Raw genomic sequence first — 72,089 nt, 5'->3', positions numbered from 1 at the left:
TACAATATTATAAATCAAGAGACACAGTAGTGTTTCGCGCCAAGTCAGGCGTAGCGACGAGACGGACCGTGTATCTTTACGCAAGTCATTTATTTGAGAGTACCTCAGATTATTGGTCCTCAGTAACGGCTGAACCGATTGAGTTCTGGTTAAGTTTAATCAAAAACTTGGAATTAAATTATATAATAAAATGATCTTTATTATTACTCTATAAATATCATGAACGGAGATATCATCATGTAAAATATTGATGTTAGAATTTTTCATTAAAAAACGTCGGAAAAATTTACGACTAAACCGTTTGACAAGAGATGACATCAGTGACACTCGCGTATCGATTTTATGAATCGCGACTGTTTTTTTTTTTTTTTTTTTTTTTCCGCTGTGGAAACCTCATGGTACCACTCAACCCCCGGGTAGGGGATGAGGGTTATGTGGGACTCATTGTCCCCCATCGCCGATCCACGTATGGATCGGCGGTGGGGTGCAAGACCTACCTCACTAAAACCACAGCGGGTGCCTTCGCTGGCGCTTACGGGGATGGCAAGGAACTGCCGAAATATTACTTCTTGCCATCCCCAGGCCTAGCCTTCTCAAGAGAGCATCTTCCCCGAAAGGAAGATACTCTCCCCCGCAAAACCATCGTGCGGTCCATCCCGGTTGCGGTGCAGGGGGACATCGCCCCCACGTCGCGCCCTCCCAAAAAGTTTTGGGGGCGGGATCACGGCTCGAGTATTCCCGCTCGAGCCGCCACCCCCCGCTCCCAGAGCGGGGCTCCCTCTCCTTCTCTAAAGGGACGAGAGATTCGGCCGACGCTCCGGGAGCTCTTCACCTGGGAGTTCCCCCCAGAAGAGGGGGAACCCTCGCCGCAGGCAGTGTTGCCCACCCACCGGCGCTCTAGGGCACCGGTGAGAAGGCCGCCACTGCCGCGTCCCTTCCCGGGGGAATCACGTGCAATGGGACTCGTTATCTGAGTCCCTGTGATCCCCCCGTGCCCCCGGGAAGCGGTTCCCTCTCTTTACGGGATTCGACCATCGGCTCGGGGGCATCGCCGAGGCCCTCCCCTAGGGGAAGAACTCGGCAGGGGCGAGGGCGGATGCCGCCCGACTCCCGGCCGCAGGGCTTTCGCCGGGCGACACCCGCCATGAATCGCGACCGTAATTGAATAACCTTTTTATTGTGTGAAAATGATGACAGATGCTTGATAGATGACAATGTGCTGTAAATTTTAAAATTACGTCTACATGAGTTATTTATGTATTGTAAACAATTATTAATAATAAATATAAATACTGCACTTGGCGCCCTTTTTTACATTTTTTCTAAAAAAAGGTAAATTTTTAAGGATTATATTTGTTCACACATGTATAATAATATTCATATAATTGTATATATACAGGATGTCCCATTTTTTAATTAGAACAGGCTAATATCTCGAAATGATAAGGTTTTTAAAAAAATGTTTTAGACAAAAGTTATAGGGTTTCAAGGGGTATAGATAAGATGGTGTTATTATTTTGACTTTGCATAGTCGTTTGAAGGTCATATAAAGATCACCTTCAATTTTTTTAAATGAAACTTTCTATTTTTTATTACATATACTTGTAGCTTATCTCGTGAGCTTTCCAAAACATTATAATAAAAAAATTTTTTTTTACTATTTTTCGAGTGACAGGAGCTTCAAAGTTACAGTATTTTGACAAAGAATACAACATATCTTATGAAACATTCAGTTTTCAGTAATCTTATCTTAATACTTTTATATAGAATAATAAGATAAATCCATTGGTGTACAGAAAACACATTACTTTTAAGAAAAAATATAAGACTGCATATTGCGAGTTTTATACTTTTTCTTAAAAGCAACTATGTTTTCTTTACACCAATGAATTCGTCTTATTATTCTATGCATAAAAATATTAAGATAAGATTACCTAAAACTAAATAATTTATAAGATATTTTGTATTCTTCGTCAAAATATTATAACTTTCAAGCTCCTGTGTAATTCGAAAAATAGTCAATAAAAAATACTTTATTATAGTGTTTTGGAATGCTCTCAAGATAAGCTATACAATGAAAAGTAGGTTGTATGTTTTATTTAAAAAATTGAAGATGATTTTTACGTAATCTTCAAACGATTATGCAAAGTCACGCCAATAACACCATCTTATATCGTTCTCAAAACCCTACAATTTTTATCTAAAACATTTTTTTTCTAAAACTCTGTTATTTCGAGATATTAGCTTGTTAAAATGAAACATCCTGTATATTGTACATTTATATTATAATATTATCTTTGGGTATAGTTCTGAAAACTGACTACCTCCGATTTAGATAAAATTTTGTGAAAAGCTTCCTTTTAGCTTAAAATGGATGCCTGTAAAGGGAATTTTGGCGACTCCTACAAAAAAGTCATTTTTTAACAAAAAATAGTAAAAAATATGGATAAACTTCCGAATACGACCCACGCCCGATTGCCATAAATTTTTGTAGAAACACTGTAAATGATGTCAAATGATTGTCCTTAAGCGGATTTTCACCGATACAAACATTTAATGCTAAAAATATTAAAATAACTTTCTATATAAATTATTGTCGGTAATTATATAGAATAGCCTTTTCACATGGGTACACACACACACACGGGGGGGGGGGGAGGTGCAAGGGGGCCTTCGGCCCCCCTCCCGCACCCTCCCCGCCGGTAGCCAGGGTGGACCTCGCTTCACGTTGTAAAGTACACCGGGTGTCCCATTTTAAAGGACCCACTCAAATATCTCAGAAACACTGCATTAAATCAAAAAATGTTTCCTACAAAAGTTGTAGGGTTTCGAGGGGGACATAACATAGTAATATTCATATGATTTGGGCGGCATCTCCAAGGTCAAGTAAAGGTAAGAATAATTTTTTTAAATGGAAACCCATATTTTTTATTATAACATCTTTTTCTACTAATTAATTTGAACAACTTTTATCTGAAGCATTTTTATATTTTCTTCAAAATTCACCTTCTCACCTTCAAATTCTCACCTTCACTTGACCTTGGAGATGCCACCCAAGTTCAAATGAATATTATTATGTTATGTCCCCCTCGAAACCCTACAACTTTTGTAGGAAACATTTTTCGATTTAACGCAGTGTTTCTGACAATGAGATATTTGAGTGGGTCCTTTAAAATGGGACACCTGGGATGCCTAAACACAGTGAATTCCAATAGACAATCAATAAAGATATATTCAAATAACATAACACATTTAATACCAAATATATATAAAGCGTCCTAAGATATACAATATACATATATAAAGAATCCTAAGAAATACAAAAATAGAATAACAGAACGAAAACATCAACAAGAAATAATTTATATTATTCTTTTTTTAGCCAGAATATACATCTTTAATGTCTTCAATTAATTTTTTTAATGGATCTAATTTATGTTTTTTTACATCTCGCCTCCACAGAAACTCACACAAATGATCAGCCATATTGTTTTTCGTAATTTGTAAATCGTAAATAGACAATAATTTATACAGAACATTATTTTAATATTTTTAGCATTAAATGTTTGTATCGGTGAAAATCCACTTAAGGACATTCATTTGACATCATTTACAATGTTTCTACAAAAATTCATAGCAATCGGGCGTGGGTCGTATTCGGAAGTCCACCCAAAAATATAATAAGGTAAATAGGAGAGAGAGATTGTCTTGACCTTGACAAAATATGTTAAGGTTAGGTTACTGTTCTGAATATACTCCGAAAAGTTTTAAGTTTTGTTTATGGTTTATTAAATTGTTATTAACAATTAAATCATCTTTCCACGCGAAGCGAGGTTCCACCCAGACCTATGTGTCTAGTTTTTTGGTAGTGTGGCCTCCCGCAGGGGGGCGGAACTCACTGTGTCCACGCATACACTTTTCCACGCGAAGCGAGGTTCCACATGGGTTTGCAACTTTCCACGCGAAGCGAGGTTAAACCCAAACCTATGTGTCTAGTTTTTTGGTAGTGGAGCCCCCCGCAGGGGGGCGGAACCCACTGTGTCCACGCATACACTTTTGCACGTGAAGCGAGGTTCCACATGGGTTTGCAACTTTCCAAGCAAAACAAGGTCCACCCTCATTACTCTCTGCTTTCAGCGCGAAATGAGATCTATATTTGCGAAATTCGTCATGGGTTTGCAACTTTTCACGCAAAGCGAGGTTCATCCCCATCGCCCCCTGCTTTCAGCGCGAAACATCTATATTTGTTCACACGTGTACTTTACAAGATAAAGCAAAGTTCTGATTCATCCCTGGGACATAGGTTTGAGTTAGATTATATTTTTTGTTAAAAAATGACTTTTTTTATAGGAGTCGCCAAAATTCCCTTTACAAGCATCCATTTTAAGCTAACAGGAAACTTTTCACAAAATTTTATCGAAATCGGAGGCAGTCGGTTTTCGGAACTTTATTCTTATCTTTAGTATTATTAAATTTAAGAATTAGTATATTTTATATTAATATATTAATAATATATTAATTATTTTATATAAATATAATATATTAATAGATTTATTCAACATATTTACCTTGAATTTGCTTTGAATTATTTTTTGACAATATTATACGACTTATAAGTAATACCAGATGTTTGTCCAATAAGAATACTTATGTAGTCCAACTTGTGCACAAGATGTGATCAATTACTGCAAATATTAAAATCAATTTTTTAAATACACGTTTAATATATTTATTACTTAATTTTATAAATTTAATTATATATATATATATATATATATATATATATATATATATATATATGTATCGTCACGTCAGCTGGCCAACAAAACTCGTCGTAGATTCAAGACAGTCAATCAAAAACATCAAAAATTAATTGTGATAAGGACGTACTCTTCTCGCTCATATGCGTTACACACGTTAACTTAGAAATCGTTCTTTTACAATATACTTTTATTGGAAATGTATACGTTCACATCACCAAAATGAGTCAACATTAGATGCACAAATATTCATATGTGTTATTTTGTTGTTATGGAAACTTTATTGCTATGAGACTTCTGTAAAAAAAGAATGACGAATTTCTTATTAATTACTATACAGACGAACTTCATGCACTACACACGCACTTTTCACATCAATAGAAGATTTCTATTTATTCTTTTTTATCTTTCCTTATCTTGTAGTAAAACTAAGAAACATATATATGTATATACATATATCACATCCGTTTATTAAAAAATTTGTTGGTTTTACATGTAAAATAAAGAATAGTAAAAAATAAAAAAAAATAAAAAGGTAAATAATAAAAAAACTAAAATGTTCCAATAATGTAGAAAACGTGTGTGTGTGTGTGTGTGTGTGTGTGTGTGTGTGTGTGTGTGTGTGTGTGTGTGTGTGTGTGTGTGTGTGTGTGTGTGTGTGTGTGTGTGTGTGTGTGTGTGTGTGTGTGTGTGTGTGTGTGTGTGTGTGTGTGTGTGTGTGTGTGTGTGTGTGTGTGTATACAGGGTGTTCAAAAAAGACCGGAACCCCTGAATAACTCAGGATAATCGAATTCTAAGAAGAAAACACCCCAGACAAAAGTTGTAGGGTTAAAGAAAAGGGACTTGATGGTGACCTAGAACTTGACCTTGAGATCAAGTTTAGAGGTCATTCGAAGGTCAACTGGAATTTTTTAAATAGAAACCCCCATTTTTTACCCCGGATTCGGAAAGAGCGGGAAATTTTACGTTCAGAAAGGTACTTAAGTCATGGGTTAAGATGACCTTTAAGGATCAAATTGTATAGGACAGAAGAATCTATCAATAACTAACTTTAATCATGTTCTAGGGGGAAAACACCCCAGACAAAAGTTGTAGGGTTAAAAAAAGGGACTTGATGTTTATCTTGAACTTGACCTTGAGATCAAGTTTAGAGGTCATTTGAAGGTCAACTCGAATTTTTAAAATGGGAACTCCTATTTTTCGTTCAAGCGCGAGCGTACACCCACTGCTCGTAGGTGATGTGCTCGGTCCTAAAACGGACTGTATCTTGAAAACTAAACGCTTGCCCATCTTGATCCTGGACTCGTTTTAAAGGGGAAAATTTCTACTTTTTTTAAAGATTTTTTTGAAGGAAATCGAAGATGTCTAAATTTGAGAAAAAATTGATTTCTATTTTGTTTTTTTGAAAATCTTAAATAAATTTTTACTTCCTCAAAAAACTGATTTTACAAAATTAAAGTATGTAAAAAAAACCTTTTAAAACCACATCTTATTTTATAAATCGTAGTCTACTGAAATTTATCAGCGTTTGAAGTGGACGCGACGGCCCAAATGATAAAAATTCAAATCCCTGTTAATAAAGAGCCCGTTGGGCGTGGGCCAAAAGATTTGAGCAACAATTTTACTTTTGATAAAACTACAATTTCTGCAAATTTTGCGCCACAAAATTATTGCAGCAACATTTTGTAACATTTCTGCAATGTTGCAATTTTGCAAAGAAATATTTTTGCAATATTTTTGTATTGTTCGATAATCTCTTTTTGTTATATGTACGAACTCTGCTGAATGATAAGTAGATAATATGTATTGTAATGATAAGTCGATAACAGACATGTATTCTTCTCGCTTATCTTGCCATTTGATTGCAAATAACTTGTTTGTAGAGCGGAAATATATTTCACCCTTTCTTAATTTTTCTTCCAATTTTGGCATATATTTCCGTCGTTGTTTTACTATACCTCAAGCATTTGTATTATTTTTATGAAGCAAATAAAACAATGTCGGACTAGTATACCAATTATCAACAAATAACATATGCCCTTTGCCTAAATATGACTCTAATAATGTAAGTACAATTTTGCCTGATATTCCAAGTGCTTTTTTATTTGATACATTAAAATTACATTAGAATTACATTAGAATTATAGCCTGTATAAATAATAAAAGCTTGAATATGTCCACTTTTACAATCGTACAAAACGAAAGATTTTATGCCGAATCTGTTTAGACGGAATATATACTGCTTAAAACTTAATCTTCCTTTAAATAACAATAAACTTTCATCTATACATAAATTACGAAATGGAAACAAATAATTTTTAAAAGATGCGCGGAGTTTATTAACAACTTCATGTATTTTTATCAATCGATCAGAACTAACTGTTGTAATGTCATTAAAGTGTAACATTTTTAATAAAAAAAACATATATCTGTCTCGAAACATAATCTGATTAAAAATATCTGTACGCAATCTATCTTTTGACTAGAATTCTGTATAATGTAATTTTTCTACTCGCGACATCAGTAATTTAATGGAAAAAAAAACAGAAAATTTTATTTACTGTAGTTTCTTTTTCATAACTATTTGAGAAAAAACGTATGTTATTATTCATTGCATAGTGACAGTAAATATTTGCTTTTACTGCAATAAATGCGACTAATTCTTCAGAAAAAAAATAATTGAAAATAATCTAACGCAGTGGAAAACCAATAAAGATAAGATTTTATGCCAGAACCATTCATATCAAATTTGAATATTCTTAATTGCAATTTGTATGTGATCTATTCATTTCCTCACATTCTGTTTCTTCTAAATATCTAAATTATCGACTTCGTTTTCCGATTCCGATGAATTCAGTATTCGCCTTCGTACTTTATGTAAATTTTTTCTATTATTTAATGCAAGATGCGAACATTCTCTATCAACATCTCCCACTATTTTCGATTTTGTATCGCTTAATAATTTTTCTTTTATTACACTTAGTATAACCATATTAGGACGAACAAGTCTACAAAATTAAGAAATAAAATAATTAAAACTAATACAACTACAAACTCAAAAGCAATAATATACATATATCTGATAATGATACGTCGACAAACAAATAATTATTTTCTTCAAAGATTTTATCAATATACTATTAAGAAATGGAAGTATATCTTAATTGTGAACTCTTGGCGATCATACTTAATACTGTCGTTGAATATATTTTTTTTTTTTTTATGAAACAAATGCAGACAAATAAAACATGAAAATATTTCTATGATGACAAAATATAATTTTAAAAAAATTATAAGCGATACAAATCAGAAATGGAAAAAGATATTGATAGAGAACTTTTTCATCTTGCATATTAAGTAATATAATAATAACAATGATACTTATAATAATAATACTAAACAATAATAATAATAATAATAATAACAGCAAAAATTTACGTAAAGTTTCCAATAATAAGATATTTAGCGACATTATATATAATAAAAAGAAGCCACTTTAGTGACGTTTTGTCCCAAACAATCGTTTAGAGGGAAGTCATTGTAGTGACATCTTGACCCAAAACATTGTTTAGAGGAAAGCCACTAGTGGCGCGTCGTATTCAAAGGTTTAATATCTTATTCCATATACACTTACATTCAAATAATCTTGACAACATTATAACTTTGATTTTGTTAGCTTATATTCATGTCGTAGAGTTGAAACCATTTTTATCGTGTTTTGTCTTAAGGGACATCCACGAAAATTTTTTCATGTATATTTTTATGATTTTTTTTGCAGAATGGAATAAAACAAGAACAACATCCTTTCAATTGCTTTAAACTACCATTTTTTTGCGTTCATATTATTTATGAACAGATACACAAAATTTTAAAAATTGTAAGCTGTATTTTATCATATAAAATCGGTTTCAACTTTGCGTCGTGATAATATCTTCGGTTAACTTTGGACATTTCCGGAACATTATCGAACATTTTGAATATTCATTTATAAAACACTTCAATTAATAATAAACTCAAGTTTTTTTTAAGAGTAACCAATAAATTACAATAAAATTTATATACAAATTATGAAATTATGTTTATAAAAAAAGTTTTTTACTTACTCTAGGCGCAAAGATTATTGGTAGAACTTGCGGGAAGTAAAATTAAATTATTTGCGCGGCTATAGAAAATCACAGTGCAATAAAATTAGTTAAAAAACTTCATCGCAGAATCAAATATATTAGTAAATTATATTGAATGATGTTCATGATTTCTGTACGATTTTGGTAATTTTTATGTATATACTGTCAGTACTCGATAAATATTATTTATCAGAATATTAAGTTATTTTATATTAATATTGATAAAATTTTGGTGTACAGAGATAATATATATTATAGTTAATAATTTTAGCATGTCTCTGAAGAATTCTCAAGTGAGAAGAAAATAATTCTAAAATATCATTCAAATTCTTATCAGAAAATAAGATAAAAGAAGAAATAATATTATGCTATTAAACAATTAGCATAATTGTATTGTTATAATATTAATTTGTTATATATTTTATATCCTCTTAAATTGACTACGATAATGACAAAGAACATTTGTATATAAGCAATGGGAAAGATTTATTAATATATAGAAAAAAGAAAAATGTGCTTTAAATATAAAATCATTATAAAATTTTTTAGAAGTAAATAGAAATTACTACGGTTTTGTTCAAATGTATAAATTAAATAAAATCTGTCTAATAAAATCTCTCTTGAGAATACTATTGATTTTTCGATAATGTTCTATTTTAATATGTGTCGAATGTAATTGGAAGAATTAATATACGTAAAAATGAAATATAGCGTTTTGTTTGAATTAAATAAAAGTAGTTTTTCAAATTTTGAAAGTTTACCTTAAAAAAATAATTCTATTAATACAGTGTTCCAATTAAAACATATTTTAGAGATATATTTGAGATAATTATTTAGGATATTATTGCTCCATATATTATAAAATATAAAAGATAAATAATTAAATATATCATCTGTGTGTATTTCAATATTTTGTACAAAAATATTTTTTTTTAAATATTTTAAGTTTAATTTATTTTTCATTGCATGTCTTTTTTATGGTCTCCATAAATCTTTTTAAATTATAACTCTTATCTGTACAATAATTACAGTAATTGTAAGTAAGTTTCTGATAAGAAGAAAAAATAAATTATCAAAAATTTATTTTAAACTATTAGGAAAAAATATATATTATGTTTGTTTATTATTTTTTGGATGCTTTTTATATTATTTTTCTTTAAAGTACAATTTTTATTCAAATTATTTTTTGTACCAACTTATATTCTTCAAATCTTTTAGCTTTTTTGTCATTAATTGTTAATTTTTCTACTTTGAGAACAAGCTCTATACAAAAATTCATCGATTAACATAAAAATTAAATTGTTGATTCACCAAAACTATTTGTGAGTTAAATTTAATATTAGTAATTAAGCAGATTTGTTGGACAGAAAGTTATATATGATATTTGTTCGACAGAAAGTTATATATGAAAGCAATTGTGTCAGTATGCTCATGGAACAAACTCTTTTATTATCAAATTTAATCATAGCAGCAAATTATTTTGTGTAGTAAATTAATAGTATAGAAAAATAATTTGAGTTCGAAAAATATAATTTAATAATTTTAATAAAAATAAAGCAATTATTATGATTGCTATATTGGAGATATAATAGATTTTTTTTATTCACTCTTTTTACCCCAAAATTGCTTTTTATGGTAATTAATTTAATTTTTAATTTTTAATGATAACTCTGTTAATTGTTATTAATAAATATGTTGTAAAGAAATTTGCTTTAAATTAATAACATTTATAATTTCAAATTTATTAATTTGATTTATTAATCAGGAAAGTTATTTTTTCAGTAAATAAACATAAACGATTCTTTAATTGATTACAATTTATTGTACATGCATATATGGGCATTCCGATATAAACTGCCAGTAGTGAAAATTTATAGTTTACGTTACGTATATTATAGATAGATTTTTCATACTGACAATGAGTACTGACAATGAGTGTAATTCCTGTAATGTTTTAACATGCGAAAAAATCCGTGGACAAGCAAAGCGTTTTGCGCGTAGCAAATGTCAACAAATCATGTTCGTATGTAATTATATTACATATAAAATTCGCCTTAAAATTCCCTAATATCACACACTTTACGATCTATTTATCGCATGTTTAAAAGTTCTTTCATCGGCATGTGATATTCGTTAATTCTCCCTCTTTTCCTTAAAATGCATTTTAATTTTTTGAAAAGAATCTATCATAATGGTTTTTATAAGCAAAATTGATTTTATGGGAAATATTATTTTAAATTACAATTTCAAATTGCAAATATTATTTCAAATTACAAATATTATTATAAAATTATAAAATGCTTTAGAAATTGAATATTTTCTATGTCTTGGCTAGTTGTTGGTTAATTTTAGTTTTGATTTTTACATTTTTTGGGGGTACATTATTTTTTACGGGAAATTCTTTTTAAAAATTATTTTAGGTATAAAATAGATACATATACATACATATAATATAAATGGTATAAATGGTATAAAAGGTATAAATGGTATAAATGATATAAAAGGTATAAAAAGGCAAATCCTTAATTTTTAACATTTGATATAATATTGTCGTAATTTTGCTTTCTTTTCATATAAAGGATATATAGTATATTGCTCGAAATAATCATAATCTTCGTCAGTAACCTGTTACTGATAAACACATTGCCTTGTGTTGATCCTCCAATGTAGCTTCTTTATCACTAGAACAACACGCGCGCACGCAATTCTGCGGTTTTATGTTAAAAAAAATATATATTTTTGAAAAATAATGTAAAGTTTGCTTAAACTCGATTAATATTTTTTCACGGAAATTAGCTGTTAAAGCGTTCATTTGGTAATTAAATTTTAAAATAATACACACATATGTATATACATAATTTGAATATTTTATTTTCAGATCAATGTGTACTGTGTACTACAACTCTGCTATTGTACGTATCGGTGAGTAAGAAATTGTTTATTTTATAACATTTCTATAGCGGTAATGGGAATGTATATAATATGTTGAAAATATTAAAATAATAATATGTTTCAAATAATATGTTATAATATCTTATTCGCGATTAATATTTTTTGACAAAAATCAACTGATAATTGTCAAAAATATTAATCGAATTTAAAATATTATAACATCCCTTTCTAAAAAAGGCATGTTTAGTCGATTCTCACAAGTATTGTTGCATCTTTTCCGCGATACTGATTGACTGTTTCGATTTGCATTGTGCGTTACATTCGTAACATCGAGAGGCTGTCACCGTGAGGGTTAGTAATTTAACAGTTTGTTCAAAATAAAATAAAATAAAATAAAATAATATGTTTGAAATAATATGTTATAATAGTTTATCCGCGATTAATATTTTTTGACAGAAATCAGCTGATAACTGTCAAAAATATTAATTGAGTTTAAAGTATTATAACCTATTATTTAAAACTAATATTATTTTATTTGATTTAATTTTAAACAAATTGTCAAACTGCTAATTCTCGCGAACAGTCTCTTGATGCTACGAATATAACGCACAACGCGAATCTTGACAGCCAATGAGCATCGCGGAAAAGTGACAACAATAAACTTCGAGATATTCGAGCAATCGACTTTACATATCTTTTTTAAAAAAGGATTTTTCGTTTTTTTTTATCAAATTATTTAATAATTGAGGTTCATCTGCTACTATCGCTTCTGTATTATTTTCTATTTCTTCCAATTGGAAATTTAAATTTTTTAAATTTTGCTAAACATAATTTATTATGATCATTTGGCAATGTAATATGTAAGATAGAATAAATCATTGTTGTGCTTTAATTACGTTAAAACGGCAAATACTTTTTTAACATTAATTGTCCCTTCGCAAATAATTTTTGATTTTGTCGAAATACCTCTAACCTCTAACTAATACACATAATTTATAATTATTATTTAATGGATCAGTATAAGATATAATTTATTCAATATTTCCTGTAACAAAAGTGGTAAATGAAATATTCTACCTTTAAGTTCGCGTTCTTCTGCCTTCATATTTTCAGGAGAATAATAATGCAGGGCGTGTAATGGTCCAAATATGATTTATTTTCGATGGTGCTAATAAATAAATAAGAAAAAAATATTTTTATCCGATTTATCCTTCAGTCCGAAAGCCTTCAGTAACTCGAATAAGCGCATCGGCATATAATTAACACTGTCGATGAATTTCGTATGTCCTAATTGTATGTCGTTAATTTTGAAATTAGTTAATGTTCCTTGGGGAGATAGGCCCCCGGGGTGCAATATAAAAAATAAATTCATTAGCGGGGGACAATCACTCCCCCCCCAACCCATCTCTGAACACTATATGCAATTAAACGCATGAGGGGAGCCTAAGCTCCTCAGAGTCAAGAGTTAAAAAGCAGATATGAAAATTGACCCGGTCGACTGACCGGGGCGATGTATTGTATATAATTTCTAAAAATTTACCTTTAAAAAAAGGTAAAAAGAAACGCCAAGTATAAGCACGCCAATAATGAAAAATTACCCATTGCAAACTCATGTAGAATCGTACGAAAAATTACTCATTGCAAACCTATGTAGAATCGTATGAAAAATACCCACTGCAAACCCATGTAGAATCGCACAAGAAAAATAATAATATCAAAAAAATTGCGCCATGTAAAAGTAGAAACTTGTATCAGTGAAAAATTAAAGTTGCAAACCCATATAAAGTCGTATATAGACTTCTCTTCACGCTGAAAGTTGTATGAAAAATTACCTACTGCAAACCCATGTAGAATCGTAATAATAAAAAAAAGGATAATTCAAACACAAAAAAATTAAAAATTAATAGAAAAATTAAAAATTTTTGCAAAAATTAAAAATTATTACAAATTAAAAAATTAAAAAAATTTGGTGCTGCTAAATTAAACAATTTGTTAAAGTTAATTTTGAAATTTGTTTTGAAATTTTGAAATCGACGACGAGAGAATAAAGAATTTCCAATTTTTTTGTAAATAATTAATATATAATTTTATTGTGAGTAAACTTACGTGAAGATTCTGCCTTGGATTCTTCTTCCGCTTGTCGTCTTTGGGTGAGGACAGCCAGTTTTACAGGGGTGTTATTCGCTATGAATAATTAATAACGATTGAAAATTTAACTTTATAATATAATCACGGTTGCAATTTTCTCATCAAAAGTATAGAATAAAATAATTACCTAATAACTGTATCATTCGATGATCGTGTTGGAAACTTTCACGCATAAGTATTATCTCAGCGGCAATGTTTAACAAGACCACCGAAATGCCCCAATCTATATAAAATTCCGAGTGAAAAATTGGGGCTCAAGCATGCTAATTTCGTAGAAATATTGTAATTATTAAGCGACCTTTTTCCGTCAGCTACGATAAATACGAAATAGCATTTATGATCAGCACTAAACTCGCGGCTAAAATTACGCATTCAAATATTAAATTTTTGAGAGCTGTCATTTTTTCTCCTCACTCACACGTTTACACATAACTTACAGAGCATTAATACAACGCACTAATATGATATGTCGCAACGCGCACATTTACGAAACGTGTAATTTAATTCCGACAATGTCAAACTCAAAATGTTTATTTTCTATTACACAATGCGAAATTTATCGAGTTGACTCTGATTGTTGGTGAATTTTAGCAACAAGCTACCGGAATAAGTGCTTAAATATACAATAGCACTGTTTTTGCATTACGATAATACTTTTTCTAAATATTTTGCAACTTGAGAAATAATACATAATTGTTTTTTGTTTCATCATAATCACATATTTGACGGCGTTACATTGTTTATTTTTATCAAATATATGATTAGGAATATTTAATATATCTTTTTGTAATTTTCTAACCTTATAATGGTCAGATTGCTCTTCTTATTTTCGTAAATGAATTACTTTTATCACTTCTTGTTGTATCTTCAAAACATTGTTTTTTTACAACATTTCGTAACTGGACAAAATCACGCTTTCTATGCATTTCTTGCTGAGTTGTCTCTATACTACAACTCCCCAGACAGCCATATCTGTTTGAACAGATTTTGTCAAACGTCTGTTATATATTTTTGCTAGCAAAAAAACTGCAGATTGTATACAAAATCTGTTATATGAAATAATGATAGCAGAATGTTGGCAGAAATGTTACAAAACCTGCTGACATAATTTGGTAGCAAGTCAGCAGCATAAACCAAGTAGGATTTGTATAAAATTATCATAGCAGATTGGCGGCAGAAACCGAGCAGGATCTGCTGGGAATCTGCGCAACGTAGTTTGATGTCAGATTGACGGCAGAAATCGAGCAAGGTTTGCGTGCGCATAATCTGATGACAAATTGACAACAGAATCTGCATTTTGCAGTTATTTAATAGTTCCTTCGCTTACCGCTATGCGATATATTTTCTCGCAATCAAATTTCTGTTAAAAATACATATAAAGTCTGCAAAAGTCGTGGCCTATTATTAAAGGATTTAAAGTACATTTCTATCAGTTTTAAACTAATTGGAATCAATAGGATAAATGGAAAATTATCCATTTACTTCCTATATTGATTTATTTCCTATTCATTTAAAGCATAAAGCAAGAATTTAATTCTCATATAAATAATTATATCTTAAATTTTAAAATTAATTTATTTTTACAATTTATTTTATTATTAAAATTTAATTAAATTGAACATTTGTTATATGAGATATAACTACGATATAACATATATGTTATACATTAAATGTCATATTTATGAAAAGAAAATTATAATTAATTGATAACATCTTATGCATCTGTTATATTTATTAAAAAATATTCAATTTTATTAATATATTTATGTTCAAATTGCAAGAAACTGCAGGTCCTGCTCGCAAATTGCTGTCAGATTGTGTGTTTGAAACTAAGAGAGCGCATTATTACAAAATCAATTATCGTTACATGAAAATATTCGGCATTGCCCTGCGCACATGTTTAGATTCGACAGTCACCTTCAAGGCTGTCGTAAATAATTGTCGACAGTAAAATTGTAAACTCGAGTCATTAAACCGAACAAAACATCTAGCATCTTAACAACAATACATGCCAAAAGTCACCTTGTCGTTCACCGTATCGCGCTAAATCCTATCTAGAAACGTCTAGAAAAATCGCGCGTATAAAAGCAACGAGCGCGCAAAGAGCAGCGCCAGATTGCTTTTCGTATTCGCTATCGAAAGTCGTCGCGCCGTATTATATTCATATTCAATCGAAGGTACTTACTTCGAACTACCGCGGGTGCATTTGCGAGTTATTAATAATACGAATTGTGTTCTTTTTTTATTATATATATTTGTACTTTCTTTTTTGTCTGAAATATATCGTGTAGTGTCAAGATTGTGCAATACTTTACTTGCGGTGTCCAAACAACCTTGCCCTTCATGTAACATTGCTGGTCCTTCGAGCCGGATCTTTTTTGATGTGTCCATTCTCCAGCGGTCCTCTTCCGCGACGGACTCTCATAGGAGTCAGTGCATTCACGTGCTTGTGAGCGTGCATCTTGCAGTTCGGTTGCTTCGCCGTTGGTTGCACCGCCGCGTCGCCGGTCCACCATGAGCATGGATGCCGACGCTTTGTTGAGAAGTCAACAGGATCTCCATGGTCGCATTGCCCGAGCCTACGAATATTTGAAGAAGTCAGGCACTGCCAAAATCACCGTAGGAGTGATCGAATCACGCTTACAAACCTTGGAAGCGCATTGGAACAAATTCGAACAGAATCATGAGGAATTGTGCAGTACTCACTGGAATTTGGTATCGAAGCGCGATTATATTAAAGCAGACTACTACGGATTGGTAGAAGAAGCGTTTACGGTCCAAAGAGGCACGCTCATGGACTGTTTGAGCTCACTCAAGAGTGCAATGGCGCCGCCGGAGACACCAGATCCACCCCCTACTCCGCGGCGGACGCTCCCTCGCATTCAGCTTCCAACATTCTCCGGCAAGTATGAGGAGTGGCCGGCGTTTCGCAACCTTTTCCGATCGCTCGTGGTAACCGACCCAGTTGTGTCCAGCATGGAGCAGCTATTTTACCTGAGATCCAGTGTGAAAGGGGAAGCCGAGAAGATGATCCGGACCGTCAAACATACTCACGACTGATGCAAATTTCGACCGGGCGTGGTTCATGTTGGTCAACCACTACGAAAACAAACGGCTTCTGGTGAGGTCCTGTCTGTCGTCCTTCCTTGCAATACCTAAAATGAAGAATGAGTCAGTTGGAGACTTGAAACGTATTTTTCATGGGATGTTGAATACTGTCGGAACGCTAGGCAGCATCGACCGCCCAATCACGGATTGCACGGATCTACTCGTGCACCTCATAGTCGAAATGCTCGACTCGCGCTCGCGGTGGGACTGGAAAACTGCGATAGGCGAAACATCCGACCCCCCGTCGTACGAGACACTTAAGATATTTCTCGAGTATCGAATGCGCACACTGGAAGCGTTGGATCCTGCAAAGGGCGAGTCGAGCGAGGCATTCGGAAGCAAGTCGAATGCTTCCACGAAATCAGCAAGATCGCATGTAACGCAGAAGACGATCAAGAAGGGAGGTCGATGCTCTCTCTGTCAAGGAGATCACTACATCCTGTTCTGCAGTGATTTTCAAAGGAAGAAGCCGACGGAGAAGAAGACGTTCGTGGAATCCAATCATCTGTGCCCCAACTGCCTAGGTAAACATCAGCTCGCAGATTGCCAATCGAAGAAGTCCTGTGCCGCATGCAACGCGCGGCACCACTCGTCGACGCATGACGCGTACGCGCCTGAAACCAAATCGTCCGCTACCGTCTCGTCTCTCCACGTGCAAAGCCACAACACGAAGGAAGCTACAGTGCTCCTAGCAACCGCACGCGTCAATGACTACGTTTACACGGCCCGATTTAAGCCGAAGTTTTAACATCGATGTTATAACTACCGACGGTAGATGCCGTGTAAACGCTCTTTTATGACGAAGTTATTACATCGATGTAGTAACTCAAAGTCATTTGATGAAGAGGCTTAGGGTTATTACATCGACGTAAAAAGGATGTGTAAACGGTCGCAGTGTAATGATGGCAATAATGCCAACCATAAAAATTAAACATTTTAATTCTCCATTGTTTGCAGAGTTGGTTATTCTGTATTCCATACCATAGTACGTACAGAATGAAAGTTATTAAGCTATTTCAGCTTGATGGCAATAAGATAAGTCTGAACGTGTAAACGCAACTCATCTTAAGTAGGAGTTATAACATCAGCGTTATTAAGTCGAAGTTAGAAGCCGTGTAAACGTAGTCAATGTCTCGGACCGTCAACCATGCATCAGGTGCGCGCGATGGTCGATTCCGGTTCTGAGGTATCACTGGTTACCGAAGCCCTTGCACAGCGTTTCCGCCTTCAACGCTCGTCTGCACACGTTTCCATCCTAGGCATCGGAGGGCGACGCATAACCTTGAAACCGGGAGTTTCAGCCCAATCTTCGGCGGAGCACACGGGGACTCCGAATATACAAGCAGCAAAACATGGAAAACGAGTAGCGGAAGGTACCGGCGAAATTAATAATAATGGGCTGTAATTGATTATTCCGCGATTCAAATAGATTCCAGAGCGCGAACGAGGCGGAAAATAACAAATCTAGCGGAAAGTGTAGATACGCCACACTTCTTATATATTGAGAAGCTACACCCTAGTGCACTTTCAGAGAAACCACAAGTATTTCTTTTAGTTCTGGCTCAAGGAGCAATATTTAATTTTGTTTTTACATATGTAATGACCGTAGGAATCGCGATTCACGATATTATTATATTTAAGGGGACTTTATCCCAAACGATATTCAGTTCTCTAGTAGTAGCGGGTGCAAAACCGATAGTTTCCGAGCACCGAGTAAAATATAACTTTATTTTAGCTAACCGTGCAAACGCAGGACTCGCGTTTCGCGAGAAAGATATTATTTACAAGAGTTTACTCTTGACGAGTACATGTTATTTAATTATAACGCGCTCAACAATTATCATTCCGCACAGCGGGCGATATTTTAATTTATGCCATAACGACCGGGAAGACGTAGGACACGCGACCGGCGTATTTTATTATCTTAAGTTATTCGTGATAATATTAGTTTATTCTGTAACGTTCGGGAAGACGTAGGACACGCAACCGGCGTATTTTGTTATTTTATGTTATTCGCGATAATATTAGTTTATTCTGTAACGTCCGGGAAGACGTAGGACACGCGACCGGCGTATTTTATTATTTTATGTTATTTGCGATAATTTTAGTTATACTGTGACGTCCGGGATGACGTAGGACACGCAACAGGCGTATTTCTTTATTTTATGTTAGCATTTAATTATATTTGCAATATTAATTTAAGAACAAATAATTTATGTTATCTTTATTATTTTAGTTACTCGCGAAAGCATATAATTAATATTTCGCGGAATCTCTTTGTCATGGACCGTTGGGTCAGCGAACAAAGAGCGGCGGTGGGCGGAGCTTCGGTCAGCAGAATCTGCTGACAAAACACAAGCTCAATGTGGACGCAGTTGATGTCAATCTGCCGCAATACTCTGATTGAATTTGCTGCCAATCTGCCGACATACTAATATTTTGCTTACTGGGTCTTAACTTTTTGCATAGATTGCGAAACAAGTAATTAATATATTCAATATTTGCACGGTCACCATTTGTTCGCGGTATGGTCTCTATTATCATCGATGGTCTGATATACGCTGCTATTACCATTAATAGCAGTTCTATAAATCATTCCATGCATTTCCAGGTTACTTTTAAAGCCTTTTATAATAGTATCGCTCTCCATGTTGTGGAGCTTGTGTTACGATCGAAATTTTTGTAGCATTTATGGTTTCTTGATTCGATTTAGTTTTGTTCCACTACACTACATTACATATCGTGCAAAATTTATTGCGGACACCGACGAAGGAATCTTTTTTGTGCAGTAACCAATTGTAACATCAACGCCGGAAAGAGAATCGTAGGCGTTGATGTCTTCATCCAATTATTGTCCGCTATAACAGTTATATACCGAATACAGTTTATTGTTTCTTTTCTTTCGAGATCGAGTTGCTTTTCAACTTTGCTAGTCATTTTTATATTTTCCACGGTTGTTTTCTTAAAACCATTGATTAAATTTTTTCAATATTTAATATAAGTTTTATCGGACATGCATGGAATATTCATGGCTGCACATAGCTCTCTTCCAGAAGGATAAAATCAATTCCAACTGCAAAATCCTGTGTCCACGATCCAAGAATTCGATCCGAGTTCTCGGACCGAGAAAAAGTTACTAAAACTCGGATCGTGGACACACCGAACTGGGATGCAAAACTCGAATAGAAAGCTCGGATGAAAAAATGCGTCGCGTCCCATTTTCCCATACTAGTTGCTAGGTTTATATCAATTTAATTTCTTGTTGTCAACATTATTACTTTATAAATAGCTAATAAATGTTGGTGAACGTGACATTGGATAATAGAAATGTAATTTTTATAACTTTTAATAATTTTTTCTTTATTTTTTTACATATTCAACTATAAGCCATCTAGAGTCGTCAAAGTACAACTATTTCTATTCGAGAACTTGAATCGAGAACTCGGACCGATTTCTAGTATCGTGGACACAGGCCTTAATAGTTCCTGTTACAGCAGCCTTATTAATATTTAATGTTTTCGGCTCTGTAGGTTTAGGAGTGGAATTACGTGCACAATCGAATTCGATCAGTCTACTTCTAATGCGTTTCTGCTCTACAGTTTTCTTGTCAAAAATCCAATGATAAATAAGCATGAACTAAGAAAACTGTAGAGCAGAAACGCATTAGAAGTCGACTGATCGAATTCGATTGTGCACGTAATTCCATTCCTGATCAGATGTTGGCTTCATAATTACACATTTGGAATTTGAAGAATTGAGTCATTAACTCACGCTGACGAGATTTTATGAGTTTCCAATCTTTAAATTGCACTCTATTCCTCGCGCATAATTATTAAATATTCTGTAGATTTTATTTTATAAAAGAAATATTGACAATGCGATCTTGTTTTGCTTGGACAGGCTTTCAGGCATGGTTTCCTGGATACAATTTATATTCAAATGGCTATTATAGATAAGGTAAACACGTAATCGTAATAAAGGAAGAAAACTTTGCTATAGTAATGCAATATAATGATGCTATGATAATAACATAATTGTGTGATAGAGCGCCTTTAAAGTAATACAAGCAAATGAGAAATAATATTTTCTCACTATATTAAAGTTACAAATCTATATAGTCTATATAAATCTATATACATTATTGATTAATGATTCAATAAATAATAAAAAGAAATTATCGATGTGTTATATATTCGATTGTATAGCGCGCGGACGTAATACGAACGTACGCGGTTAAATCTAAATACCACCTTTAGGAGAGCTCATGCGCGGGGGTTTAAGGATCGTGTGTGCGTGTACGAAGGAGGAGAAGCGAGTTGCTATTACACGTGTTCCGACCGGACGTATCGTACTTATCCCGTTATTCTCCCAGTATTCTAACTACTTGTAATTGGGATACCTGTACACATTTTATATTGTCTAATAAATGAAATACACAACACGATGGTTATTAATTACAACAAATAAGAAATAAAAAATATTTTCTCACTCTTAAGGGGGACACCAGGGTAACCACTCAAAAAGTAAAGGTGTTTTTAGAAATTTTTTCAAAGAAACTGTACAACGAATCTTTCTGTGACTTTCTGAATATTTTATTAAATGTATTTAAAAAATAGAAATAATCTTTTCTAATTAATTTGGAGCCCATATATTCACTGTCCAGAGCTCGAAAGTCAGCGTTCCAAAAAAAAGTTGGTAGTCGCGTTGACAGCATTTCAGCCATACAGTTCATCTGAAATGAAAATCCAAAATATTTATGAACTATATACCAACGACTATTACCTGACGTAGAAAAAAAATAAAATTATGAAAAAATGACAAAATGGCAAACCTTTGAAAATAAATAGACGAAAAAATAAAGCCCTTTCATTGATAAAAAAATTAAAAGGAAGTAATAAAAAAAATCCTACATCGGGTAAAAAAGAGATGGATTTTGTGAACAAATTTATATTATTGCGACCTTAATTATAGTAATCGGATGCACAATTTTTTAGATCTATTGTGAATGCGGTTAAAAAAGTCCTTTTTGAGAAAAATGCGTTTAAAGTTTCAGTAGTCATTCATTCGAAAATAAAAAATTAAATTAATTAACTTATTTCTAATCAGCTATTCCTGAACCATATAACAGCTTTTCAGCATTCGAGTTTTCGTTGGCATTGTTGTTTTTACCTCTTTTAGCTTGCAAACGCTTCTCGTGCGTGTTTTCTCACGCGTGACACTCGGCCATAATGGTACGTTTCGTGTCCATTGTACAATATTGATACAAAGGGCATGTTCCGATATTACTGTCCGTACTGAAAATCTATAGTTTACGTTACGTATATTATATATTTTCAGTACTGGCAGCAATAAAATAGAAACATGGGGAAAGTTTCGCATATCCTCACGCCTAATATCTCCAGAACATTCATCAGACTTGTATCTTGTATGTCCATCATTAAATAATATTGTGGCAATGTTAGCAGCAGTTTTTATTGTAAAAGAGCCGTTAAACGATGTCTTCGGCACAAACTTCCAAATGATAATAGCGTTGAAACTCTCGTTATTATTTTGATTAAAAATACTGCTTGTATTCAGACAATATCCCTTTTGCTTTTGCTTGCTATCACGAGCATCAAGAGTCTTCGCACAATTTTGATGCTGAAGAATTTTTTCGGTAGAAATTTTATGAAAGAAAAATTAGTAAACAAACTCTAATAACGTTAAAATATAAAAATAAAAACCGGCTATAGAGAGCGGATACGGGTCAAAGCGCGAACAATAAACATTTGTCTTAAACACAAGAAAGATTTTATTAATTCAAAAATCAAACGTTTCGACCCCTCTTCGGGTCATTCTCAGTGACTACATGAAACAGATACATACAATAATTAGCAAGTGCCAATCGTGCGACCGAAATACGCGGTATCCCACGAAACACCAAACACCATTCTCTCTACGAGGCGCCTCTGATCGGTTACAGCCGTATAGAGAATGAATGTGTGTCGTATGTGCACCACAAATCACTATGAAAACAAGTGTTAAAAAACTAAAGCTGAGACAAAAGAGTGAACTTAATTCTCGAGAGGTACTCATCGAGAGAGCGCAAAGGCATACGAGGGAGCACGCGACCGATCCGCACTTGTCAAAATATCCATCGCGAGTAATTCAAAATATAACTTTGACATTATATAACAAGTTAGATGTTTGTCGTTAAATAAACAAGGGGGGGGGGGAACCTTGTGACCGAACATTATTATAATTTTGGTAAACTTTTGATAATATGGACATAAATATGGTCTAGACATTCCGTGTCACTATATATGTATATATATATATATATATATATATATATATATTGCGACGACTTTTTCTTCCGATTCGCGCGCGGCAAACCGGAAGAACGGAGCGGAGTCGTCTACAAAAAAACGATATAGAGATAGATTTATTTAATTCCGCGTGTGAGCTAAGGTGTCGGTCGCTCCGCGCCTACCGCAGCGGAGAAAAGGACCGTAATTAATACGAATCGATATGCTTAGGGCGCCAGACACGTTCTTTCACGCATCAATCCGCGAAATAATCCGACGCGAAATCTTGGCCAAAAACCCGCTACGGACCGGTCAGCTTTCCTAACGGTAGAGGGGCAGGGTGGTGTTGCCGCGAAACAGTGTTGGGCATTATTTAGATAAAATTTTATTTAGGTAAGGATAAGAATGAAATTTTATGCGATAAAATTTTATTCGTTACTTGTAAATAAATATCTATTCTAATAAATTTTTATCTGCAAATCAGAAATACAATTTTATTCGAATAAATTTTTATCCGTGACTTACGAATAAAATATTAGTCGAATAAAAAAATTATTCATAATTGGTGAATAATATTTTATTCGAACAATATTTATTTGTAAGTCACGGATAAAAGTTTATTCGAATAAAATTGTATTTCTGATTTGCAGATAAAAATTTATTAGAATAGATCCTTATTTACAAACTAGCGTTTCGGACCGCGCTTCGCGCGGTCCTCAAAGCTTTTATAATTCGGACCGCGCTTCGCGCGGTTCTCATAAAGCCTTTTTAAAACCTGATTTAACAAAAGATTAATTGTTCTGTCTGTATTACCGCGAACTACTTCCATATTTTTGGACCGATTTTCACGAAATTTATATGAAATGTTGCAAATTTTTCGAAGATGACTACTATTTTTTTTTTTTCACTCCCTGATATTGTATTTTGCGTCTTGTTTTGCATAAACTTAAATATTTATAATTAAAATTTTGTTTGCTTATATTAATTTTTTTTGTTATTTTAATTTCCACACAATTTAATATGTTTTAAATCTGAAACATTAGTTTAGTAAATATATATACATACAAATTTTAATTTTTTTTTATTATTTAATTATTATACCCATTTTTTTTCCTTACTCAAATATTTTTTGATTACGTCTAATGTACCCACCGCTAACCCGCTATTATTAGCTCTCATACAATTTCATAATTCTTCAATTTACAAAATTTGTCTGTATATTACATTTTTTGTAAAACATTTTTCACTTCCTTCAATTAGATGTCCTTGATTGCTAAATTCATCAATCTTAATTTTTACACTTTCCCTTTTGATTGCTCTAGAAAATGCCACATAAAGTTGACCATGAACAAATACAGGATATGGCAAATAAATCCCAATTTTTTCTAAACTCTGTCCTTGTGATTTATTTATTGTCATAGCAAATGATACTCGAATAGGAAACTGTCTTCGTTTAAATTTAAATGGCAATTCCAAATCACTTGTAATTAAATCTATCCTTGGAATGATGACAATCTGTCCTCGAGCAGGACCAGTTAGAACCTCTGCATAAATTAGATTATTTTTCAAATTAGTTACAATAAATCTTGTTCCATTACAAAGTCCTTTCTTAGTATTTAAATTTCTTAATAGGATTATTATAGCACTGACTTTTATTTTAAGTCGATGAACTGGCATTCCAGAAGGTGTCAGAGAGTTTAAAAACTCAGTTGGAAAATTTAATTGCTCCTGTGGATCATCACTTACAATAAAGTCAATTGAGAGATATTCCTTTTCCTCTCCTTCCATTTGACAAAGAATTGCGTCATTAATTTTAAAAGTATCCTCATTTTTAGGACAAAGTATCGCTCGATCTGGATTTTCTCTAATCCGTTCCATGGTGATTCTATCACCAAAAATCTCATTAATAAGAGATTCTTTTGATATAAAATCTTTGGGGATTTCAATTGTATCGAGATGTAGTCCATCTGTATTTGATAATTTACCATCTCCGAGTTGCATTAGCCAATTTGAAAATTCTTTTTCTTCCGCAGTTCTCATATTTTGCTGTAATTTAACTTGAGTTACGTTCCTCCATATAGGGTTGTATTTTACAGTCGATTCAATTATAGCTGCTTTTTTTGCATGAGGCACTACTGGGAGATTTTGTCTGAAATCTCCTGCAAATAAAATTACTTTTCCTCCAAATGGTCGAGGATTCTTCATCAAATCCTTTAAAAGTTTATCAACTGCTGTTAAAGCATGTCCAATAGTCATGCTCACTTCATCCCATATGATTAATTTGACATTAATCAATTCTCGTGCACCTTGAGAATTTCCTCTAATATTTGATTTAACTCCATCATCAATTGGAATTGAAAGCTTAAACAGAGAGTGATAAGTTCTTCCTCCTTTCAGAAGTGTGGCTGCAATTCCAGTTGAAGCATATGGAAGAATTATTTCGTTTCTTCCTCGAATAACACTTAAAAATGTGTTAAATAAGTATGTTTTACCACTTCCTGCAAACCTGTCAATAAAAAATAACCTCTGAGGTTCATTTTCAATTGCTCGCATGACTATATCGTACACGTGCTTTTGCTCAGCATTTAGTGTCGATAATAAATAATCACCACGTATTCTTTCTTCATCCACATTATACTCTGTTACGTAAATATTTACTGGAGTTGGATTTGGCAATTGGAAGTTCTCACAGCTACTTCCATTATTTATCAGAATTCCTTGTATATGGTTTAAAGCCATATTTTCAGGATTTACAACATTGTTATGTACAAAGTCCTCAATCATGAAATGTTTATATTTATTCCAAATAGTTGGTACATCTGTTGGAGTTCCAAAGATGCAAATGTAAGCAAATAATTCTCGAAGTTGTGCAGGCATATTCGATTCTGTTGCTTCTTCCAGCGTTTTTCCTCAAAGATTATCAGTTTCTACCAAGTTTTTTGCAATTGCTGCATCTTTAAATATATTATAAAGAACTCCATTTACAGTTCTCAAATCTTCAAAACATTTAGCTCCAGTCACATGTAGTAGAAGAAGACGGAGATAAAATCTCTCAATATCTTTTATGCTTACTGTATAGAGTCTTGAAATTATTTTTTCACCACCTTTTTTGCGTGGCTTCCACTTAGTTTCTTTTTTATCATATACATAATGATAAGGAATATCTGTGTAAATAAAATTCACTGCATTTTCATCAGATTGATTTAATTTGAACCATGCAGTCAGCGTAGTATCTCGAGTGAGCTCTCTCTGAGCAGCTTGCTCTTCATTTCCTGCTCGAAAATAAACCATTTGACGATTAGGCAAATGAACTGCCAATCTGATTACTGTATGAGACCTCATAAACAGATCGTATCCGTTCAGTCTCCACATTGCTTATGGAGCACTAATATATCTTGCATCCAGGAATGAGTTAATTTCATCTATTTTAATTAGCCTTGTGCCATCTCGTGCTTGCTTCAATCGCAGCACAGTCAAATCCTTTATGAATATATTTATATAAGTATTTTACGCTCTTCACCGATGAACATATTTCCAAATTGATATGTCGATCATATTTCATGATTAAATATGGTGAATATGGCACCACCCATCGATTATCAACTTCTTTGCCTCTAACGATGTATTTTTTACCAAAATTCCTTCGTTGATACATAGGATATCCATTCACATTAGCATTAGTTTCTTCACGAAACTCTTTTGGAAAACCTTTTGAACATTTTCCATCGTCTCCAGTGCAAGGATATCTGTGGGAGGAATCTCCACAAGGACCATGAATCATGTGCTTCAAAATTTTTACATTAAGTTCTGAATATCTTTCTTCATCAGGGATTTCAGCCCATACCATCATGTCAATAACTTCTTGAAGACGGGGCTTATCTTCATCACTCAACATTGCAAGTAAATGCAAATGTGGAAGTCCTCTTTTTTGAAATTCAATCACACTTGCATAAGCAATAATATTTCCAAAAATTTTATTATGAATTAGATCATTTAAAATCTCTTTGACATCCAAGTTAAATGTTTTAGCGACCAAATCTGGTCGAAATTCTATTAAACATCCATCAAGATTATCCTTAATTTCTGGGCATTGAGGATTGCAAGTCATTGTAAGAAAAATATCTGGTTTACCAAACTTTCTTACCAAAGACATAGCATCTTGGTACCTTTCTTGCATGTTTCTAGGACTGCCCATAAATGAAGATGGTAATATCACAGGTATACCAGCTGTAATTCCTTCATTTTGTGCTCGATTATCTAGGTGATCCATTAATCCCGAATAAAGTTCTGCTCTTAATTGAGGTTGATTTAATTTAATATAATTAAGCCTATTTGCTTCAGTTTTCATATAGGCATCAAGTATAAATTGACATCTCAATTTGCCTGCCTTTTTAAATTGACTAAATTCTAATCTTGGTGCTAACAGGTGAGCATAATAATCCATTTGAGTTATTTTGAATCCTGGATATTTAGGATTATATGATTTAAGTTCTGAATGCCATCCATCGTTACCATATGGATATAACAAAGGATAACACATTGGGTCACACCTTTTGTCTAGAATTGATATTTGTTGAACATCGTTCGAATTTTTATTATAAATCCGAACGTCTCTTTCAAATGGAGGCTCACCATCTACATTCTTAAAGACCACAGCTATTTCATTTGCTTGTGGAGCATTGTATCTTCTTTGATCTTGTTGAGGATTTTTTCTAAAAGACAACATTAAATTTATGGTTTTATTTCCTATCGGATTAAGATCTTGTTCAACTTGACGCATCATCTTGAATGTTTTTGCAAATTCATTGCATTGAACCATAAAACTTGACAACTCTTTCATTATTTCTAAATCACACTCCTTATTAGCTTTGTTATTCATTCTATGATTTACAGCTTCTTCTGTATCTAAAAAGTAAAGCTGTGCAAATCGCGGAGCTTGCCCATCCGCTGGGCGCATTGCTGTCGAAGTTAAATGATGATATTGCCCATGAATCTTTAAGCAATAAGGAGCATTGTTCACAACATCCAATGGATTTCTATTGCCCGGGGCACCCATGGAAGCCATAGCTAAAGCGCTGTTATATGAACGAATATTATCAAGGAAATTTTTTGATGCAGAATCATTTCTCATGTATAATTTTTTAAGAAAATCAGGACAATTTATTGGCTTTAATTGAATCTTGCCCTTTTGGCAACAATATGTAAATTTTCCATCTTTAGATTTTTCACATGCAAAGTTTAACGATTTACAAAATTGGCATTCTACATTCATTTGGCCAAGTGTATGAACTGGCACATTTATTTCATGGTCCTTGACATTAGCGCAATGTGATGATTTAATTGTCTAGTTTGATGCCTTCTCTGAGCATGTCTCTGAGCATCAGCTTCGAGTCGTTGAGATCTTGCTTCATTATTTTCATTGGCCCTCTGCTGAGAATTTCTTTGAGCGTTAGCTTCGAGTCGTTGAGACCTTGCGTCATCATTTTCAATGGCTCTCTGCTGAGAATTTCTTTCAGCATTAGCTTCGAGTCGTTCAGATCTTTCCTCCGAACTCTCAATGTTTCGCGTTTGTCGTAAGCGCTTGCTTTCGCGACTCACTTTATACAAATTTCCACCTTTTCTCTTTTGAGGCATACTTGTAATTATTTTTTATAATTGATATATATTTAAGAAATAAATTACTTTATATTATATAGCAATAATATTGCTCGAAGTACATCAGAATTTTTATTTTATGCAAACTACTTATATAGATTTCTTGATGGATTCTGTCTTATGTTTATTCTGTTTTATATTAATTCTTTGTATAGGCGCACAGCAGCCTTATTTTACAGGCGCACAGCAACCGTTTTTTACAGGCGCAAAGCAGCCTTTTTTTACAGGCGCACAGCAACTCTGTATCGGCGCACAGCAGCCGTTTTTTACAGGCGCACAGCAACCCTTTTTTAAAGGCGCAAAGCAGCCTTTTTTTACAGGCGCACAGCAGCTCTGTATCGGCGCACAGCAGCCTTTTTTTACAGGCGCACAGCAGCTCTGTATCGGCGCACAGCAGCCGTTTTTTACAGGCGCACAGCAGCCTTTTTTTAGAGGCGCACAGCAGCCTTTTTTTACAGGCGCACAGCAGCCTTTTTTTAGAGGCGCACAGCAGCCTTTTTTTACAGGCGCACAGCAGCTCTGTATCGGCGCACAACAGCCTTTTTGTAATAATTTACTTTAATCTCGAATATCTCAGAAGTAATTTTTTTATATTAGAAAAATGTGATAAAAATGTAATTATTAAAAAATATTAATTACAAATTTTAAACTCATTTATTACAAATATATTCTAAACAATTATTCAAAATTGGCTCTCTAATTAAAATTAATAAAATAAGAATAAATCGCAATTGGAGCCACCGTTCGTGGGGTGCAGTAAATTATTAATAAATTTAATTAAATTAATTCAACATCCGAAATTTTTATTTAAATCAGCTACAGTAAAAATATCGACAATAATCGGCTATATATAATTTTTTAAAAATGTACCGTCTCTCTTTTCACTCTCCTTCTTCAACGTTATAACTTCGTCTGTCACTAACTCGTTTCTCGTAAACTTTTACACCTTTGACTCCTTCTTTGTTATGCCGATTTCATTTATTATAACATTTTCTATTCATTCAATCTATCCATGATGACATTTAACGTGATTTAATGTGAAACCATCGACTTATGTATATAATCATTTATGAAATGACACTCGTCAAGAACGTAAAAACTCGTATCATCCCTAAGGGGTGATTTTGACAAAATTACACTCACATACAACAAATAGTAAATAAACTATTAATTGTGAAAGATCGTTTATCGTGGAAAATAATTACGCGAACTGATAATCGTAATAATTGTAATAATTATAGACAATGAACAAAACATTTTACGTGCTATGCACATACATATGTGAAATATTAAATTATATATAGATTTAAATTTATAGATTATTTATTTATTGAACGATTGATGTATCATTAAGGCTGTGTGAATGTTACGCGCTAATGGGGTGTAGTTGAAACCACGTGTAAATAAACCTTTAATTTTGATTCTTATTGTACGCGTACCCCATCTCCTTCAAATGTTTTTTGAAGCTCATGTCCAATAGTCCAATATCAAAATGTCTAAAGAGAAAAAAAGCATTGAAAATACGTGCAACTCAGAAACTCAGCATAATGTAAGTAAATTCAATTTTTAGTAAAAGAGAGAAAGGATTGACATAGTGAAAGAGAGAAAATGAGATTAAGAAAAAGAAAGAGAGAATAAGATTAAGAGAGAAAGATAGAGAGAGAGACTTAGGTTAAGAGAAAGAGAAAGAATAAATAGATTTGTGTGTGTGTGTATGTGTGCGCGCGAGTGCGTGCGTGTGTGTGCGCGTTTGCGTGTGCGTAGTGTATGCGTAGCGTGTTCGTGTGCGTGTGCGTGCGCGCGCGCGCGAGAGAGAGAGAGAGAGAGAGAGAGAGAGAGAGAGAGAGAGAGAGAGAGAGAAATTAAGATTATTAATCTATATATTTCTTTTTTAGAATCACATCAGCAGCGAAAAAATTTTTGACGAAAACAACATGTTGAAGTCAAAATTACAGGAGCTGCAACGGCAACTGGCCGCTGCTTTGACCAAGCAACAGTCTGCAGTGGTGGCTGCTGAGAATCCACAACCTGCAGTGGTGACTGCTGACAATCCTCAGCCACCACTGCAGGCTGCTGACAATCCACAGCCACCACTGCAGGCTGTTGAAAATCCACAGCCTGCAGGTGAAAAGGATACGTTTCAACGTAAATATATTATAATGATAAATAATAATAAATAAAAATATATATAAGTAGTAAATAATATAACTAAAAACTTAAATTTTATATATTTTTTTACAGCAAAATACAAAACTCGGTGGGCAAGAGCTGGAAGAGGCCGAGGACGCGGACGCGGACGTGGCCGTGGACGCGAACGTGGCCGCGGAAACAAAACTATTATTAATTATATTAATATGTAGTAGATAGTTATAAATATTAAATAAATACACACATATACATATTATATATTTTTTAATTTATAAATAGATATATATTATAGATATAGATACATATAAATAAGGATATATATATAGATATTTATATAAAAAACCTTTAAAAAAAATCTTTTTTAATTAAATTTTTTTTTCTTATTTTTCTCATTCTTATTGTCAAGATTTTCATTATCCTTTCGCTTTTTATCTTTTTTCTTAACTTCCTCTATAAATCCTTTCTTCTTATCCTTTTTTTTATTCTCCTCTTGTTTTTCAAAATCACTCAATGCTTCTATTAATAACTCATCGAGTCCATCTTCGAGCACTAAAATTTTTTAATTATAAATAATTATTTGAATTATAAAAATAAATTGAAAATCAAAAAAATATTTAAATTAAAATTTATAATTAAGTAATAAATTATTTTTTTTATTTACCGTTTTTAAATTCTTTTATTTCTTTCAGTCTATTCATTTCGTCGATGTTTTCATTTTCACTCTGTGCCTTTATTTCGTTTATTGTTATACATTGTCTTTCATTTCCATTTATTCCATTTATTATAATATTTTCTTCAACCATGATGACATTTAGCATTGACATTTATCATTTGAAATCAGCAATTTATGTATATAGTCATTTATTAAATGACATATAAGAAAATTAAAACTCATATCACCTCTAAGGGGTGATTTGAATATTAAAACTCATATCACCTCAAATAGATTGTTAAGAAAGGAATGTGTAAGTTTATAATTTGAATAAATCTTTAATATAACGGGCTGAAACAGACGGTATTTATATATATAGAAAAAATTTGCGAAATAAAATCAGTCCATAAATGCGCGCGCGCGTGGGTGGATGCGTGAGTGGGGGTGCAAAACTTAAAAAACCACATATTAGCTATCCCCTAAAAATTTGTAAAAATTTGTAAAATTTTGTTACTAATTTCGAAAAAATCGGTGATCAAATGTGTAAATGCGTGGGTGGGTGCGTAGATGGGTATGTCATTAAAAAAAAACCACATAGTACGATGTTTTGAAACGTTCTGAACCCATAAGCATAGAAATTAATAAAAAAATTTTTTTCGAGAAAACAGCCTCCTATATAAATTAGAAAAAAAATTTTTTTAAACCGCATAGTAGGATTTTTTTGATCATTCTAAACACATTGGCGTAGAAATCTTGTAAAAAATCTTGTAAAACACATGCGCGTGGGTGGATACGTGGCTGGGTGCGTGGGTAGGCAAAATTTAAAAAAAAAACCACATAGCAGCCATCCCCGAAAAATTTGCAACACTTGCGAAATTTTGGTACCATTTTCATGAAAATCGGTCAATAAATGTGTTAATGCGTGGGTGGATGCGTGGGTGGAGATGTAAAATTTAAAAAAAAACAACATCATCGCCATCCTCGAAAAATTTGCGAAATTTTGGTACCAATTTCGTGAAAACCGGTCCATAAATGCGCATGCGCGTGGGTGGATGCGTGGGTGTATAAAAATTAAAAAAAAAACCACATAGCAGCCTTCCCCGAAGAATTTGCAACACTTTGGTACCAATTTCGTGAGAATCGGTCCATAAATGTAGAAGTAGTTCGCGTACATACATACAGACGGACGGAACTTATATATAGAGATAATGAATAATATTTTGTCACAAAATGTCAGTAGAGGAGTAGAGATAAAATTAGAAAACAAGGAAAAATCAAACAAATAGCAAGTTTCAAGTTATTAGAGTTTATTTGAAAGCACGAATGTCTTGGTTACGATACAAGGAAAGAAATTTTTTTGTTGAAACTGAATTGTTTTCCTTTTTACATTTATTCTTTTGTATAATACCATGAAGAAAAAATACATAAATAGTACCTGAAAACTAAGTAGTTTTTGTATTTATAACAAATTACAAAAAATAATTGCAAAAAACAAAAAAGTAAAATAAAAATGTTTCCACTTTTGCGATTGACTTCAGTAAATAACTCATGAGCCGGTCAATGAAGTCGGTTATAATGTATTGTGTGTGGGTCTAGTATAATGAAATTAAGATAAGTTTACATATGCTTATGTGATAATAGTAAAATGTAAATATAATTAACAATTTTTTTTATAACGTTGCAAAAATACATTATCTTAAATCACAGCATTATAATTGCATCTATTATTGTCACTTTCGTTGAGCAGTGAACCATACGGTATTGCAGTTTTCAATGTAAAAAATCTAATAATTCTTACTCATTTACATAAGATTTAGAATAATTTCCCTTCAAAACAACTTTCATTTCGAACATTTTGTCTGACAGCTTACTACTTTTTGGAACATTTGTCATGGTAGCGTAAGAAAATAATCGTTCGACGGGTGCAGAGGATGGCAGTGGTGTATTATAACGCATAAACACTTTTTTTATTGCTGGATAAGATTGGAGCATTGAGACTTCTCGAGTATTATCACTGAAATATTTTGAAACTATCATATCTATCGTACATGAATCTTCACAAGCTGCTGATTGTGATTCCATCGCAAAATCGAAATAATCGTCAAACAAATCCGTTTCCTTTTCGGAAACTTCTGCGCAACTACTCTCTGCTGCAACTGCTTTTTTGAATAGTGACAGTATCTGAGCTGATTCAAGGCCAATGTATGACAGCCATCGATTTTTAAATCTTGGATATGACAATGTGGCAATTGCAGCATTCTGTGCTGATACTGCAGACATGTCAAAGAAACTTTTAAATCGTTTTTCGACACTTTCCAAAAGAGCATCCAATAGAGGTTTACAATATTTAAACTCCTTGTTTTGTAAAGCTTGTAATTTTTTACGTAATGCGAGAAGGCAAGGGAGAACAATTCCGTAATATACATCATTTTCCCCTTACAGAATATCAAGCGCTTCAGCCACAGGAGCGACACATGACAGATGTTCCTCAATATAAATAAAATCAGTCTCCTTAATAGTATTTTTAATATTAAGTGCTCGACTTAATTGAGGACACTTTTCGCGAATTTTTACAATTTGGCGCAAAGACTCATACAGTGAATTCCACCTAGTTTCACCTGGCCTGCTCAACGTATGACCTAATATGTCCATTAATATTTCTGCAGACTTTGGACGTCCGGCAAATCTCCATAACACCGTACATTTGGCTATTGCCTGTTCGTACACTGATAATAGCGATGGAGAGATGTTGATAACTTTTATGGCATCGCTCGTTACGCAAAGATTGAGCGTATGTGCACAGCACCTGAGATGTTGCGGCAGAGTAGGCTCAAAAGCATGTTCTTCGTCAGAATCTAGAAATTGTAATGTTATGCATACATAATATAATATGTAGATCAAATTGTAATATAATTAATTTCGGCTTCATTTTTAGTAATAGTGAAGTATTAATTTTAAATTAGTGGAAAAAATGCAAAATATTACCCATCGGAATTAGTTGAAAATCTTCATCGTCGCTTTCTTCATCTGCTGATGTATCCGAAAATTCATTATTTTCACTATTGATGTCCCGTTGAAAGTTACAAAGTTTTACACCAAAAAGCCTGAAAGCTTTAGCAAAGTTACTGGCATTATTTGTGACAGTGGCTAATACTTTTGACGAATCTAAGTCAAGTTCAGAATGAATATCGCATAACATCTCAGCAATCCTATCGAAACTCCTTGGAATCTCCGGCAGGCCAAAACTGCAGATTGTCTTTTTAACGAATTGACATTAATTCAATGTGCAGTTACTCCTAAAAAACTTCTTTTCTTCGAAGACCACACATCAGCTGTGGTACAGACATATTGCGCTTCATTAGTTAAAATTTTTTTAATTGATTTGGTATTGCTTTCATACATATATTTTTTATTCTTCTACCAAAAGTGCGTCGACTTAGTACCGTTATTGGTTTTCCGCGGGCTTTAACTTGAAGATGATCAAATATAACTTGAAAATATGTATCATCTACGAACCTTAATGGTGCCATAGAGTGAATAATAAATTGAGTTATATCTTCGTCCAGTTGTTCCTGTAAGCCCAGTTTGCGTTTCTTACGAGATGTGGGTTGATTTACATCAGAACAATCCGATACAGACAATTTAGTTCGTTTTTCTTTGCTATATTTTTCATATTCCTTTACCAAACTACTGTCGTGTCTTCGTTTCAGGTGTGATTTGAAATTTGATGTCGATGTTAATGTACCTTTCACTTCGACAATCTTTGATAAGCATGCTACACATGTAGCTACTACGTCGCCAGTTTCCAGGGAATTTTTTCCTTGTGCAATTTTGAAATATTTTCCATCTAAGATTGCCATGTTCGAGGTAATTGTATTTACTGACAATGAGAGCGAATCTCTGCTACTATTTTCAGTATCCGCACCATTATTTCCATTTTCATATTGTTTCTGCGAAGACATTGTCCGAGAGTCTGATACAGTGTCTATTCCAGATTCAGCCATGCTAAGTCAAACAATACATACATATGTATGTATATTATATAGTAAGTAATATACACATACATATATATGTGACATTCCACATCAAATTGACCTACCTGTGAACCTTATCCTCTGGGATTTGATCCACAATCAAATCTAAATCTTATCTTCGATTAAAATAGTTTTACTTCACTATAATTTGTATGTCGATCCACACACATGAAACAACAGAATAACACTAGTTTGAATCAAATGAAAACACGAAGACAACCGAAACAATACTGGATATATTATGGTGACCGTGACACGGTCAAACACTTGTACAATAGTTATTGTTATTGGTATTGGTTAAACTGAGCGTCAACATGTGTGAGACATAAATAAATTGCTATTTATTCGAATCAAACTTTATTCGTGTCATACGATTGAGCCTTGATCTGAATAAAAATTTATTCGTTAATTCCAAATAAGGATTTATTAGAATAAAATTTTATTCGTATTTTATAAATAAAGATTTATTCGAATAAAATTTTATTCGTATCTAATGAATAAAGATTTATCCGAATAAAATGTATTTGGCTATGTTACAAATGAGACATATAAGAATAAAATTTTATTCGAATAATATTTTCTCAGTTAGCACGGACTGATCTCAGTTAGCACGGACTGATCTCAGTTAACACGGACTGATCTCAGTTAGCACGGACTGATCTTGGTTAGCATGACGGCGCTTTCCCAAGTCAGTTATTTCTTACAGTTATCACGAATGGATCCCGAATGATACGGCGATGTTTAGCGGATGCTGTGAGACAAGCTGAAAGGAAGCTGGAGTATGCAGGAGATGCCTGAGGACAGACATCAACGTCGGATGGCCGAATGTGAGAAATTAACTATCGGGCCAGTTGAACTGCGCGCCTCGGGGCCTACAGCGCAATGGAACGGCGTCGATGGCTCGAGTGGAGGGGAGCGTGCGTATGCGACACGCATCGGACAGACGAGATATACTTACGACAGGCAGATACGCGCACGAAGCGAGTTTTATCCATACGAGATAAAGAATAAAGTCTATTTTTACGAACGAGAATTCAGTGGCTATTTCTTTTAGTATTTCTACGAACTTTCTTACAGAAAACAAACTTACTATTATAATAAACAAAACATACAGGGTGTTGAAAAAAAGAGTAAAATGTCGACTTGTTTTTTGAGATACTAAATTCCCTTAAAATATTTTACCCTTTTTTGAACATCCTGTGTACAAAATTATTTTAATTAAACTTATGTACCATTATGTATACTACCAACTAATAATGCTAGTCAAAAATGCTCTATAAAAAATTAATAACAAAAAAGGAAAAAAAAATTTTTCATGAATAAAAACACAATAAGAAATCTAAATAGATGCAGTAGAGCAAAACGAATATTTCTCGGTTATACTTAAGAATTTTTTAGAACAATCAAAAGTTAAATGAATATTTCCATAATATATTAAACAAGAAAAGTGAGCATAAATTATTTAATATTAATCACGAGATCAATTTTCGAATCGCATCGCAGAAGCCACAATTTTTCCGGATTGACTTTTCCCACGATGTTGCGCTCGCGCGTTCTCGTTTCCTCGATGATGTCGCTTTCGCACAGAACCGACGAGGATTCAGCCTTCCTCAATGTCGAAGATTCATATTGCATCTCATTTTATCAACCGCGCTGTTTGATGGAGCATTTAATTTTGCACCGTTTAATCCGCCCTTTGTCTCAGGATTTGCATTCTTATCCATCATGCTAGATGCGAGGTCAGAGAATCATCGGACTTGTCATTTTTTTGAATTTTTTCAGTTTTGCTGAAATAAATTGAAAGACAAGAATTTTAAAAAATAGCTAAATAACTTTACACACATATATAAACACAAAATTGTTATGATATTTTTCATAAAATGCAATAAAAAATATACATATATATATTGCATCTGTGTAAATCAATTAGAAAGTAATTTTTATTTATAGAATAATTAAATTAAATTATAAATATGATAAAAAATTCAGTATTATTTTAAAAAAATAACATTTTTGTACATTTTTTCACAAATCCAATTAAAAATATCTTTTAATAAATAATTAAAAATGTTTTTGTCGTATTAAACAAATATACCATTCTCTTTGATTCCTTAAAGAAGCTTGAGCCAACCATTTTGATGTATACTCTGCAATATCGCTGTCAGTCATGTGGCTAAATGTTGTACGAATAGCTTCTATAAAAGTGTTTCACAAATATAAATGCAATAAAATTAATTATATACATATAGTGTCTTAAACAAAACTTTTATTTTATTTGAAAATTTGATTTAATTTAAAATAAATTAATTTTAATAATTTACTTTAAAATATGAACTCACGTATAACCACTCCTGCAAGGCCCAAGTCTTTGAAACTGCGTTTATTTTTCTTCCCAGCCCAACTAAAATTTTGGGCAAACACATTAGTTGTCGCCTTTTTTAATATGTTACGAATCATGATATGAGCTGTATTTCCACCAACGAGTTTAAACACATTAATCTAGAAAAGATAGAAACTTTATGAGTAATAAAAATAGATTATTTTACATAAAAATTGTACTAATTAATAATTCCAAACTAATTAAATATTCGCATACACACAATGTGGTTATAAATTATTAAGTATAGTACAATTCTTATATATATATATATATATATATATATATATATATACAATAATCTCATTATTATAAATTAAAATATATTAAAAATATATTTAAAATATTAGAAAAAATATATAAAATATTAGAAATATATTAAATTATAAGTATGTGTAGCACTTGATTCCTGAATTTGATATCTTGTAACTGTTCTTCAGTTCTTCAAAATGTGTTAATTCGACGAATGTAGATATTGGGAATTGTATATTACATTCTTCATTGATATTATTGGAAAATTGCATTCTCTCATCGAGTATATTAATTCTATTCTCTACAATAGGAAGTTTGTATATAATTTTATTCAATTTGCTTAAAATTTGTTTCTTAAATTCTGAAAAAAAATATAGACCAATGATTGCTGTGTATAATTTAGTATTAAATATTATATAATAATGTATATATTATATCACTTTTTAAATAAAAACGTATAGGAAAGATTAGTATTTATGAAAACATTATTCATACCATAAGAAAAAGATTTATCTCCGTCGATCTCAATAATATTTGCAGATTCCTCTGCAAATATATTTTTTGTAACCGATTTCTTAGTAATATCTAAAAAGTAAAATTTATACGTTTTTTTAAAAATATTACGAATATATAAATATTATTATACAGGGTGTCCCACCAAAAGTGGCCACCCCCTTTTATCTTTTAAACTAGAAGAGATAGACCATAACAAATATATATCAAATTAAATGGTTCACAGTGAACTCTATTTTCGGCCCTGCGACGTGGCCACCCAATAAGCACAAGTACGTCCTATGTATGTACGACGAACGTACATGCTGGACATTGTGTACTTCCATCGGATGTCCATATCGAACACAATGGATGTCTATAGGACGTCCACTGTATGTCCGTTTGCAACTCCAATGTACATCCATAAGATGTCTTTTACTGGACGTTAATGGACCAACTATAGGTTTGTTCTTTATTGCTGAACTTTCTGCACTAGTGTACACTAGTGACACCGAAGCATTCTTTATTGCAGTGCAACGTAGAACGAACCCGTTCTTTATTGCAGTGTAACCAAGTTCAGTGCAATAGTTCAGTGTACTCGCTGCCCTAGGTCTGAGGCAGGGTCAGGCAGTGCAGTGCAAGGACCGGGTAAGTAAAAATGGCCGAAAACATAAATAGTAATATAAATAAAGTAATCACAACAAATTATAAATATTAAATTAACTTATTAAATATTAAAGTAACTTATAAAATATTAAAAAAAGAGAATAATAATCTATTTAAATAGAGTCAGGTAGTTAGGTGTATTTATTGTTTGTAAATATAAAATAACCTATTAAATATTAAACTAATGTATTTATTGCATAAAATTGTATTTATAATCAAAACATTGTGAATTATTTACATTATACAGAATATAAAAGAATTTTTATAACTAATAGATCAGCTGGAAGCAAAGTCATGGAAAGTGAAACAGCAATTATACAAAGAGATGCAGCAGGAAATATTTCAATTGATGAAAATGGATTTGTTACTTGCATTTCTGAAGGTAAGTCAAATTATCTATTATATAAAATATGAGAGTAATTAAGAAATCAATACAAATGAAAATTTATATATTATTTTTTTAGGAGGGCTGCAATTTCAAATTTGTTATTCAGAGATCAATTTTAACTGCGACTCCATAAATTGTACGGTAAACAACAAGTCAATGTTCATTCCGTTAAATGATAATAATAATGAAATCAATAAAGAAAATCAACAAGACAACTACATGGAAAATAGAATACCAGAAAACTCAGATAATATAGAAGAAACATTTTCATGGTCAGATGCAAGCACAAAATTATTTTTGTGTTTGTATAAAGAAAAAATACATTTACTTACGACAAGAAAAATTAGAAACAAAAAAGTATTATGGAAAAAAATAGCAGAAGAAATGAATATACAAGGCTATAATGTATCAAATATACAAACTGAAAATAAATTTAAATCATTAGAAAGAGCTTACAAAAATATGATCACAAATAATAAAAAAACTGGCAGAAGTCGAGCAACATGTTTATATGAAACGTAAGTTATTATATTTCAACTGAAGAATTAATATAATATATATATATAATAATATAATACATTTATATATACTCATGCACTAAGATTTCTTGCTTTAAATTTTTTCAAATATCTATCTTAAAAAACTTGTAGGAAAATGTTTTTTATAATATAAAATGCATTATTATAGAGAATTGACGGATTTAATTGGGAGTAAACATAATATTGAACCTCTAATCACATCTGGAAATAAAGGCACAATACTGAGAACTGACAGAACTACACCTACGTAAGTTATATTAAGTTGTTTTAATAATTTGTGTATTATTTCTTATATTAGATAATATTATATAATCTTTTACATCATAATTTCTAAAGTTTAGTTAATGGTTAAAGAACATATATGGAAGACATTTCTTTATACACAAATAATATCGTTTACACAAATTGTTTAATGTATTTAAAACTAATTATAATGTCATTATAGGTTCACTACTGGTGTATCTGAAACAGAAAGTAATGCATCAACCAGTCAAGATTTTTCAATATTTGAATCGGGAACAAGCAACCAAGAATCAATAGCAACAACACCAACTATGTCTAATCAGTCTAATCTTAAAAACACACTTTCTGTTGAAGAAATGCAAAGCAGAAGCAAGAGGCAAATGGGCACAACAGCAAAAGTTTTGAAAACGTGTCAAGAAAGTATGAAAGAACTGATAGATCGTATTCAAGAAGAAAAGCACGATAAAATTGAAAGAGAAAAAGAGATATTAGCGGAATATAGACAAATGAGACAATCGTATGAAAAATATTTAGACAAAGTAGAGGAGCAATTAATAATTGCAAACAAAATGAGAGAAGAAAGAAATAATTTATTAAAAGCTTTTCTTGATAAACAAACTAAATAAGTAATTAAGAGTTAAAAAGACTTAAAATTTTATAGTTTATTTTTGTTTTGTTTTTGGCATTATTTATTTTTGCATTATTGCACAATTTAATGCAATACTGTTTCTTTTGTTTTGTTTTAAATATTATCTTAATAAATAACTTTTTTATGTAGTAACTGCAATATCTTACTGTAAAAGCTAATGTACATACACATACAAAACTGTTTTCTTGACGTTTGTTTATTATTTGGCAATATAATAGTATTTTATGCATATATATTATAAACATATACGTATATAAATATTCTATATTTTATATATTACAAAATAAAAAAATTTATAATACAAAATATTTGACATTTTCTTTTATCGAGACAGTAAATTACAGATTTCGTCACGAACATGCGTTCCTCTCACATCATCCTCATATTCCCTTGCATTATCGATCATTACAATTGGTCTATTTTGTAATTCAATATCTGGATATTCTTCATTTAGCTGTGGTTCAAAATACTGTAGGTCTTGTACATTCGCAATGTTATGTAATACACAACATGCATGTATGACTTGTACCATTCGTGGTATATCTCGCAATTTGAAATGGTATAACTGACGAAATCTTTGCTTAAGGCAGCCAAATGCATTTTCGATAACAACTCTGCATGAGCTTAGTTTCTGGTTGAATGATCTTTGTGCACGTGTCAAGTGTCCGTTATCCTTATATGGAACAATCAATTGTTTCAAACAGGGATAAGCACTATCTCCCAACAGATAATAATTATCTGAAAATTATTATTATATATGTATATATATATATATATATAATGTATAATCATGGACCTATTATATGTATATGAACTGCTCATGTAAAAAAATTTAGCAGCAGCATGATAGAGATTGAAAATAACTTCAAGCTTTCCCCTCTAAAAAGTGTACACATTGGTTGTCAATGTTTGCGCCAATGGGCGCACTTCTTAAAGGGGAAAGTGTGAAGTTATTTTGCATCTCTTCGTCACGCTGTAGACAATAAATTTCTTTGTTCTAGCAAGGGATGAACAGTTCATATATAATATAGGTCCATGTTTATATTATAAAACCAATTTTTTTTCCAATTTACCTCCACAAAGATTTTGTACATCATTATATAGTGTTGAATTTTTTAAAACTCTTGCATCGTGAACGGAACCTGGATACCCAATAAATACGTCAATAAATTTCATGTCATGATTAACCGTCCCTTGCACATGAATGGAAAAATATTGTTTCCGATTTATATAGGAATCAGGATCTTCCACAGGTTTGTCTATTCTAATGTGAGAACCATCAATAGCACCTGAAAAAGATTTCAATAATGAGAAGATTTCAATGAGCAAAATATTTTACATTAAAAATGTGAGAATATACTCTTTTATATTTACCAATTATATTAGGAAATCCTTTTCGTTGTAGATAAAAGTTTGAGGTTTGTTCTTTTTCGAGATCAGTTGGATATTTAATAATATTATGCGCTAAAACTAAAATAAAATCGGTTACTCTTGTTATTACTGTATGTAACGCACTTATTGCTATTCCGAATCTATCTGCTATATCTCGATAAGATCCTGTTTGATGACCCACAAACCATAAATAACATAAAATATGTTTTTCAGCGCTTATTTTATTATTTTGTACACGTTCTGAAAAAATAAAGTATTATTTTTACTACTTTGTTGCTGTATATATCTAAGGTTAAATTGATTTCGTTAAATACACACCTTGTATAGAAGTAAATATTTCCGATACTGTAAAATGGTCTATTAATTGATATGCTGCTCTTCTTGACAAGCGAAAATGCATGAGAAAATCAACGTTATTATAATTATGAACAATATGTTCGATATAATTGTTTATTTTCACATGTTCAATTCTTTGCACTAATCCGAAAATTGGATGTAACATGTGTAACTCATAAAAATCTACAAATAAATTATACTTACTAGGTTAGTTTACATTAGGTTAAATTAATTTCAAAAAAATTTTAATTTTTTCATAATATAATAATACATTGCATATAAAATACATACCATCGTCATCGTTACGCATAATAGGTTGAAATGGAAACAACATATTATTTTCTTCATCATCAGAAGAATCAAATAAATCATTTAAGATCATCGCCATGTTGATTATTGCACTGACGCGTTCTTTATACTTGCTCACAAATAACTTGTCCTGCTTGCACTAGTTCCGTTCAGTGCAGTGCAATATGAACTCAGTGTAGCAATAAAGAACAAACCTTATAGATCTGAAATGAACGAACTATGGATCTAATTAACAAATTTTGGATCTTAAATGAACGAATTATGGACCAAATGGACGAATTTTGGATCTTTTATGGACGAAATTTGAATCTTTATTGGACATACTTCGGACAATTATTACGCGTGTATAATTAATAAATAATTAATAACAATTGTATAGAAAACTGAAAGAATATTTATTTTTGATTTATATTGCTGTATGTACACTGGCAAACACTGATCCGTTTTCTGAGATAAAAGAGGGAAAATATTAATTTGTTCCCCCCTTTTACCTCAGTAAACGATCAGTATCCACCAGTAAACAAATATAATTACACTTTATGTTTTACAATCGCATTAATTCATATATGTTTTGTATATCAAAACATTTTTTATCACAATAGTACTTATATATATATATATATATATATACTATCACATTGTTTTACATATATTATCACAAAAAAATCTATAAACTAAAAATTATAAACTCAAAGTGTTATAAACTAAATGCATAAACTATAAACTAAAATATATAAATAATATATATACATATATATATGTATATATAAAAAACTATAAAGTGTATAAACAAAGATAAAAAAATTAAATTGAAAAGAACAGTTATATATACATATATAATAATTGAAAAGAATAATAATATATTAAATTAAAAAATTAATTGGTATTGTTATTTTCTCCGTTGTTTTTATTGTTATTATTGCTGCGTTCCTTTGCTCTTCTTATCCATTTTTGAATTGCTTCTTCGCAATCTTTATTGGTGGAGTTTGGAATACTCTTTTTAGCAGAACCTGTAATATATTAAAAACAAAATAAAAAATATTTAGAAAATTGTATATGGATAATATATTTATTTTAATTGTTTATTTTTTTATTTGTTTTATTTTTTTATTTATATATATATATTTATTATATATTTTTAATATTTATTCTTTAATTTTATTTGATATATAATTATCTCAATGTTTTGATCAGTCTGGTTCCTCGGTATGATTTTTATTTCTTGATATCATTATAATTAATTCAAATTTAATTTTTAAATAAGTTATTAGTAAGAAATGGGATATTTCTAAGTGGTATTTAAAGGCTAAACAAAATCTTTTGTTTAATAGAAACGCTTTAATTTCTTACCAACAGATGAAATTTTATTTTGGTCATTTGACATTGATGAGCAGCAGGTCAAAAAAAGGAAGTGACCGATGAAATTGTTCAGTAACGAATCATCGAAATCACGCGGTTCACTATGGACTTATATATAATAATTTAAATTTAAAATATTTAATAATTATAAAGCGCAGAAAATTCTGCACTAAATTCAAAATATAACTAAATATACAAAGTATAATTTGATATATATACTATTAACTCGTTAAGGGAATAAGTTAATAGTATATATATATATATATATATATATATCAGATTATACTTTGTATATTTAGTTATAATACCAAAAATCAAAATAACTGACAAAAAAGTCAGTTACAATTGATTCGGCAATATTCTTCAATAAAACAGTAATTCTAAAAAAGTTAAGTTAAAGATAATCTAACAAACTATTTACCAATTATTAAATCGGCTAATTTTAGTTTATTAAACGTTTTCTTTGCCCGCCTTCCTAACCAGCTGTAAGTTGCTGCAAGATCGTTCGTAATTAGCATCTGTAAAGCCCTTTGTATAAAATTATATACGGAGTTTCCACCAATTTTTGAAAGTTCATTCATCTGCAAAATTCAAAATTAGAATAATATATTAACTAAAACTTATTAACTAATAATATTGTAATATTATAATGTAAAAAAATGTAGCATGTATTTAAAAATAATAGACAAAAAATTACCACAACGTTAAAATTTTTTTCCAAATTTAGATGTTCATCAACACGAGCTAACTCTTCTTCAATTTGTACAGGAAAATCAAACATTTTCAAAAATGAAATTTCTTCTTGCACTTGATTCACATTATTATTTGTAACGAGATTATTAATAGAGATGGGTAATTCCTGGAGAGCATCTGTGTATCGCCACATATTTGCTTTTAGTACATTTTGTTGACGAATAATCTCTTTGAAATATTTCTCTAGAAAAATGGAATTTACATTTATTAATCAATTGTCGAACACACGCGCGCGCGTAGTATGTAATTTCAATATAATAAATTCATTATCAAATAAAAATTCGATAAGTTCAAAAAATATATATAAACTGTAGATTAAATATATGTATATATACCGCAATCGTATTGTAAATGTACCGGACAACATTTGCATTCATTCATGAACGGCTGGTCATTGCTATTCAAATCTTCGTTCTCAAAATCTACAAAAAACACGTTACGCTTTTACATTTTAGATACAGTTGTTAATTATTATAAAAATATATTATAAAAATAATTTTAAAACCATTAGATTTTGAGGTGTTTCGAAATTTCTCAATATTTGACAATGTGCCACTATTATTCTGTCGAAATTTCTCAGTATTTGACAATGTGCCACTATTATTCTTTCGACATTTCTCAATATTTGACAATGTGCTATTAGTAGTTTCATCATTGCTCTTTTTTTTCGACTTGGTTTTTATAAAAGTATTGACTTCTGAACAAAAAATTGAGGATTAAACTTTAAATGTGAGTTTTTCAATTCATAAATTAATTGTTACTGTTTTATTTATAAAATTTATATAAAATTTCTTTAATGTATCAAATAGATAAATGTATACACACCATTTCTTGGTTCCAAACGTGGAGGAGTCGATAGTTTAGTGGCAAATTCCTGGTTATCATTGTTATTATCGTCTGACGACGATAAATTACTTTCCTCAAATGAAGAGCCATACGTTTTTCTCGTGATTTTCCTTTTACACATAAATGATGTACCGGAGACATCAGAATTTATGTCAGAAGAATATTCTGCTTTACGATATTTCTCTTTTGCTGTTGAATAATTGTCTGAAACAAAATAATAAGTGACATATAACGTAACGAGAAATACAATAAACAAATTTTTTATTAAAACATAATAAGTAGTATAATTACCGAAAGTTCCATGTCTTAGAACCCGAACAGGATATAAGGGCCAACAAGTATTTGGTTCTTCATGATTTTTAAGTGCTGCTGTTAATTTTTCAAATGGAAACGAAGGCCAATAACACTTATTGTTAATCAACCAACTAGATGGAACCGCTTCCACGGTATCTTCTTCCGTGAAAATGACGATTGTCCACGTTTTTGCCATGTTTTTCTATACATTCTCAACAATTTGTACATAATTGGGTGCATCCAGAAGCACGACCGCTTACTAAAAGGGAGCGGTCGTGCTTCTGGATGCACCCAATAATTCCAGATCACAATAATTCCGAATATTATAAATATAGAATCATACCGTCAATAAAATTGATTTAACAAAAGAGTAATATATTTATATTTTTTTATTATATTTAATATATTTATTGATATATTTTAATATTTTTATTTTATTTTTATTATTTTATATTTATAGTTTATATTAAAATTTTTAATATACTACCCATACAGCACACAAACGTTAAAATAACATCTCAGAAACGTTACTCTGTAATATTGCAATATTGCATCAACGTTGTAAAATGTAGATGCAATGTTGAAAATATATTACAGAAATGTCTAATGTCCGCTGAATTGCAATGTCGTGTAGACGTTGCAATTCAATATTCAAAAAACATTGTTAAATATTGATTGGCTACGTTCAGCAAACATTGGCTGTATTCAGCAGAACATTTTTTTACAATTGTTAAAAATTTTCTTTGTTGAGATTAGATTTCTGCAGATCTAAAAAAATTATCCAATTTTAGTTCAGAAATTTAACACTTGTAAAATAAACGTTCTGCTAAACGCGGCCATTTTATTTATATACGTGGAATTTGTAATATAAAAAAAGTATACATTTCATAAAATATTAAATTTGCATAAAGATATTTTTTTTTAAATACGATAATTTTTCACACTTTATTTATTAACTATTACATAAACTTTCATATATATGATGATTTCCCGAAACTACATATATGATGATTACGTATCGCTATAAATAAACAGAGTTAGATCAAATATTCGAAAGCCTGATAATTCTAATTCGATTCTAATATATTTGCAATGTATCGTTACGTCGAAATGATACGATCGATAATTTATTCCGATGCTACACTTCCTATGCATTGTATGTTTAAATCATCCCTGAGAAAAGTTTTATATGAGAATTCATGAAATAAAATAAAATAATACTTTATATAGTCTACATTAAATAATAATAAAAAAAATAATAACTAAAATCAACGAAGTAGCCAGCGTTAAATAGAATATAACAATAGCTGACAATTTATATTTGGAATCTTTTAAAATAAAATAAAATAATACTGTAGTCTTTCTACATAAAATAATAAAAAACTAATAAACAATAACTCAAATCAACGAAGTAGCCAGCGTTAAACGGATTATAACAGTAGCTGACAATTTAGACTTGAAATCTTTTAAAATGAAATAAAATAATACTGTAATCTTTCTACCCATGAAATAATAATAAAACTAATAATAACTAAAACCACAAAGTAGCCAGCGTTAAATGGAATATAACAATAGCTGACAATTTAGACCTGGAATCTTTTTATTGCGTTGACACTAAATCCGAAAAATGTCAGTTCAAAAATAATAAACGTCAATACATCATTTTTCCATGCGATAGTCCAAGTGAGAAAATACCAAGAGCCACATCTCGTTTTGCATCGGAAGTGTGCGATCTCTCAACCACTTATTCGAAACGATTTATCTTTTGGAGAAACCATCGTTAGATTTGTCGCAGAACTAAACTTTTCCCAATAAGGTCAAAGGTCGAGTCTGTCGGATGGTTGGATACAAAGAAACGTATAGTATAGGCAGTCGGATTCTGTGGCCTTCGAACCTGCATTTTTTCGCTTCATTTACCATCTTTTATTCTATATACGCTGCTTTACGAATTGCTCGCTTTTCTCACTGCGCCGCAGGGATTATATGATGATGACAAAGTCGTGTTTTCTTCGATATGCTATTTCCTAAAACATATAGCAAGGAACTTCATAACTATACATATAAATATACATTATATATTTACATTTATACTATATACATTTATATTGTAATATATACATTTTGTTTATATGTGTACAAAAAATTGTATACATACTTTCTCTCTTGACGAGGCTTTGGCCTGTACGAGCCATTTTGCGATGATTCTAGCAATCTCTGTCTCAGTAACATCCTTGTAATGAACGCGAACAGTTTCTATTGTAAATTTAATAAATTATTAGCAAATTACTATCACTTTATAAGTTAACATAATCAAGAAAAAGTTAAGTCTTCAAAATCTAAAACAGTACAACACTTACTAAGTATGATTTTATACAAAATCAAATCCTGAAAAGCCTTTTTCTTTCTCGCTCCGACTAAGCTGTACATTTGAGCCAAAGGATTAGTTATCAACTTTTTTAATACATTAATGGTGCAAGAATGCACATCGACACCTCCTAAGCCTTTTAATGTATGTATCTATGATATAAAATAAATAATTTAAGAAATGTTCAAAGTGTTCTTCGCATCAAGATTAATAATATTTCAGAATTTTTAAATTAAATGAATTTAGAAAATAATAACATACCATGCTTTCAAAAAATTCCTTTTTCTCCAATTTTTCTTTTAAAATATTCAGTGCAAATTCGTCGCGTAAAGGTAATTCTATTTCTTCATCGTCGAGGATGCTATCTTCCTCACGTCTGTCAAAAGGAAAACGGCATTGCTCTTCATGAACCTCCAACCTTTTGTCCACCATATTTATTTTATGTAGAATAATGTTCAATTTGCGAAGAATTGATGTGGAGATTTTTGTACGAAGATCTGCACAAGGAAAAATAAATTTTAAGTTCTTTATATGCACACACATAGAAAAGTAGGCTATATTGCTTTTTAACTATGCTTAGTTGATTAAAGATTTACCTGTGTTACTACATGATGGAGATTGTTGTTCCATACAAATATCAGATTGTATGCTACTGGCAGGAGTATTCTTCTTTGTATTGTATTTATTAAAATCATAAAGCGATGAATCTACTATAGGAGTATTATTGCTTCTTTCAAGTTTATTGTCAAATATCTGTTTTTTTGCTTTCTTTTCCGGTACTACATTCCGTGTAGTCTGTGGCTGTTCCTTTTCAACTTGTATTGTGGGTAAAAGCGGAATTTCTTTACAGGTTATTTCTTGGCTTGTACATGATTCATTTTCAGAATCAGAAGTGTAGTATTTTCTCTTTGCCCTCTCACGTCTACGCAATTTTTTTTCATTATCATCTTTCTCAGAAGTATCAATATCCGAAAACTGTTCAGCGAGTTTTAGTTTTTGCCTATCGGATGCATATGTATCTGAAATAATATAGTATCTAATGAAATAAGTCTGTATGCTGTATATTATTAATATTGAACATAAAGGTGTTGTGAAAAATAGATTAGAAAAAAAAATAAATTCCTCTAGTGGAAAAAATTTTTGTGATATTTCTAATAACTCATAACCATTTTTATACCTTTTTATCTGTCAATAATAAGAAAGTATATATTGTAATATTTGAAATTAAAAAATCTTACATATTTAACGCGAGATGCCTGTTAAGTTCGGACGGATGGTTGGTTCAGGCAGTATTTATTGCATCCTTTATTTTACAATACGAATACTTAATATAAAGTTTAAAAGACAAACACATTTTCCGTACAAACTCTTTTTTCGAAACATTAATTTTAGTGACATTGTTTCACTGATGTCATGGGGAAAGGGTAAATATAAAGATAATTATAAAAACAACATAATTATCATTATACAAAAAACATAAGGACATTTACCAACAATTTAAGCTGTAAATTGAAAGAAATATAATATATAGTACCTGCTGTACCGAAAATTCGTAATATATTATATGATGACCACTTGCAAGTGTCCGGATGTTCTTCATTAAAAATGGCCTGATTAATTTTTTCTTGTTTTGTGTAATTTGGCCAAAAACATCTTTTATTATCGTCAAAAATCCATAACGTAGGAACAAGTTGAATCCCGTCCTCAAACTCTATTATCGAGAATCTTCTCATCTTTCGATTCAATGTATAAATAAAAACATTGTAATAAAAACCACAAATATTATAATTAAAATATACTATATTATATTACAGGTAATAAAGGATAATGAATCGAGAAATAGATATTTGTATATGTATATCATGGATGCAAAGGAAAAATAAGAAGTAGATATATATATATATATATATAAATTATTTAAAATTAATGTGTTTATATTTAATAATATGAATTCTGTACACCTATAGTTTGAAATATTTAATACTGGAACAGTTTGAGTCACACTTTGGCATTTTATAATTACAAATATCTTGAAATTAGGTTAAAATTATAAAAGCTAATTATATTAATATTTTTAAAAAAATCTTGCATGCAAGCGAACAAGCGCATATGTGTCAAGATTATTATTATCTTTATTATGTCAGGATATGTAGTAATGGAAGAATGATTAGTTTATTCTTGTAGCGCATTAACCATAATTTGCCTGCTATTTCTGATATAGGATATACACATAATGTTACGTCTTTTGTCACGATTGTGATATGAAGCATGCTTGATGTTAATGGAGATGAATACACGTTTTCTATCGGTATTAACTTTGCTCCAATTACGTAAACTCTATCATCATAGCTTTCTATAATGTTAGAAATTACCGTACTATAGCCGTATTATAGCCGTACCATCCTTTAAAATGCAGGCATTATTTCTCTTATCCTTACAACGTATCGCATATAAATCGTTAAAACATTGTTTGTATTGAACTTTTACTCTAATTCCATCACAGAGTGGTCCATCAAAATGCACATTCTTAAATGAAAACTCATATCTTTGCGAAGGCTGTTTACTTGTTCTCTCGTAACCTATTACCATTTTTTCTTCATGCCTTCGTGCTAATTGTTGAAGGGGTTTTTCATTTTTTCTTAGATGCCTTTTTATAGTTGACATGTAACTTTCGAAGCGAAATGCACTAAACATGTCTAAAGGACCAAACTTTTCAACATCTGTGCATATGTGCAACATATTATGTACGTTATAAGTAACATATTCTTTACCATAGATAATAGAAAACGATAAAACAAAATGTTCTAATAAGTTCCGTGCATCAACCAAATATTGCGTAACCAGAATAGGACTGACAAGAATTGTAATAGCAACATGTAGCGTAAGAAAGTGAACATACATATCCTTCGATAAGTGATCTTTTAATACAATTGCTCCAGTATACAGTAAAAACTGTCTGTATTCAGTTGCTTTCCATTGTAGAGCATGTTTAAGACCTCATGGTTTTCGAACAAAATCATTCGGACATCTTTTTTGAAATGATTGTAGTATTTGCGACATTTTCGTAATTGAATAAGAGCTTAATCGTATATTATTGGGTCCTTTTAACCAAAGCCACAATAACTTTTTCATCACCCCTAGGCAAACCAAATGCATGTAGTCTAACGGTGTGTTTGTTACCAATCCAAAATTGGGAATTTTATTTAAAATAGATTTTCCAGTTTGATGATCTTCGTATTCTTCATTCGCAAACTCGTTGTCAGTTCTTAGGGCATTCTGTAATGTTCCCGGAAAGCAAACTTTTGACTTAACCCACTCCCCTCGAATAGTGCATTTTCGACAAGAATAGTAACCAGTATGCTGTTTAACTGATAAAACATATGCTGCAGCAGGAGCGTCACAAATTAAAGCAGAAATACAAACTTTAACTAGTACATTATTATATAAAAAACCGTCTCGGCTTAGTTCGACAGCTTCATCAACGAATGGTCGTAAAAATTCTTCAGCATGCGTTGGTTTATCTTTTCCGCAAAAACATCCAACAATATTAACCTGTTTCGAAACATTATCTGAGCATAAAATTGCCCAAAAATTTAAGCCTTCAATATTTTTTGACAATGGCAATCCATCAATATTAATTAAAAGACAAACAGTTTCGTTGTTTGTAATCTTTTTACGGTTCTTTAATAATACTTCGGTTGCTCTTTTCAAACCAAAATGATAATAATGGCCTCCACTTATAGGCACAATATTTGTCCTTCTAGGCGTATGTAACAAGCTTCTGCTATCTTTTGAAAAGCTGCAACTCGTATGTTTATTTAAGATTAGTAATAGTGCCTTGACAGTATTATGGGGAACATTAAATTCAATAGCCCATTCTTGGATGTCACGTTTAAATTCATTTTCATTGTCTACAGGATTTCTTTCATGTTTTTTTGTAGATAAAGAAATATCCAAGCTATTTGCACTGCCTTTGCTATAATTTGTATCGTTGCTACTGTTACTATTATTGTTGCTAAACATCATGTTACGATTGTCGTCATATTGAACCGATTCATTCATCTCCTCTTCTAGATTAACCGATTCACACACATTTATTTCCTCTTCTAGATTAACCGATTCACGCACATTCATCTCCTCTTCTAAATTAATATTATCTCTCATTTCTCTGAATATAAAAATATACACATAATTAATACAAATATTACTAATAAAACTAAAAGAATTTTATATCAACAATTAAAAATAGTAATCTGGCTATCAATAATATTGATTTACATTATCATTAAACTGATTTATAATAATTGTCAATTAATGAAAGCAGTGTTTCAGAATTGTAACTTCTGTTTATACAATAATTCAAATGCACATAAGTAATAAAAAGCACATAATCTAATGGTACATGTTACTAAAACAAAGTTGAAAAAACTGTAGGCTAACATTAATGTGTTCTATATAATTTAAAAAAAGTTCCTATTTAAAATTATTTTCCGTATACTTTAAGAATCTCGAAACCGAGATCGATGTACAAATTAAAATTCATAAGTCTCATCATAAACTTCATAGAACAATGCTTTCTTAATATTACATGTAATTGTATAATTAAAAGAATCAAAAGTTATGTAAGTTTCATATTCCAAAATGTTCGATTGTACATTCTATAAGTACGTAAACCATTAAACGTGAACTTCAATGCATTTAAGATTGTATAATATTTTATTTGATATCATTAAAAAGTAAGTTCAAAAATTGTAGTAAAAATATGAAATGAATTAGTTATTGGATCAAAAAACTAGAAAGTGACCTTTGTAACAATGTACAATTGATATACAAGGTAGGTATATTAAATGTTACAAGCTATTTTATTTTTCTCACAATCTATTATAGATAGTTATCTATTACAAATAGGGACAAAATTGTTTGTGGATCTTTCAGGATTCATTGGAATCTTTTATAATATGGGATACTGCTACCGAATTTGCAGAACGGATGGATTAGCCCTCATTTTTTAAATAAAATGTTATAATGTTTGAACTTTTGTTTAAAAAATGGGGGCTAATCTCCATTCCGTTCTTTTGCAAATCCGGCAGCGATATCTCATATATATTATATAACATCCCAATGAGTCCTAGAAGATACAGAAGAAATTTTATTGCTATCTGTAATAAATTCCGAAAATGTAGCTTGTAAAACTTTATGTGGCTCATCTTGTATATCATGGCATATGTAATACATACTGTACAGTTACTTCTTTTCCGTTGTGCATATCAGACCAATGTGAGCATCCCGGTATATTTGATGACAATAACATGCAATCGAACTGAGTTTCCTGAGCGATTAAACGTCTCAAGTGCCGTTCTGAATATTTTTTATACTTTTTCTTCCATGGAGCCATTATATGTCTTTCCTATTTAAAGATAAATGAAGGAATGTATATATAACAACAATATATAGTTATCAATTATAATTTATTATTTAGCTCAAATAATAATACTTACCTATGATCTTATAGAATACACAGTAATAAACATTTGGGTATCTGATTATTTACTTTCCACCAGTAGTTTTCGAATTGAATGTTGATCTGTATATAGAAAACACACACACGCACACACACAAAAACCAATAGAATATCAGAAGTACGAAGAGATTTAAAAAAACATTCAATAAATTAACATATAGAACATATTATAATGACCAAGCAAAATGCTTTTTTAGCAATCATGCAAATCATTTATACTTATTTGTTACGTTGTATTATTAAATTGTATGTTAAAATTAGATGATTAACTCATTATAAAAAACGTAAATTTAAGTGATAGACATAAATTAAATAAACTAATTATATTTAAAGACCAATATAATAATAGGTATATATATTTGTCATGGAAGATTCTAATATAGGTTTCAGAATGAGTATAAACAATACATGTTTTATTTATAGAGCCGAAACCCTAAATAGAGAATCTGGGATTATACATATGTTATTTAGTTCAAGAAAAAGATCATAAAACAAATATTTTGATTTTAACGAATTCTCAGAATATTTGTAAAGCGCTGAAGAATATAACAATTTTGATGCTTATCAAGGCAAACATATGTATAGAATATAGAATAAGAGAAAGAATAATAGTTCACAATCAAAGGAAAAAGGAACGTGTAAAAAATCATACTACATTTAAAAAAAGCGCATACTAATCTTTCAGCAAAAAATGAAAAGTAGTTAATCCATGCATAAATAATTATACATATACAATACATATAACCTCAAAAATTAAAACCGATTAACTTTGCATCCGCAGAAAGATAATCAACAATATAATTAAGACATAAATTTAAACATAAAATATAAATACCTGCTTTTAATTCTTTCCTGACACCGCAGTGACAGTATTAATTTAATCGACTTTATTTGTTGCACTCACAATGCAACACAATCAGTGATGCGGTACTGCGCAAGTATTCACTAAGTTTATATATATATATATATATATATATATATATCAACAACGTTATATCAACATTCTGTGCTTTATGGGCTAGATATAGACTATTTTGCGTAGCACACGTGCAAATAAAGAACAATGGCCTGGGCAGCGATCGCGTATCTTTTCCCCTAGGACGGAATGGTGAAAAGTGAACATTTCCGGGTGAACTCGGCCATTTTGCGATCGTGTAATTTTTAGTGGCGCGGAAATGTGAAAATTTTCACGTGAATTTTTTCGGCAGCAACCTATATTGTGGAAATGTGAAATATCAGTGAATTTCTGAAATTACTAACATTTATTTGCTCAAAATGGCTGCCGCATGGGTTGTTTTGATTGTAACAGACGAAGAAAGAAGAAAATTACAACTTATACGTAAAAATTTACGTGATTTATCAGACCCTTTTTCAATACAAGAGTCACAATTTCGTCTTCTGTACAGGTATGTATGCACTTGAAATTTAATATGTAGGTTATTTTGTGACATATACATAAATTTACACAAATATTTACTAATATTATTATTTTTATAATTGTTTAATATGTATTTAAAAAAAAAATTTGTATATTTTTAGATTATCAAAAGATGCAGTGAGGGAACTTTGTGTTCAATTAAGGCCATATATTGAGCAAGAAGTTAGAGCAACAGCAATACCATTTGAGTTGAAGGTATAGGTATATAAATAATTATTATATAATAAAATTATTATATTATTATTATATTTAATTATTATTATATTATTATATTAAGGTTTTAGCAACATTGAGCTTTATGGCTTCAGGCTCATATCAAAGGAGAATTGGCCAAGACTTTTTATCATGTATGTGCTAATCCTCCATGAGTAAGGTTCTTCACCAAGTAGTCGAAGGGTTGAACCAAATTATGGGAGAATGGATTAAATTTCCTACGCAACCACAGGAAATGCAACATATTAAAGAGCAGTTAGTTTGACAGTTAAAATATTTATTTACTATTAGGCTGCGTTCGGAAACGTCCCCCGAGTGCATTCCCTCTCTCTCTATATCACTTCTATCTCAGTGATATAGAAAGAGAGGGAATGCACTCGGGGGACGTTTCCGAACGCAGCCTTAATACATACTTTGATCATTCTTTAATGTTTATATCAGTAGCATTTTGATGAATATAGACACTTTTTAAAAAATATATATAATTAATTGTTATAATATATTTTTCATTAAGATTTTGGATTAATTGCCAATTTCCTGGAGTAATAGGGGCTGTCGATGGGGTCCATATAGCGATATGGCCACCGGAAACAATGAGGGAGCATTTATATATAAATAGAAAACTTTACCATTCTTTGAACGTGATGCTTGTGAGTATAATATATGTGTACATATATATGTGTATATATATTACTTTGTATAATATATGTGTCTATCTTTATTTATTTAGAAAGAAAGATAAAGATAGACGCATATTTAAGTCTCGTTTAAATCCAAAATGTTGGTGCAACCTGGCCTTAAACACTCTTCCGAACATCTTTCCGAATTTCAATTTTAGATTAGTGATTACAATCTACGGATTTTGGCAGTTAATGCAGGCCATGGAGGCCGCACTCACGATTCAAGGGTTTGGAATGATTCTGAGGTGTCCGCTCATCTGGAAGAACAACATAGGAATGGCAGGACGGGTACATGGCTGTTAGGTATAAACAGAACGCGTCAAGCAGCGAGCAACAACCAATAAGCGAGGCAATATTTTCTACACCACTGCTAATATTACCTCGCCTATTGGTTTGCTGCTCGCTGCTTGACGCGTCCTGTCTGAATGAGCCTATACTCTGACGGACTTTTTTAAACGTATTGCTGAGAAGGTACACACATTTCAATATGAACAATTAGAAAGATCTATTTGAAAGATCAATTCCGTTACTATATATATACAATATATATATATAATATATATTTCGTTACTATATCCTATATCTTGATGGATAGGTGATTCCGGGTATCCATTGTTACCATACTTAATGACTCCTAAGCTAAATCAAATACCAGGATCGCCATCTGCAGCGTATACTAATGCACATGTAAAGGCCCGATGTTCAGTTGAACGCTGCATAGGCGTTTTGAAGGGACGTTGGAGATGCTTGCGAAAGGAACGGGCGCTTCACTACAAACCAGAATTTGCAGGTAAAATTTCTATTTGTGTTTCATAATGCTTTTAAAAGAGATAATATAACTAAAGAAAACTGATACTTGTTATGTAGCACTGATTGTTAATGCTGGGTGTGTTCTACACAACGTCGCAAAATGGTACAATGTCCCAGAACCGTATCGACGACATTGATCATGATGTTGATAATGCCGATGGAATTAATGCCATGGATGTACCTAATCACCGTACAGGAAATGAAGTACGAGAGAATATAATACGGCGCTTTTTTACATAGTTTGTGTTTTGTGTATAAATATTTAGTTTAATAAATGAATCGTCTTAAAAGAGTATATAACAATTCATTTACTATTCGTATATGTCTATAGTTTTGGTCATTCAGTAGGAATTATATAGTAATTTCATAGTTTAATAAAATAAATGCACATATTAATATTTCAATATTTTATTCATTAACGAAATCTTGTATTACTAAAATATAGTTCTTATTACCTTTTATGATTTATAATTATGCTTTATTTTTTATTTAAGGTACAGTTCTTTGATAAATTTCTATACAAACTTTTCTAATTATTTTTATAATCAACAGTCATATTAAACTTTGTTTATCTTACAACAAAATAGAATCTTACAACAAAAATAAACAATCTTATTGACAAAAATAATTAGTAGTTATATATATTTACAATCTACGCTTTCTTTGGTTTTTAAGAACAAAATAAAATAAACAATTTAATAACAGAACAAAATAAACTATATAAGTATTAAAAATACTTGAATATATCACGTCAAAATTGATGTTATGTACCTATATTTATTCTGTTTCTTTTTTTCGTAGTTGCAGAAGTTCTTTCATTTCTTTTAGCTCTTGTAGAATGCCTTTTTGAGTCTCAAGCGTATCTTGTCTCACTTGCTGTTCTTCACGATTCAGTTCAAGTGTCTGTTCCTGAACGCGTAGCATCAAATGTGATATTTCGCTTAAAGATTTTATTTTTTCTGGTAACACAAAAGGTAGCTTTTCTTCATTCTTCTTTTTCATCTGTTTGATTTCAAAACGATTGTAGGAACAATCTACCTTTACCTTCTTTTTATTCAATAAATCAGATTTTGTACATCTGTTATCACAGCTGCCGGCAGTTGTAATAGATGGATCGCTGCAGTTGACGACTTTAGAAAGTGGGTTCTGCAGTAATCCTGCCTTTAGTTTTTTTTTGATTCGCAACTCGCGTTTTCTTTATCATCATCTACTGCAAATGGAATGCCACTATGGGTATGTGTAGTAGAATTGCCGAAGTCGACATCTTCGATATAAATAACTGGCAATTCTTCCATCGATTGGCTCGATCCAGCTTTCGAACTCTCGATATTGAAGGTTTCATTAACGTCTACTATCTCCAAATTATTCATGATTTCATCTTGTAAAATTCTTTCATGCCCAGGGACTTCTTGATGAGGTACATTACTTCCCTTAATAATAATAATAATAATAATAATAATAATAATAACAATAATAATAATAGAAGAGAGAATAATCATAGTGGCCAATTACCTTTTTTGACTGAAATCCTGCTTGAGGTATATTTGCCATCCCAGCTGTCTCGGGAGTTAGAATTTCCAACAATTGTGCCTCAAGATCAGTAAAATTAACTATTTTTGGAGGTCCACCGCCAGTGCTTTGTGCATTTCTCCTTCTATTCGTTTCCTTTTTAAGTACGTACATTTTCCAATCCGACCAACTCTATGGAAAAATATAAATATATATGCACTGCTTTTAATATTCTTCGTGTATTGTTTTACAAATCAGTACCTTAATCCATTCTTGTACAGTTTTAATCGGTCCTTCTCCGGAGCTATTTAGCTTATTTGTTATTTCTTCCCATATATCTTTCTGCAATGTATAATTAATAAAATATAATAATTTTGAATATTGAATACAAATATATACGAAATTATCTTTATATAATAACCAATTCTTTCCGGCTTTCAGACTTTCTTGAAACTCGACCTCTTATTATTTCCGGATGCTGTTTTAGCGAACTCAGCAGAATATCCCGCTGCTTGTATGTGACATTCATACTAAAATAATTAATTGTATAAATTATATTAAATTATGGCTAATAATACAACATATATAAACGAATATAGAGTAATACGGTATAATGTAATATAATTAATAGTATTAATACATACTTGCAATTTCAACAATCCAAATGCTGTACAGATATGTAACAAGATTGGTTGTTTATTGTGTTGAATACTCTTCAAGATATTTTGAGGTTACAGGATAGAGGTGAAAATGGTTTCTAACTATGAATTTTTCTGGTTATTTCACTTTTCCACTTTGTAAGTACACGATCACTCTCAGAGCATATGTGAAAATTGGAAATGTTCACGTGAGATTATGAATTGTGGAAAATAAAAAGTGAAAAAATTCATCAATTCTTACGCGATCGCTGCCCTCTGTTCTTTTTCGCCGGGTCGACCACGCGGCACTGCAGCGATGCCAATTTTGCCGCAACTTAAGGCCTAAACACAATGCTAGGCGATAGTGATAGCTATAGGGAAATAGCGATAGAATAGAAATAGTGATAAAAATTGTCACCACCCGTTGCACAATGGCGCGATAGGAATAAAAGTCAACCAATCAGAATCGTGCCACTTTTTCAAACGTATGACAGTACATAACCTGTAACTGTCAAAACGTTTTACATTTGTCAGCAGATTTTAGAGTAAGTTAAATATTATTTGGTAAGTACTTGTGAAACATTGATATAAGTATGCGGTTTTCGTTTGGTTAAGTATGCTGCGAAGACTGCGGATCTGACAGCCTTGTATCTCGGCAAGAATCTGAACTCTGAACGCTGATTGGTAGGCTATAAGGCAATAGATATAGAATTCCAACTCGCGGAAATTTATCGCTGTTGCCTGTTCCTATATTCCATTCTGCATTGGCATATAAATTCCCTAGTGTTGGAATTCTTGTTTCCATATCGCTGTGCTATAGCTATAGCTATCGTTATTCTTATCGCTATCGCCTAGCATTGTGTTTAGGCCTTTACAGCATACGCACACAAGCGAGCGGTCGTGTCGGTGCGCTCGGGCAACTTCGGGCGGGCTCGGTAGAAGAGTACAGTCATGCTGTCTCAACTCGCCGATCGCCGAGCTATAGCTATAGCTAACATCGTCAGGGCCGCTGACGCGTGAGCCGCGAGAATGCTAGGCGTGTTTATTTCTATCTCCCCGCTCGTATGCCCTTTCTTTCTCAAATTGAATAATTAAATAAATCTTTATGTAAAATTAAAATATGTATAGAATACATGAAATAAAGTAATATAATTATATATAATTAAATACAAAAGTATAATACACAGTAATAATATAAAATAATTAAAGAAATAAAGAACACAAGAAGCGTAAATGATAAATAAATCCACTCTTGGCCAATATGTACGGTTTTTTCTTAAACAAGCACCGTTATTAATTAAAAAAATAACTTAGTGTTAATGTAAGAAAAGTGAAATTAAAAATTAAACTAAATGTATATTTTGTTAAAATTATTATATTAGTACAATCCCATATTATTGTAGTATACTTTTAACTTGCTAATAACAAATACATCTAGTAAAATTAAAGGAAAATATTATTTTTGTAATAACAGTTCTAACATATTTCATTTTTACAAATGGATTACGTACATATTGTTGCTCAACGGAAACCGCGAGAAGGTGGTGGTTTCTTATTCCGTCAATAGGAAATGTGAAAAATTTTTTTTAACATTGTAATAATGTTAAAACAACAATTTTTTACATTTCCAAAGAATGTAGATAGGATAGGTATAAATGATAGGTATAAAAGATACATAAAGAGAGAGAGAGAGAGAGAGAGAGAGAGAGAGAGAGAGAGAGAGAGAGAGAGAGAGAGAGAGAGAGAGAGAAAGGACACAGGTAAAAGAAATAGATAGAAATAGATAGAAAGAAAAGATAGAAAGACGATAGATAGAAAAAAAGGAGAGAGAAAAGCTGCAGATTAAGCTATAAATTGATAGAAAGATATAAAAAATAGAACATAGAAAGAGACACGCAATGCATAAAGAATGTGCTTATTTTAAGGTCACTCTTCATGATTTATAATTCACGTTTTTTGTTTTTTGAAATTAATATTGAATTCGTTGTGTTAAAGCCGCATTTTTATGCAGTTTTCATTATATTCAAGAGAATAATTAAGTGATAAAATTCTCCACAATTTCACTTTTAACACGAACAAAATATTAATTTAAGAAATCAATTAAAAAGTAATTCAGTATCTCTAGTATTAAAAGGAAAAAAGTGTACATGCTTTATATATATATATATATATATATATATATATATATATATACCTAATATAATATTAAAAATAATACATATTATATGTATAAAGAGAGTACAAATATGTTCGCGTAAATTGTATAATTATGGCTAAACTACTATGGATATGCGCTATGACTTATTATTAAAGTTAGTAAGACATATATAAAAACTTTACTGAAAACAACAGGGATAAAACTTAATTTAATTACCACAGGGATTAGGATATGTAATAAAAATAAAAATAATATTTCTTTTTTACACATAATGATCTGTGGGAAATAAAATGCTTTATATTATTTGTTACTTTCAATAAATAAATACATATTTGTTTTGCTTTTTTCAAACTTTTGGAAATACGTTACAAATGGACATAATGCAATATTAACTACAAACAATATATATCTTATGTTATTAATGAAATGATATATTGATATATCATATATTTGATATATTGATTGATTGATATATTGATATATATACTATTAACTCGTTAAGGGAATAAGTTAATAGTATATATATATCAGATTATACTTTGTATATTTAGTTATAATACCAAAAATCAAAATAACTGACAAAAAAGTCAGTTACAATTGATTCGGCAATATTCTTCAATAAAACAGTAATTCTAAAAAAGTTAAGTTAAAGATAATCTAACAAACTATTTACCAATTATTAAATCGGCTAATTTTAGTTTATTAAACGTTTTCTTTGCCCGCCTTCCTAACCAGCTGTAAGTTGCTGCAAGATCGTTCGTAATTAGCATCTGTAAAGCCCTTTGTATAAAATTATATACGGAGTTTCCACCAATTTTTGAAAGTTCATTCATCTGCAAAATTCAAAATTAGAATAATATATTAACTAAAACTTATTAACTAATAATATTGTAATATTATAATGTAAAAAAATGTAGCATGTATTTAAAAATAATAGACAAAAAATTACCACAACGTTAAAATTTTTTTCCAAATTTAGATGTTCATCAACACGAGCTAACTCTTCTTCAATTTGTACAGGAAAATCAAACATTTTCAAAAATGAAATTTCTTCTTGCACTTGATTCACATTATTATTTGTAACGAGATTATTAATAGAGATGGGTAATTCCTGGAGAGCATCTGTGTATCGCCACATATTTGCTTTTAGTACATTTTGTTGACGAATAATCTCTTTGAAATATTTCTCTAGAAAAATGGAATTTACATTTATTAATCAATTGTCGAACACACGCGCGCGCGTAGTATGTAATTTCAATATAATAAATTCATTATCAAATAAAAATTCGATAAGTTCAAAAAATATATATAAACTGTAGATTAAATATATGTATATATACCGCAATCGTATTGTAAATGTACCGGACAACATTTGCATTCATTCATGAACGGCTGGTCATTGCTATTCAAATCTTCGTTCTCAAAATCTACAAAAAACACGTTACGCTTTTACATTTTAGATACAGTTGTTAATTATTATAAAAATATATTATAAAAATAATTTTAAAACCATTAGATTTTGAGGTGTTTCGAAATTTCTCAATATTTGACAATGTGCCACTATTATTCTGTCGAAATTTCTCAGTATTTGACAATGTGCCACTATTATTCTTTCGACATTTCTCAATATTTGACAATGTGCTATTAGTAGTTTCATCATTGCTCTTTTTTTTCGACTTGGTTTTTATAAAAGTATTGACTTCTGAACAAAAAATTGAGGATTAAACTTTAAATGTGAGTTTTTCAATTCATAAATTAATTGTTACTGTTTTATTTATAAAATTTATATAAAATTTCTTTAATGTATCAAATAGATAAATGTATACACACCATTTCTTGGTTCCAAACGTGGAGGAGTCGATAGTTTAGTGGCAAATTCCTGGTTATCATTGTTATTATCGTCTGACGACGATAAATTACTTTCCTCAAATGAAGAGCCATACGTTTTTCTCGTGATTTTCCTTTTACACATAAATGATGTACCGGAGACATCAGAATTTATGTCAGAAGAATATTCTGCTTTACGATATTTCTCTTTTGCTGTTGAATAATTGTCTGAAACAAAATAATAAGTGACATATAACGTAACGAGAAATACAATAAACAAATTTTTTATTAAAACATAATAAGTAGTATAATTACCGAAAGTTCCATGTCTTAGAACCCGAACAAGATATAAGGGCCAACAAGTATTTGGTTCTTCATGATTTTTAAGTGCTGCTGTTAATTTTTCAAATGGAAACGAAGGCCAATAACACTTATTGTTAATCAACCAACTAGATACCGCTTCCACGGTATCTTCTTCCGTGAAAATGACGATTGTCCACGTTTTTGCCATGTTTTTCTATACATTCTCAACAATTTGTACATAATTGGGTGCATCCAGAAGCACGACCGCTTACTAAAAGGGAGCGGTCGTGCTTCTGGATGCACCCAATAATTCCAGATCACAATAATTCCGAATATTATAAATATAGAATCATACCGTCAATAAAATTGATTTAACAAAAGAGTAATATATTTATATTTTTTTATTATATTTAATATATTTATTGATATATTTTAATATTTTTATTTTATTTTTATTATTTTATATTTATAGTTTATATTAAAATTTTTAATATACTAGATATAGACTCCCAGATAGCACAAACATATTCTATAAAGATTCTATAAATATTTTCCGAGAATATTAAAATATTCTAAGAATGTTATAATGAAAAGAACATTATAAAAATGTGCAGAGAATAATAAAATGAGACTACTTATAATATGCTGAATACATATATAGAATATTCCTTGAAATATTCTTGTAATATGCTGAATACATATATAGAATATTCCTTGAAATATTCTTGTAATATGCTGAATACATATATAGAATATTCCTTGAAATATTCTTGTAATATGCAAAACACGTTTTAGGAATATTTAGGAAATATTTATAGGACATTCTGTATAGGTAATTGTAGGCTACACATAGATTATTATAATTAAACTGTAGATTAATGCAAATACGCGCGTATTTGAATGAAAAAATAGATAGAAAATTATTACAAAATCAAAATATCTGTTAACATAAACAGATTATGATTTTAGTATTATTTTTCTATCTTTTTTTCTATCAAAATATATGTATTTGCATATATCTACAATTTAATGACAATTATTATACACAGAATAGTTATGCATAGACCACGATAAATAATTGGTGTATTTGAAATAATGTTTTAATTAATGTAATTTTCGTTCATTAGGAGTAAAAATTAGAAACAATTATAAATTTTAAATATCTTTTATTATAATTATCTTATAATATCACATATTCTTTGGTAAATAAACTTAAATTATTATAATATTTCGTAAATAAACTTATTACAATGTTGTATTATATTAATTTTCAGTAAGTAAATACTAATAGGAATTGATACATAAATATTGCACCTCTTTTAAAAATAATTAAGAAATTATTGATCGCACAAAAAAATAATCAATAAAATTAAGAAAATAAACATAAATATATTTTCCCTTAGAATTAATTTTTAAAAAATTAAATGTAGATAAAAAATATTAAGAAAGTTGTTTGTACCGATTATAAATGACCAGGGCATCGATTCTGTAATTTAAGTGAGATCGTTCGTTTTTCGCACTTTCATCTCACGTGAGTTTGTTCGTGCGATTCTGTAAAGTCAAAGTGAAAATACGAAATCACTAGATTTGCTAATGTGATAATGTGAATAATGTGGGAGACAACTATCGATGGAGAGAACTCTGTGTGACTCTGTACATACCTAAAATAAAAAGTATTACGCCATTATTGCAAAAACTTTTTTTAACAAAAATGAATGTGACGGAGAAGCAGAAACAAATACTTATAAACTTTATGCGATCTCATCCCGATTTTGGAAGAGGCAGATTACGTTATAACCGCGAAAATAAAAAAAGAATAGTAAGTGATTTTATAAATTATTTTATTATGACATAAATATTATTTTCAAAAACGTTAAATAATAGAAATAATAAATTGTAAATAAAAATTACAAGTAAATATGTGCATATTTTTTTATAGGACGAGTTATGGGAGAAAATAACATCAGATCTCAATTGTGCAGGCTGCGGTCCTCAAAAGTTGCCAAAAGAATGGGCAAAGGTAAATATATATATACGTTAAATAAATATCAATTTGACTTGTTAGTTACTATTTTACATAATACTATCTTATTTTACATAATACTAATGGCAAGATTATTCTTTTTTTGTTACAGACATGGCGTGATTGGAAATCGAATTTGTTAAAAAGAGTAGCCACATATAAAAGTTACTCATCAGGGACTGGAGGAGGACCACCAAAGACTTTAGACACTAGCCCCTCCGAAGACGATTTATTAGAATTTCTAACACCTGAAGCCAGTGGAATGTCTAATATTCCTGAAGGAGGAGCTATTGGCGATAATAACTTTACTTCTACTTACTTGACCGCTAAAAAAACTTTGACGTCACAGAATCTGCAGGATTCTCCTATCTGGCAAACCAAAGAGTTCTCAACCTCGCAGAATTCACAGATCAAGAAAACTTCATGCTTCCAAAGATCTCAAGATATGACTTCCTCCTTGCATCTCAATGCTGAAGTAATATTATTTTACTGTAGAGTTTTAAAATTATTATTATATACTATAGAGTTTTAATATTAATTTTATCTTACAAATTTTAGGAAAATCTCTTCGACAGTGACGTAATAAATGTCAATGATTTAGAGAATCTTCCAATAAATGTAAGTGCAATCATAATATATGATGTTTCTTTTGTTCACACGATGTATCTATTTCTTGCAAAGTAGTATATAAAAGTATTTTATTCTGTTTCAGATATCTTCTAATGTACTCGCTTCTATAGGAAATGTACAGATTCCAAAACAAGTACATTGCCAGAACTCCAGTACAATATCAACAAAAAACAAGAGATATTCTGATGACAGAGGTAATGAAAATTAATTACTAATGATCACTCCTTTCTTATGTGATATATCAACACTATTTCATTTTATTTAATCTTTTGACATCTATTATTGAAGAAAACTGATATTAATTATAATATTGAATTTCTTTTAGATATGGGTAACAAAAAAATTAAACAGAACTGGCAAACCACCAAAGAGTTCTTGACCTCGCAGAGTTCACAGATCCAAAAAACTTTATGCTTCCAAAGACCTCAAGATACGACTTCCTTCTTGCATCTCAATGCTGAAGTAATATTGTTTTACTATAGTTTGATTATTATTAATTTAGAGTTTTACTATTGTTATCTTACAAATTTCAGGAAAATCTCTTTGACAATGACATAATAAATGATGATACAGAGAATCTTCCAATAAATGTAAGTGCAAACATATATGATGTTTCTTTTCTTTACGCTGTATCTATTGTATTTCTTGCAAAGTATATAAAGGTATTTTGTTTTGTTTCAGGTATCCTCCAATGTACTTGCTTCTACAGAAAATGTACAGATTCCAAAACAAGTACATTGTCACAACTCCAGCACAATGTCAACAAAAAACAAGAAATATTCTGATGACAGAGGTAACAAATATTAATAACTATTGAGGACTCCTCTCTTGTGTGATATATTAACACTATTTTATTTTATTTTATTTTATCTTTCGATGTCTATTATTGAGAAAAATTGATATTAATTATATTTAATTTTTAGATACCGGTAACAAGAAAACAAAGCAGAATGTTAAACAATTATTTGAACAGCACACCGTGGATTATTGCAGTATTCAGGAGCGATCGTTACAATTGAAAGAGGAAAAATTGACTGTAGCAAAAGAAGAGTTAGAATTAAAAAAACAAACTTACCAAGAACGCAACGAACTCCTAACATCGTTGATTGAAAAGGTAGATGAATTAACGAATATAATTCGATCCGTTGCTCCGCAATATTTGGAATAAAATAAGGAAAACAAAGTACATTGATGGGAAGTTTGCATGGGAGAGTTTCATGTCTTTCATAAATATTAAAAGAATTGGTGCAATTGTTTTGTTAAGTACACTGTATTTTTTATCTAAATAAACATATATATTTATCATACAGTTGTTTACAAATAAAATAATATACTTTCTCATTCCCACTATTAAAATAATATACGTTCAATATACATCCTAATTTTTACGTAAAATATTGTACAGATTTGTCGGACAATTCAATAATAGGTTTGTTTAAAAAATGTTTCAAAAGCACCTTAAAATTACTGATAAAATTACAAAAAATCTAAAAAAAATACTAGTAATATAACATCGAATTAAGGATTAATTAATTAGTAAAATACCATTGAATCACTCGAGTTTGGGTTTGTTCTCCAGTTTCTTCGGCAATATTACATGGTATCGGTGGTTCAATATCCATTTCATCCAGATATCTTTCATCGTTTGGAATTCTCCATTTAATTGCCATGTTGTGTAGAATGCAGCAAGCATTAACAATGAGAGCTATATAACAAAATATTTCACCAATATATACAGATTGTAAAAAATAGTAAAATTATAAAATAGTGACCTTAAACTAACATATAAAATAATGTAAAAGCAAAATAAAACTTAATCATAAACTTAATCATGGCTGCTTTCGCGACAGATCAAAATGATTCAGATTAAAATGATCTCTGCGCTATAATTATTCAAATTTGAAATTTCATTAGAACTATTATAATGAAATTTCAAATTTGACCAATCATAGCCACGGATTATTTTAATCTAGATCATTTTGATTCTGTTGCGAAAGCAGTTAAAAATACGAAAAAAAGTTATAAAGAAAATTATAAAATAATAAATAGAATTAAAAAATGAAATTACCAGCAAATTGTGGAGAATAATGTAAAGCTCGTTCTTTCCGTAAGCAACGCCAGCGACCTTTTAGAATGCCGAAACATCGCTCTATAGTCACACGAGTCCGGACATGATAATCTGTATACCTTGCGCCTGAAGTTCCTTCTACTTGATTTAATTTTGGCGTCAGTAAAAAAGGTAGAAGAGGATATGCAGAATCACCTAAAATACGTACAATGTTAGTCTTTAACCAACGCTAATATTTTTGTTTGATAGATGCATAATTAAAGAAAATTATAAGTACTATAAAAGAAGTTCATTGAAGCTTGAATATAATTGAATATAATTCTTATTATGGATTTTGTAGGCTTTCCAGCAACGACACAGAGCGACAAGTGTATCGTTCTATCTTTGCTGTTCACTAGTATTGAAAGAAGATAGAACGATACACTGTGTCGCTCTGTGTCATTGTTGGAAAGCCTACATTATTACAATATAATTATTTACCTAGAAGCCAGGAATTTATTTCACCTTCTCTGTGCCTTTGCTCTAAATGAGCAAATACTCTCGATGATCGGAGCACTCGGGCATCGTGTGTTCGGCCACCATGGGCACTATTTACGGCAAGAATTTCGCACTTGGAATCACAAATCTGAAATTACATTATTTAGTAGTTTATTATTATTATCATTATTATATATATATATGTATTATTATTATTAATATTATTATTTATTTATTGTGATACATATTCCAGCATTACACAGTATATTTATATACTTACAACCAATACATTTAACGAATGATATAACTTTCGATTGATAAATAGGTATTCCCTCTCAATTTCTGGTGGAAAAATGGCAACGTGTGTTCCATCAATTGCTCCAATAACTCCTGGAAAACCGCCGTTTCTGAAAAATCTGAAAAATAAATATTAGATTAATAAAATATTTTTATCCTTAATAATCTACTGATTAAAACTTATATTGAATGTTATATAAAATAAATAATAAAATTATAATATAAAAACTGACTAGAAATTTATATTTATTCGATCTGCATTCTACGTACATACATAAATCATATAATTATTGATTATTACCCTTGTTTGATGCTTTGAATTCTGTCAGCGGTTACTGGAAAACAAATCCAATCGTCAATAATACAATTCAATGCATTGACAGTCGCATGAAGGGAACGGCTCAATGACGTTTGAGACATACACGTAAAGAAATCTTGGCCTGTTCTTCTCTGATAGGATCCTGATGCGAAGAAGTTTAATGATGCTAGTATCTAAATAAAATAACAAGAATTGAATCAGAAAGGTTAAAAAAATCATTAGGAATTTAATAGCTTTACACAAATAGAAAATTCAAAATATATTGTACCTGTAATTCATGAGATATTGCAGTTTTCCGTGATATTTGTGGCATGAATGGCACCAATTGTGCAATAAGCATACGAGTTGCATCTTTTGTCAGTCTAAAACATAAAAAGCATGTAATCACGCGCTGCAATATAAAGCTTTGTCACTACTAAAGGACTTTAAATATGAAAATTTACCTGTACAGCTTGCGAAATTGGCTATCAGACACTGAAAAAGGATCTAATGCATCTCTGAGTAACATTCGTGTAACCCTCATAATCTGATTGCGTTCAAAAGCCTCTTCATCATCCTCTTCCTCAAGTATTAAAGCAGCCATGAATATTTCCATTTTTGTTACTTTTTCGGGCTTTATTATTTGTGCGACACTTAACCTTAAATAGAATCTGTGGTCTCCACACGCGTCACGACGCTGTCTATAGTTTCTCTCTCGCTCTATTCTTCAACTTCTCTCTCTCGGATTTCACCATTCGACAAGAAATTTCTTGCCGAACAAACTCCCGTGAGATGGTACGCATTTCCACTAGGATGAAAGTTACTGAATCGCTCGAACTGCTCACTTTTAGTATTTTCACTAAATTTTAGATACAGAATCGACCCCCAGGAATTATTACATATAAGTGAACCAGGAATGGCATAAAAAACAAAATTCCAAAAAAATCAAAACTAAAAACAGATTTCATTCATATAATTTTATCATATAATGCTATCAGTGTAAAATAGAAATAAAAAATGAAAATTTTACATCAGCTGAGGGTCAAATTTATATTTGAAATCATATAATATTGCATCCAGCATTAAATTAAATATATCAGTAAAAAAATTAATTTTGTTGTAGAACGATCAAAATAGGCAAAATTGAAAAAAAATATTTCATCTCATCTCCACAGTACTTTTTCGATCTATTTTATTTTATTTTAGCACTGAGTTTTGATTTACTGCAATTCCAATCAATGAATTTTGTTTCTGCGAGTTTTAGATATAGTTTTACTTTTGAATTTCGTTTCCTAAAGCAAAATTAATTTCTTTTTGTACTTTTCAACTCTAAGTTTTGTTTCGTATGCCATCCTTAACATAAACATTATTATAGCTTATTAATAAATGAATTTGATTATGTCGTCTTTTTAGTATTTCTGAATTTTGCTTTTACAAGCCATGCTTTAATGACTGCTTCGATGTCACACAGCGTGCTTGTGTTATGTGTTTTTTGCACTGCCACTATAAAATATTATAATATAATAAAAGAGGGCTAATTGAGAGCCAAGCGTGGTAATTAGTACGCTGATGTGTTCTATTAAAATAATTTTATTTTTTGTACGTTTCGGTCCTCATTTTTGAACCATCTTCAGCATGTGAGTAAAATCTAAACAAAGTTCTAGACAATATAGTGGCCCATCGCGACCAAAATCCGCATCTTATTCCAGTAATCGAAGAGATCGAACATCTCCACTTATTGTCTAGAACTTTGTTTAGATTTTACTCACATGCTGAAGATGGTTCAAAAATGAGGACCGAAACGTACAAAAAATAAAATTATTTTAATAGAACACATCAGCGTACTAATTACCACGCTTGGCTCTCAATTAGCCCTCTTTTATTATATTATTTATTACTAGAGCTTCTCATTTTAATAATTATAAAATATTATATTAATTATTTATACTTTGTACACTAACCCGCATTAATTCAGTTTTTTTTGAATGTACAAATGTTATTTCAATAGCCAATAGTAGATATACAGAATTTCTAGAATCTATTCGATAGCCAATTGATGCGTCAGAAAAATTTGCATTTCTACACTTAAAAAGAACTCAATTATCGTGAATCACTGTATACGCGCGTGTGC

The 72,089-nt window shown here is 31.0% G+C and overlaps 8 protein-coding genes and 2 long non-coding RNA genes across 11 annotated transcripts; 4 read left to right on the top strand and 6 right to left on the bottom strand.

Annotated features, from left to right (window-relative positions):
• Positions 1-11,788: 11,788 nt before the first annotated feature.
• Positions 11,789-16,984, top strand: LOC145937892 (uncharacterized). Its single transcript, XM_083041253.1, has 2 exons — positions 11,789-11,806; positions 16,216-16,984. The coding sequence occupies exon 2, from the start codon at positions 16,439-16,441 to the stop codon at positions 16,982-16,984; it is 546 nt and encodes a 181-aa protein (XP_082897379.1). The 5' UTR covers positions 11,789-11,806; positions 16,216-16,438.
• Positions 16,985-17,009: 25 nt separating this feature from the next.
• Positions 17,010-22,633, top strand: LOC145937880 (uncharacterized). Its single transcript, XM_083041242.1, has 2 exons — positions 17,010-18,405; positions 19,269-22,633. Exon 1 carries the CDS (start codon positions 17,010-17,012, stop codon positions 17,778-17,780), a length of 771 nt encoding a protein of 256 aa, XP_082897368.1. The 3' UTR covers positions 17,781-18,405; positions 19,269-22,633.
• A 14,585-nt stretch (positions 22,634-37,218) lies between these two features.
• On the bottom strand, positions 37,219-38,302 carry LOC145937896 (uncharacterized). Its single transcript, XR_014425650.1, has 3 exons — positions 38,148-38,302; positions 37,904-38,003; positions 37,219-37,595 (listed from the first exon to the last, which is right to left on the bottom strand). It is a non-coding gene; the product is annotated as an uncharacterized LOC145937896 (long non-coding RNA).
• Positions 38,303-38,632: 330 nt separating this feature from the next.
• Positions 38,633-39,367, bottom strand: LOC145937902 (uncharacterized). Its single transcript, XR_014425651.1, has 3 exons — positions 39,253-39,367; positions 38,933-39,022; positions 38,633-38,798 (listed from the first exon to the last, which is right to left on the bottom strand). It is a non-coding gene; the product is annotated as an uncharacterized LOC145937902 (long non-coding RNA).
• A 505-nt stretch (positions 39,368-39,872) lies between these two features.
• On the top strand, positions 39,873-41,391 carry LOC145938514 (uncharacterized). Its single transcript, XM_083042211.1, has 4 exons — positions 39,873-39,977; positions 40,060-40,501; positions 40,671-40,769; positions 40,968-41,391. The coding sequence occupies exons 1-4, from the start codon at positions 39,890-39,892 to the stop codon at positions 41,389-41,391; spliced, it is 1,053 nt and encodes a 350-aa protein (XP_082898337.1). The 5' UTR covers positions 39,873-39,889.
• A 2,936-nt stretch (positions 41,392-44,327) lies between these two features.
• On the bottom strand, positions 44,328-46,899 carry LOC145938505 (uncharacterized). The gene is made up of 5 exons (XM_083042201.1): positions 46,389-46,899; positions 46,201-46,260; positions 45,508-45,746; positions 45,232-45,391; positions 44,328-44,461 (listed from the first exon to the last, which is right to left on the bottom strand). The coding sequence occupies exons 1-5, from the start codon at positions 46,897-46,899 to the stop codon at positions 44,328-44,330; spliced, it is 1,104 nt and encodes a 367-aa protein (XP_082898327.1).
• A 799-nt stretch (positions 46,900-47,698) lies between these two features.
• LOC145937865 (uncharacterized) lies at positions 47,699-54,655 on the bottom strand. Its single transcript, XM_083041229.1, has 9 exons — positions 54,567-54,655; positions 54,306-54,475; positions 52,504-53,236; positions 50,603-50,801; positions 49,665-50,087; positions 49,330-49,565; positions 49,061-49,220; positions 48,859-48,956; positions 47,699-48,727 (listed from the first exon to the last, which is right to left on the bottom strand). Exons 2-9 carry the CDS (start codon positions 54,461-54,463, stop codon positions 48,683-48,685), a joined length of 2,052 nt encoding a protein of 683 aa, XP_082897355.1. The 5' UTR covers positions 54,464-54,475; positions 54,567-54,655; the 3' UTR covers positions 47,699-48,682.
• A 4,238-nt stretch (positions 54,656-58,893) lies between these two features.
• LOC145941598 (uncharacterized) lies at positions 58,894-60,581 on the bottom strand. Of its 2 annotated transcripts, XM_083047767.1 has the most exons (6): positions 60,296-60,581; positions 59,884-60,219; positions 59,661-59,769; positions 59,501-59,581; positions 59,243-59,431; positions 58,894-59,160 (listed from the first exon to the last, which is right to left on the bottom strand). In XM_083047767.1, the coding sequence occupies exons 3-6, from the start codon at positions 59,766-59,768 to the stop codon at positions 58,894-58,896; spliced, it is 645 nt and encodes a 214-aa protein (XP_082903893.1). In that variant the 5' UTR covers position 59,769; positions 59,884-60,219; positions 60,296-60,581. The 2 variants fall into 2 exon arrangements, with proteins under 2 accessions (XP_082903893.1, XP_082903884.1); XM_083047758.1 differs by having other exon boundaries at positions 59,884-60,581.
• Positions 60,582-62,666: 2,085 nt separating this feature from the next.
• LOC145938500 (uncharacterized) lies at positions 62,667-64,373 on the bottom strand. The gene is made up of 6 exons (XM_083042187.1): positions 64,178-64,373; positions 63,866-64,090; positions 63,546-63,737; positions 63,376-63,462; positions 62,985-63,223; positions 62,667-62,868 (listed from the first exon to the last, which is right to left on the bottom strand). The coding sequence occupies exons 1-6, from the start codon at positions 64,371-64,373 to the stop codon at positions 62,701-62,703; spliced, it is 1,107 nt and encodes a 368-aa protein (XP_082898313.1). The 3' UTR covers positions 62,667-62,700.
• A 1,277-nt stretch (positions 64,374-65,650) lies between these two features.
• Positions 65,651-68,069, top strand: LOC145941587 (uncharacterized). The gene is made up of 9 exons (XM_083047748.1): positions 65,651-65,984; positions 66,105-66,185; positions 66,301-66,663; positions 66,747-66,806; positions 66,901-67,012; positions 67,144-67,280; positions 67,352-67,408; positions 67,500-67,611; positions 67,742-68,069. Exons 1-9 carry the CDS (start codon positions 65,877-65,879, stop codon positions 67,984-67,986), a joined length of 1,275 nt encoding a protein of 424 aa, XP_082903874.1. The 5' UTR covers positions 65,651-65,876; the 3' UTR covers positions 67,987-68,069.
• Positions 68,070-72,089: the final 4,020 nt, after the last annotated feature.

The sequence above is a fragment of the Prenolepis imparis genome, unplaced genomic scaffold (assembly GCF_030444845.1).
Source record: "Prenolepis imparis isolate NDT839.2.m4 unplaced genomic scaffold, iyPreImpa1.0 SCAF_1, whole genome shotgun sequence".
Taxonomy (NCBI): domain Eukaryota; kingdom Metazoa; phylum Arthropoda; class Insecta; order Hymenoptera; family Formicidae; genus Prenolepis; species Prenolepis imparis.
Note: the sequence above shows the minus strand (reverse complement) of the source record. Positions and strands in the feature narration are given on the sequence as shown.

Coding starts and splice junctions, on each gene's coding strand:
- LOC145937892 (XM_083041253.1), top strand. CDS start 16,439: ATGAGCATGGATGCCGACGCTTTGTTGAGAAGTCAACAGGATCTCCAT.
- LOC145937880 (XM_083041242.1), top strand. CDS start 17,010: ATGTTGGTCAACCACTACGAAAACAAACGGCTTCTGGTGAGGTCCTGT.
- LOC145938514 (XM_083042211.1), top strand. CDS start 39,890: ATGGAAAGTGAAACAGCAATTATACAAAGAGATGCAGCAGGAAATATT. Junction 40,502..40,670: donor GCAACATGTTTATATGAAAC/GTAAGTTATTAT, acceptor GCATTATTATAG/AGAATTGACGGATTTAATTG. Junction 40,770..40,967: donor ACTGACAGAACTACACCTAC/GTAAGTTATATT, acceptor ATGTCATTATAG/GTTCACTACTGGTGTATCTG.
- LOC145938505 (XM_083042201.1), bottom strand. CDS start 46,899: ATGGCAAAAACGTGGACAATCGTCATTTTCACGGAAGAAGATACCGTG. Junction 45,392..45,507: donor AAAAAAATTTTAACGTTGTG/GTAATTTTTTGT, acceptor TGAATTTTGCAG/ATGAATGAACTTTCAAAAAT. Junction 44,462..45,231: donor ATTAGCCGATTTAATAATTG/GTAAATAGTTTG, acceptor AATATATTACAG/GTTCTGCTAAAAAGAGTATT.
- LOC145937865 (XM_083041229.1), bottom strand. CDS start 54,463: ATGGCTCCATGGAAGAAAAAGTATAAAAAATATTCAGAACGGCACTTG. Junction 53,237..54,305: donor GGAAAAGAAGTAACTGTACA/GTATGTATTACA, acceptor TTTTATATTCAG/AGAAATGAGAGATAATATTA. Junction 50,802..52,503: donor ACGGTTTTTTATATAATAAT/GTACTAGTTAAA, acceptor TTGAATCGAAAG/ATGAGAAGATTCTCGATAAT.
- LOC145941598 (XM_083047758.1), bottom strand. CDS start 59,768: ATGAATGTCACATACAAGCAGCGGGATATTCTGCTGAGTTCGCTAAAA. Junction 59,582..59,660: donor CTGAAAGCCGGAAAGAATTG/GTTATTATATAA, acceptor TATACATTGCAG/AAAGATATATGGGAAGAAAT. Junction 59,161..59,242: donor CAGGATTTCAGTCAAAAAAG/GTAATTGGCCAC, acceptor ATTATTATTAAG/GGAAGTAATGTACCTCATCA.
- LOC145938500 (XM_083042187.1), bottom strand. CDS start 64,373: ATGGCAAAAACGTGGACAATCGTCATTTTCACGGAAGAAGATACCGTG. Junction 63,463..63,545: donor AAACACCTCAAAATCTAATG/GTTTTAAAATTA, acceptor TGTTTTTTGTAG/ATTTTGAGAACGAAGATTTG. Junction 62,869..62,984: donor AAAAAAATTTTAACGTTGTG/GTAATTTTTTGT, acceptor TGAATTTTGCAG/ATGAATGAACTTTCAAAAAT.
- LOC145941587 (XM_083047748.1), top strand. CDS start 65,877: ATGAATGTGACGGAGAAGCAGAAACAAATACTTATAAACTTTATGCGA. Junction 65,985..66,104: donor GCGAAAATAAAAAAAGAATA/GTAAGTGATTTT, acceptor ATTTTTTTATAG/GACGAGTTATGGGAGAAAAT. Junction 67,281..67,351: donor TCTTGCATCTCAATGCTGAA/GTAATATTGTTT, acceptor TACAAATTTCAG/GAAAATCTCTTTGACAATGA.